This window comes from Hakea prostrata, chromosome 6 (assembly GCF_041222555.1).
Source record: "Hakea prostrata isolate BN-2017 chromosome 6, UWA_Hpros_2, whole genome shotgun sequence".
Classification (NCBI taxonomy): domain Eukaryota; kingdom Viridiplantae; phylum Streptophyta; class Magnoliopsida; order Proteales; family Proteaceae; genus Hakea; species Hakea prostrata.
In genome coordinates, this window is record NC_142605.1 from 13,830,435 (window position 1) to 13,892,061 (window position 61,627).

The 61,627-nt window shown below is 36.0% G+C and overlaps 3 non-coding genes across 3 annotated transcripts; 2 read left to right on the forward strand and 1 right to left on the reverse strand.

The window, feature by feature from the left end:
• The first annotated feature begins 34,634 nt into the window (after positions 1-34,634).
• On the forward strand, positions 34,635-34,936 carry LOC149012293 (signal recognition particle RNA). Its single transcript, XR_016174256.1, has one exon.
• Positions 34,937-43,504: 8,568 nt separating this feature from the next.
• LOC149012294 (signal recognition particle RNA) lies at positions 43,505-43,806 on the forward strand. The gene has a single exon (XR_016174258.1).
• Positions 43,807-57,714: 13,908 nt separating this feature from the next.
• LOC149012295 (signal recognition particle RNA) lies at positions 57,715-58,017 on the reverse strand. Its single transcript, XR_016174263.1, has one exon.
• Positions 58,018-61,627: the final 3,610 nt, after the last annotated feature.

The window sequence follows — 61,627 nt, forward strand, 5'->3', positions numbered from 1 at the left end:
AATTTAGGAATCATATCTATGATATTCAAATATAGAAACTAGATTCATGCTATCTATGTAATTAAGGAAATAACCATCCTTACCTTTTATAACTCGCAAAGGAATCCTAAGAAATCAAGTAAGATCTCGGCAAACTTGAGAAGAAGGTCCTAAACAAGTATATACAACATATTAGGAAAGATCCCTAACAGAAAAGATACCAAAACATCCAACATAGACCAATTCGGAGTTGCTGTACTCATTGGTCGAGTGGATTGGTCGACTGGTCCAGTCGACCAATCAGTCGACCAATGCAGAAAGTAGCCTATAAAATCAGAGTTTTAAGATATGAAATCCGAATTTGGTGGTTCAAAAGGGTACTAATCAAGGGGTAGACTACATCAGTAGTATTCTAACATATAGGGGACCTCAAAACACTAATCCAATCAAGATATCAAGATCCAAATTAGGAAACAAAAAGTTACCATAATTAAATCAACCATGGATCTTGATGAATTTGAAATAGAAAACAAAGACAAGAACAATAGGAGGATGGATCATTGCTTCAGGTAAAGGTATCATGAAAACATACTTAGATCTTCATGGAATAAGGCTTAGAAGCATAAATCTAAATAAGGAAATAAAACCTACCATATATGTAACTACCATGCATCATGAAGAACACATAGTAAGGTAGAAGAGAACAACTAGAAATTGATAGATTATGGATCATGGAAGGAAAACACAGTAATTAACTACTAACATGATCAACATAGAAGATCCAAAGAGATCAGAATTCAGATTAGGAGTTTAACAAAGACTAGATCATGGTTTGATCATGATTCCTTCAAAAGCTTGCAATGATCATGGTTAAGATCATTGTTCTAGCCTCAAATCCTTAGGATGATCATGAGAACATGTTCGGAGATGTTTGCAACAGAGAATGCAGCATCTCTTCTACTGTCTCAACTCAAAAAGGAAAGAAAAACAAAGATGGAGGAGAAGAAGAGAGAGTAGACATACCTTTTGATGCAAAAAGAAGAGTTTCGACGAAGATCCGTCAAGAAAACACCAAGGATGCAAGAGAGATGACTTGCGAGGTCTTTGGTTCGTTCCAGAGGTTTGGAGGCAGAAAATACGAAGTGGACTCGAGATTGGACTTAAATAGAGCAAGAACAACCTAATTGCCAAAGACGAGACTCATTGGTCGAGTGGATTGGTCGACTGTCCAGTCGACCAATGCGATAAAGAAGACCAAAACAGGGAATTGAAGGTCCAGATCAAATCCAATCCTAAAGGGGTTTTGCACACAAGTCAAGTGACTTACCTAATAGGTAGAAATGCCTTCAAACCAAGATAGAGAGCACTCCAAGTCCATCAACTAATTAGATCTTCATCAGGATTCAGTTTCCAAAAATAGAACCTCATCATCAACTTTCATGGATTCAAAGCCAGACACCAAGTCCTCTACTGGGATGGCCCAAAGCTGACTTCTTACTTTACTTCGGGTCATCGGACCTAAAAAAAAAAAAAAAATTTTAAAAGGAAAAAAAAAAAAGGTTTTTTTAAAAAAAAAAATTTAAAATTTAGGGTTTACTTCTATATGATAAAATCTTATACAATTATATATTGTTGAGTTCTCGTGTATCTTGAGAGACTCTATTCATTGTAATCTTCCAATGGTATAGGTAAATTAAATATTAAAGAAAGTAATGTTATAATGCATCTGAAAAGTGCCATCTCATCTCATGCTATTTTGAAATTACATTCTAACAAGAATGATTGAATTGAATTGAATTCGCCAATGGTAGGTTAGTTGAGTGGTTAACAATCCAAACTCTCATGAAGAGGTCTTGGGTTTGCACCCATCCGACGGCACATATATTAGTAATATATTCTCCCTCCCCTACAGAAGATCAACTCGCCAGTTTAAAAAAAAAGAATGATTGAATTGGACATCTAACAGCTGACAATTTCATATGAACAATAGTTAGCTTGGGCTAAAAAAATGATGTAATTAATGGAACCCAAAAGAAACCCTATTCGGACTGGACTCAAGTCCCTAGTGAAATTGCAATGCAGAGCTGTTCTAGTGGAGAAACCAACACCTCTTAGTGAAGAGGTCGTGAGTTTGACTCTTTCTAAAGCATATTAATATCCCTATCCCCTGGTTAATAGAGCCCCTTTGTACCAAAAAAATAAAAAGTCCCTTGTGAAATTGAACTGATTACTATTTGGTTAAAAAAACTCAACTAGGTTAGTGGGGTGTTAGTTGTTAGTTGAAGCAAGAGATGAAGTTATCCATTTATGCAAAGAGAGAGAGAGAGGGACTGTCTCCAATCTCAAATAAGGGTGTCAATTGCGTATCGAAACCGTTTAACCGTATCAAACCGCACCGTACTGTACCGTTCAAAATTCAATACGGTACGCACCGAAACCGAATTTCTTTGGTACGGTTCTGGTTTTAGGTACCCATACCGTGACTACCGTTGTTATGTACTGAAATCGTACCGAATTGGTACCGTACCAAATTAAGAGATATAAAATGTAATTTTACAATTAAAATACTTTACCTTTTTACCCTATCCCTAATTCCCTGTTTCAATTTTTCATTTCATCCTTCACTCCTCTTCTTAGATTTACTTGTTTTGCCTCTATTTTTAGATTTACTTGTTTTGCCTCTATTTATTAGATTTACATATTATGTCTGGCAGAGTTTACCAAAATTGTGTTTTTTTTTTTGTGTAATATTCAAAGTTGGTACCATACCAATTGAAACCCTATTCTCAAAGAACAAGATTAGACCAAATAGTAAATTGCTTCTGTTGAAAATTACTGCTAATTTAGATAAAAAAGTGGGGTGAGAGAGGCTCGAACTCTCGACCTCAGGATAACTCAGACAGCTATGAGACCTACGCGCTAGCCAACTGCGACACCACCCCTGCTTGTGAATACTAAGTCCATGAGAAGCTACAAATTGTTTTTGTTTCTGCTTTCACTATGAACAGAGTTTGTCATCAACATGGTGATAACGGCTCTATCTCTCCCCCTTCTTGTTAGCTTTATCCTTTTTTATTCTTTTTTGACATTTAGCTAACTCAAGATAAGAAGAGAGGACTTGCTACACAAAACAAAATATTGTAAAATGACAAAGGATCATCATACCTCAACCCCCTAATTGGATGGAAAGACATGTGAAACTCCATTTAAAGGAATAGAGAGGTTAGTAAAAGAGATATAAAATATGATTCACCTGGTCCATTGTTTTGGAAAGCCAAAACTTTTCAAAGTTTTTTCTATAGAGTTCCATTCCAATTTGTCAAGTGCATTGCTCATGTCTAATTTGATGGCCATCTCAAGTAATAGTGTAACCAAACTTTACCTTTTGAATTGATAACTGACAAGAAAAGCTTAAATTAAGGTACTAAGAGGAATCAAAATACTCCTATGGATCTGACCTTTAAGAAAAAGAAGAAGATAAGCGAGAGAGCGAGACACCAAGACAATTGGCTAAAAGCATAGACATGCCAAAACTATACCCAATTGGTAGTGGCCACCTTTTTTGTTAGAACCATTAATGAGCGAAAGGAAATGATGAATAAAACCTTAGTTGTATTATTCCATATCTTATATCTTATAATATAAAATAATGAACGGAGGAAGAAAGAAAATGAAACCTAAAATTCGTTTTTTAAAAGAGAACTTTGTAAAGTCACAAAAGATTAAGGGCAAGATATGGATTATGAAATTATCTAACTATGACTAAACAAAATTTGCTAAACAGAGTATACTATGGTGCAAACTTAAGAAACACTTTGGGGAGAGTCGCTGCCAATTTGGCATAGTCTTAGGGTATTTATGCTCCCAATTTTCTTGGGTGTCTCTAAAATTTTTCCTAAATTTTTTTATTTTAAAACAATGAGGAACCCTAATTTCTAGATTGTTCTACCTTAAATATGTTTAGTATTTCGGTGGATCAACCCATAAATTTTATTATAGTGTTTGATTATAAGTAAATCCAACATCTAGTTCCCTCATAGATATTGCACTCTTGTGACAGGAACATCTAATTTCCACTGTCTTTCTCTATTAAGTCGCTGGGTTTTACTAGAAGCAATGGCCTTAGGTAAGGCTACCCCCCCAGCCCTTACTTATTTCTCCTGATGATGGAACTCTTCTTTAGGTTGTTGGTTGAATATAGATCCTTGAATCTCTTTAAAGGCATTAAGGTAGCTAGAGGGCCCCTGAGGTTACTCATCTCTTCTTCATTGATGACTTTGTCCTTTTTTGTCAAGCCAATAAGGAGGATGTCCTAGCTGTGAAAGTAGTGATTCAACTATTTTCTAACCTTACTGGCCAAGTCATCAATTCGGAGAATAGTGAGGCATTTTTTAGTAGGAATGTGGCTCTTGCAGACAGGACTGGACTCCTTCAGCTCTTGGGGTTTATAGAGATGAACAAGAATGTTGTTTATTTAGAAACCTTCTAGAGCCAAATCTAAGGATCTCAAACCATTACTTGCTAAGATGCATAGGGAGCTCCCGACATGGAAATCCAAGTCCCTGTCATGTGCAGGAAGAGGTGTTCTAATCCAATCCCTCCCCTTGTATCATATGAATTGTCTTGCTTTCTCCAAAATTGTTTGCACAACTGGATAGGATTTATCAATGTTTTTGGTAGGGTCCTCCTCAAGATGGAAGGAAGTTGTCTCTCATTGCCTGGGATAGTCTTGCTTATCCAAATAGTTGGGAGGTCTCGGGTTTAGGAAGACAGAGAATTTTAACAAAGCTTTACTCCTGAAGCAGGGATGGCGCCTTCTAATAAGTCCCTATGCTATGTGGTGTCAGATTCTTAAAGCTAAATATTTTCCATCCACCTCCTTATTTAATCCTCAAATTACCCAAAAGCCTTAGATCAAAGACTTGGAGAAGCTTATGCTCCTTTGTACCTTAGTTTGCAAAAATGGTTTTCATATATTTGGGGGATCACAAAGATATGTCACTCTGGTTTGATCCCCGGGTATGTATTTCGAATCATAAGATTGGTGAGATTAACTTTGATCTTCTACCTAGGGATACCAATGTTGCTAAGATGGTGGACAACCAGCATGCCTTGACTTTGGATATTAATAATTGCTTCGAATTTTCCATTGCTAATCTAACTACCTCTATCTCTCTTACTACAGCTAGTGATTTTTGGAAATTTGATATGTAATCCTCTGGAATTTTCACATCTAAAGCTAGCTAGTCAAGCGCTGGTTTTGTCTAAGCATCCCTACTTGAGTAATGCATTTACTGCTTGGTGGAAGTTTTTCTCGCAGCTCTCTATTCCTAAATTCAAAGTTTTCTTTTGGCAACTTATACATGCAAGCAAGGGTGAAGCTAGGATTAAACATTTAGGGGGGCGAATAATGAATATGGATCACCTTTCTCCGTTGAACAAGCATTAATGTCTTTTTACCATACATATTATGTGGGCCGATGTAGGACCCACCTTTAAATTATTTTATTACATTCTAACGTGGGATGACATTAAAAATTTAGTTAAATTAATAGAAGAACTAAAATATAGATAACACAATTATAAGTAAATTATATATATATATATATATATATATATGTTGAAATAAAGCATAAAAGGTCAAAATGTGGGAGAAAAACTTTAAGAAATCATGAAAGAAAAATGTGGGAAATGTTAAAAAATAAAGAGAAAGTACAGAATATAAAGAAGAAAGACAAGATCAGTTCATCACTTCTATTGAGTTAGTCATTACATGTTTGTAATGGAACTAGCATCTTCTCTGATATGGTAATACCAGAATCTACAAAGAAATACAATATATGATTCTCACACACAATAAGATTATCTTGATATGGAAGGATAGATTGCCACCCAAGATAGAAGGTGCATAGAATGGAAATATTGACTGCCAACATTGTGTAATGAGATGGTTGTGATCTTCACCAATATTGCATCCTGAGGTAGTTGAGATCTTTAATTGGAAGTACAATCTCTTTGGGGGTAATGAATATCCATAAATAAATATTAGTTATAACACTCCCCCTTGGATGTCCATCAATAGATAATGAATCTCGTTAAAACCTTACTAAGAAAAAACCCTGTGGGAAAAATCTTAGTGAAGGAAAAAGAGTATACATATCTAAATAATACGTATTGGTAGCTACCTCATTAAAAACCTTACCAGGAAAACCCAGTGGGACAAAACCATAGTGAAGGGAAAAAGAGTGCAACACGTATTTTACTCCCCCTGATGAAAACATCATTGAGTATCTTTGAAGACGCGCACTCTAATATCATATACCAGCTTCTCAAAATTTGAAGTAGGCAATGCCTAAGTAAATAAACCTGTCAAGTTATCACTTGAACGAATTCAATGAACATATATTTCACCATTTCATTGAAGATCATGAGTGAAGAAGAATTTCGGTGAAATATGCTTCGTTCTATCTTCTTTGATGTATCATCCCTTCAATTGAGCTTTGCATGCAACATAATCTTCATATAATATTGTTGAAATTCCTTCTTCTAGTAGAAGATTACATGCTTCATGAATGTGTTGTATCATTGATCTTAACAAAATGTATTGTCAACTTACTTCATGAATCACTATTATCTCTGCATGATTTGAAGAAGAACATCAAGAACCGGAACAAAAAAAATAAGAGAACCTGCAAAATCTGGGTGGCCAAAAGAAGATCCAAAGGAAGTGTTGCAGCCGCTTCTGGTGGCGAAATTTTCTCAGTGAAGAAGAACCTTTCTACAGTGGATTCCACATATGTAAATCAAAAGGAGAAGACCTTATCTGCAAGAGAAATTACATCCAACAATGAGAGGGAAAGAAGATCGAGGGAAGAAGATGGAGTTGCGGGAACGATGGGAGAATCTTGGAAACAAATCTTGGGCAACCATATTTAGAACCGGGTCTAATAAACGGTTATTTTTTTGTTAAAACAGGTCAAAAGATGGGTCACTTTCACTAAGAACCCTGCCTTCTAATCTGAGCCATTTATTAAGAATAAGCCACGTGTCAATTTGTGGTGCCACACTGCTGTGCACAGCAAAGAGATGTGCACAATAGAGGATTTTTTTCCCTTTGTTTTTTCACCCACATGCAAAAACATGTTGGGAACTTTTGCCTTTAATGCTTGATACAGGATAATTTTGTGGCTCACATTTTCATGATTGGACTAATTTTATTCAAGAAAAATTTAAGGATTGTGATGACATAAATAGAATAAATCAAATTTGGAGTGATTTATGTTGGTGTATATGGTATACTAGAAATAAAGCTTTATTTTGTGGTATTGATGCTTCAGTTCTCTACTCCATGAATCATTTTGCTTCTCTTTGTGAAGATATCTATAACACCACTGATAGCCCCTTTGTTAGAACCAGAAAACCAGAGGCACAGTACAGACAAATCAATTACAGAGTCAAGGAGAAATAAATATATAATGTATTCTGTATGTCAGAATCACTTACCCGAATGTAGCAGAATGAGCGAAAGGAAAACAGCACGAACTTTCACAGGGTGAGTTGAGGTGTACGAACCGTACTTTTCCTTAAGGTATTTGAACGCCCCCTTTATGCTGCTGGGCTTGACCTTGACGTTCTTACCTCCAAGATACAACAACTCTTAAATCCGAAGGCAGCACTCCAACAGAGTCTACTTGCAAAGGAGATCCGAAGGTAATACACAGCACCGAATGAAGAAAACAAAAGAAGGAATTTTCTAACACTAGATTTTCGAAATTCTGTTTTTCACCAAAAACGGAATGGATTCTTGTTCAGAGCTTAACATCTATTTACTGACTCGTATGGACACCTTCAGAGGGCTGCATATGTACGTAAGGTTACCTGTAGAGAATTGTGACTGTATGATCAGTCACCTCCCTATTGCAAAACCCAAAACTGGGTTTTCTAGATCCATGACCCACGACCCACGTCCCCATGTACCATCATAGACAACTTAATATTATTTATATAATATTACAGTGCCCCATGGCTTGATCAGACTAGGGTCTACGGACCACTACCGCAACCACGCCCGACTTGGTCCAGATTGTTGCATGCGCGTGATCCACACATAGCTCTCTTCCAGCATACACCCCACTTAGGAGCTATATATGATTATATAATCATATAATCATTAGCTCCATCCGATGTGGGACTAAACGCATATGGTAATCTAAATCACCTAATATACATCCAGAAGAGTCCTATAGAAACAAGACCTAAAACAAAACTAGGGAGATAGAGTTTTAATGATTTTGAAACAAATAGTATATTATATTATATTATATTATATATTTTTTAAAACAAATCCAACACCCTTGCATGTCAGAATCCTTCAAACTCCTAGTATGGATGCTCCATTGTAGGAAGTGGAATATTTCCAAATTTATGTCGATGGAGCATGGGATTGCAATACTCACAATGGAGGTCAGGGATGCATATACTTTGGGATGCTAGAGGTTTTATTGCTGCCCATTGCAAGAATGGTTGTGCAAGCTCTACTACACTTATTAAGCTTTTGACAATTAGAGATGGACTATTATTAGATCAATCTTTGGGTGTCTCAAACATCCAAGTTTCAGATTGTCTACCGGTGGTGCTTGCTTTCTAAGGTTTTAACTCGTTGCTTGATTAGATAAATCATAGTTTGGTTTTTGAAATTCATAAGATTGTTAATGACTTCACTTTTGTGCACTTTAATTTTATTCCTAGATATAGCAATATTTTTGCTAACTTTTTAGCAAAGGGAGCCTGTCACTTATCCTTTTCTAGATCATGGTGGAATATTCTGCCTCTCTTTATGGTTGATGTTTCCTTATATATCAAGAACTAAAAAGCAATTCCATTAAGTAAGACAATTTAAGCCAAGAAACTTGGACGATAATAAGGAAACATCAACCATAAAGAGAGGCGGAATACATATAGTAAATTGACACACTTTATTTCAATACCTTAAGAGGTATATATATACAAGATATACAAAAAATGTCTGTCTAAAATGAAATGTACATAGAAAGTATTTACAGTCAATTAGGAAGGTGAAGAATCAATCAATTAACTAGCTAATATAAATTATATTTTGACCATCAATCAATTAGCTGGCAGATTGGAGGGAGCAAATAAGGCAAATTAATTTTTACCATCAATCAGCTAGCAGATTGGAGGGGGGGGGCAAATAAGGTAGATTAGTGACGTGAGTTTTCATGCTAAGACTCCCCCAAAGTTGGAGTATGGAGATTTCGAACACCCAACTTGGATATAAGCTGATCAAAGTGTTCACGCCCAAGCGATTTAGTAAAAACATCAGAGATTTGTTGACTTTTGGCAATTTTGACTGGCTGAATAAGACGTAGTTGGAGCTTCTCTCATACAACATGGTAATCGATCTCGATGTGCTTTGTACGCTCATGGAAGACAGGGTTTGCAGCAATGTGGAGAGCGGCTTGATTGTCACAACGTAAAGGAATTGGATGGAGAACAGGCAATCTAATGTCACATAATAGGTAAGATAACTAAGTGAGTTCACATGTGGCAACAACCATTTCCCGATATTCAACCTCATCTGAAGAATGGGATATTGTATGTTGTTTTTTTGTCTTCCACAAAACAAGGCTAGAACCAAGGAAGGTACAATAGCCAATTGTAGACCGACAAGTCATTAGACAAGTGGCCCATTTTAAATTACAATATGCTTAAGTGTGAAGTGTTGAATCAATAGAAAAAAAACAAGCCTCGACTGGGGGTAGCCATAAGATAAAGTAGAAGTCGATGAGCAACATCTAAATGAGGTTGGTTGGTCCATGAATTGACTAAAAATGTTTACCACATACACAATGTAAGGCCGAGTAACAGTTAGATAGATTAATTGACCAACCAAGTGTCTATAAGTGCTAGGGTTAGCAAGAATATCACCCATTAAATCTGTCAATCTAAGATTTTGCTCCATTGGTGTATCGGTGGGATGAGAGCCAGTAAACCCACGATCAAATAAGATATCTATGACATATTTCCTTTGACAAAGATAAAGTCCCTTGGTAGAATGTGTAACCTCAATACCCAAACACTTGAGCGTACCAAGGTCCTTAATGTAAAAATGTTGGTGAATCATGACTTGGACAGATTGAATCAAAGTATTGCTAGAAGCAATGATGACAATGTCATCCACATATAAGAGACAATATCCTCTAGATGTCTCAATGTGAAGAAAGAATGGTCCACTTGGGGTTAGAGAATCCAAATTCATGTAATGTAGTGGAGAACTTAGTGAACCATTGTCTAGAGGCCTATTTGAGTCCATATAAAGACTTATGTAGGCGACACACTAGGTTCTCCCCCTTTTGACGATAACCTAGTGGGGGAACCATGTGAACCTCTTCATCAAGATCTCCTTGGAGGAACACATTGTGAACATCCATTTGGTGTAAAGGCCAGCCACGTAGTAGCAAGAGCAAGAAGGACAAGTACAATTACAAGTTTCACCACAAGGGCAAATGTATAGAATCCTCTAAAATCCTAACTCGATAACCCATCGTTTCAGGTCTACAAACCCAAAGTGCAAGTAGAAGGCAACTTTGGACCATTCGAGTTGAGATCGGAAGTTCGAAAATCAAACTTATGGACTTGGATGAACTAGAAGAAGACCCGGTCACACTAATTGATTTCAAGAGGAGAAAGAAAGTCAATCCGGAAGGCATAAAAAGGAGATTATGGCATGCACGAAAACCAATGCTGGAGGACTCCAATGCCAAGGCAAAGTATACAATTGATCTTGAAATGTTTAAAGGATTTTACACTTTGAAGCCCATCAAAAATGGTTTAGCATGTGAAAGATATAGGGTTGGTTGGTTGGGGCGAGTGATTTGGTTTGACGAACAGCCCCCTGCCGAGAAAAGGGTAGTTTTCGGAATTTGAGTAAAAAAAAAACCCTATTTTGTTGCTTTCTCACCTCATAATTGAATTTTTTTTTTAATGCTAATGGGAGGCTAAAAGCGTGGGAGAGGAGAAGACCTTGTAATTTAGGGAGATTCTTGCATGTGGAGCAATGCCAAAGCACGATTTGGGAGGATAATTGCATGTGAAGGTAAAAAGACCTAGAAACCCTTCATTCCAACTACTTTTCATAGTATTTATGATGGATGTTTGTAATATTTGTTGGTGCAACCTAGAGGGGGGGGTGATTAGGTAGCAACTAGTGGATTGTCCCAATTTTTCGGTTTGTGCGGAAATACAAAGTAAATTGAAAATTCAAATAAAATTAAACAATACAATCAACCACAAGACAAGTATTTTATAGTGGTTCGACTTTGCAAGTCTACGTCCACTCCTCTCTTGGCCTTAAGAGAGTATTCACTAGTGATTCTCTTTCAATACAATGATTAGAGATCAAACCCTTTACAATCTTTGTTACGGGGCAAGACCACCCTTTACAATTTTTGTTTATCTTAGGGCAAGAGCACCCTCTTCAATCTTTGTTCACGGGCAAGAGCACCCAACCAATCTTTGTTCACGGGCAAGAGTACCCAAAACCAATTCTAATCTACCTAGACTAGAATTGAAAACAGTTACAAGAGAAGGATGTTACCTTAACAAGAGGTGTGATACTTTACCTCTTGTGTGTGTGTGATGCAATAAGAGTTGTATGCTCAAGATATGAAATGCATGCACCACCAAAGCCTTCAATCACCTCAAGCTTACTTTAACACCTTGGTATGTTCTTCAAGGTTGGGGAGAAGGTGAAAGGCAAAGCACAAGGCTTTCTTGCAATTTGAGAGCTTTAGGATCACTTGGGGAGTGGGTAATCAAGTGTGAGTGTTGTTACTCTCAAATGAGGTGAATTGGGTTTATATAGAGCACCTTTGAGTGCCAAACCCAATCCCCAACGGATAGAAAATGGACACATTTTTGTCCTGTTTTTCAGCCCAGACGGACGTCTGTCTGGTCAGACGGTCATCCGTCTCAAAAGTATCCGTTGCAAACAGCTGTAGAGGATATTCTCTTTAAACTAGCCGTTATAGTTGATGAACACATTTATGTGTGAAATCTTAGGGCATAAATCATGCATTTTTAACACTTTGAGTGGAGCTACCTTGGGTTTTATGTTGTTTTTGCAGATTTTATGAATTTCTAGGACTTTAGCGAATATCTGGAGTTTTGGGTATTAAACATGCGGTTTTACACATCAAGAGGTCCGTTCAAATTCTCAAGTGCGAAAGTGGGCCTGATTTGGAGCATGATGGGCTAGAGATGTAATTATGGGCCAACTCCAGAATATCTTGTAAAATTAGATTAGGATTTTTATTTTATTTTTGTTTATTGTAATTGAGAATTGTATGGGCCCACAAGTAGTCAAAGACTAGGATTTTCTATTTTTTTAAAATATTTTATTTTGTTAGATTTTATTTATTTCTCTAATTAGTTTTTTCTCTTTCTTCCCACTTTCTATTTTATTTACTTTCTTATTTCCTTAATAACCAACCCACCTATATTTTTGTTAACAAAATATATATATATTCCTTGTTTTATTTTATTTTCTTTCTCTTTCCTTCTTCCACTTTTCTTTCTTTCTTCCACCTTGTTTCCACGTGAACTTCAAAAGCAAGTTTTGTTTTTATTTTATTTTATTTTTATTCTCTCTCTCTCTCTCTCTCTCTCTCTCTCTCTCTCTCTCTCTCTCTCTCTCTCTCTCTCTCTCTCTCTCTCTCTCTCTCTCTCTCTCTCTCTCTCTCTCTCTCTCTCTCTCTCTTTCTCTCTTTTCTTTCTTCTTTTTTTTGCTCCTTCTTTATTTGTTTTCTTTCTCTTCCTATTTTTTTATTATTATTATTATTATCATTATTTTTCCTTGTTTGTAAATTATTCTCATTCTTCTATAAATATTACCTCCCTCTTAGGTCTAACACACTTGATTTTCTCTTTAGTTTTACACTTTACTTTCTCTTACTTTCTCTTTAGTTTGTTCTAGTTTTCTCTAGTTCTTTGATTAATTTTTGGGCTCTAGTTCTAGTTTTTAGATTGAATGTTTAGGAAGATTGAAGTTGTGTAATTTTTCTTTTATGCAAGTGTAATTCCTTTAGTTTTATCAATGCAATTTCAAGTTCAAGTTCAAGTTTCAAGAGGATTCGCTTCCTCTCTGGGTCTAGCAATTGCAGATCTAGTTTATTTTAGATCTGGTTGTTAGGGTTGGTTGAGATTCGAATTGTTTATTTAAGTTTTGTTTAGAAGATACAAGTAAGTAAGATTCTTCAATAGTCTTCTCTCCCCCCTCCATTCCCGCTTCTATCTACCCCTCAATATTCTTAATTTAGGATTTACTTTCAGCATTATTTACTGTTCTCCCTTCCCCTGGATCCTTGATCAGAGATGCCTACAGTCGTGCCTCTCTTTGGTTAAGGCTTCCTTTTCCTTTTATTGCTTTGTTATTTACTTTCTGCCTATTCATTCATTATCTCGGACCACATAACCGGAGCAAGCCTACAGTCGTGCCTTTGTTTCTGGTGACGGGTGGTGTTGCATCTGCATTTTTTTTCCTGTCTTTTATTTATGCATTAGTTATGTTTGCTTTATTTTTTTCGTTTCAATTCGATTGCATTAGATGTATGGATTAGGATCGTTGGTTTAGTTTAAGTAATTAGTTAACAAAAATTGAATCATTCCACTCTCGCATTACTATTAAGAAGTTGAATTCTAGGTGGCATATCTCCCTGAGTTCGACCCGTTAGCTACACGATACTGTGCACTTGCGGTTATTTTATTTTGCAAACAAGTTTTTGGCGCCGTTGCCGGGGAGATATTTGTTCATCTTATTTTTCTCATTCTTAGGTAAATCGAAGTGTTTAAAAAAATAAAAAATAAATAAAAAAAATTAAAAAAAAATAAAACCAAAATCAAAGATATTACTCTTAACTTGAGTAGAAACAAAAACGTATAGTAGTCCCTACTCTACTGCAGAATCCCCAGGATTCGATTGTAGGTGGCTCCGAAGACTATACGGATTCCCTTGCTGTCAAACCTATACAGCGCTCAGCTATACAGCAACCTTACGGCTTTAGAATCATTGTTTCAATCTTTGTGGTGGGGAAATCCATTACTTTCCCTTTTGTTTTCCGTTTTATTTTATTTTATTTTATTTTCTTCTTTAGTTTCTTTATTAAAAAAATAAAAATAAAAATAAAAATTAAAAAAAAAATTAAAAAAAAAACGAGTGCATGCTTGTTTGGACTCGTGATTCCACCAACCGACTTGTTCGAATATCTACTTTGACCATGGGCGACATATCTCCACCTAAGAGTCTTAGGGATAGATTTTACCCAACTCGGTCTGCACAACCCTCTTGTATACGTTTACCTGATGTAAGGGGTAACAACTTTGAACTTAAACCTAATTATTTGTCTATGTTACCCCAATTTCATGGGTTGCCTGATCAAGATGCATATTTGTTTCTTAGGGAGTTTGAGGAAGTTTGTGTCCTTATGAAGGTACAACAACTCACTGATGATGCCGTAAGACTACGGTTTATTACCTTTGCATTAAAGGACCAAGCAAAAAAGTGGCTTTATAGCCTACCTTTGGATAGCATTACCACATGGGAACAATTCACTGTCCTATTCTTGAAAAAACTCTTTCCTTTCTCCAAGACGAATAAGATAAGAAATGACATTCTTCAATTTCGTCAAAAACCCAATGAGTCTTTTGCTAAGGTAATGGAGAGGTTTCAAAGCCTCCTCCAAGAATGCCCTCACCATGGTTTAGAATTGTGGCATTTATGCCAAATAATTTATGAGAGTATTGATTATCAAACTAAGCAACTTTTGGAATCTATGTGCCCCACAGATTTACATCGTTCATCGATGATTCCAAAGCTTGGGAATTTCTTTTAGACCTAGCAGATAGAACTAGAGAATGGGAGTCAACTCAAGAATCTGAAAGGACTAGTAGGGGATATTTTGTTGATAGCCAAATTCATAAGGATGCACAAATAGATAGTCTTTTGAAAAAGCTAGAGACTTTGGTAGTAAAAGCTGCACCACCACAACCAAATCAATCACTTTTTGTTGACAAATCTGTTGCTATATGCGCATGGTGTCAGTCTCCTACACATGTAATTGAGGAATGCCCTAGCTATTCTGGAGGCCAACATGAAAATGTCAGTGCGATGTTCCCAAACCCGTACAGTAATGCGTACAATCCTGGGTGGAAGAGTCATCCTAACTTTTCATGGTCTCAAGGGCAAAACCAAAATGGATTAAGCAATTATTCCACACAAAATCAATTTGGTGCTCCTCAAAAACAAAGTGCACAATTTTTTCATAATCAAAATGTCCAATTCCCTCAAGCCCCAAATTTTCAAAATGCCAATCTAGCTAGGCCTGTCAATCCATCTGTTGTGCCTCATATGCCTCTCACTGCACAAAATCAATCAACACTTGGTTTCAGTAGAGGTAATAATCCGGAGTTTTCTCGTCTCTCTACCTTAGAGAAAAATATGGAAGTACTTTCCAGCACCTTCATGACTTCTATGCATAATATGGAAAGACAAATTTCCACTCTTGCAAGTGCTTTGTTTGAGCGAGAAAAGGGTAAAATGCCTAGCCAACCTGAGTTAAATCCTAGGATTCAAATTCAACAAAGACCATCAAATTTACCAAATCAAGTCAACCAAGTTGAATCCTCCCCTTCTTTAGCTTCAATAAATTCTGTGTCTGCATTGCGAAGTGGGAAAGGGTATTTAACAGGTGAGTCACATATTAATGAAAAGAGCAAGAGTAGTGACCACTATGATGAGGAGAATGTTCAAGTACCTCCTAAAGAGGGTTTGTCTGAGAAACCCATAGAAGTTGAAGATGAGCCAATTACTATAACAGTACCTAAATTTGTTGAACCATTAGCTGAAACAATGAGAAAAGAGCAAATTTCAACTGAGAGTTATGTTCCTAAGGCCCCTTTTCCCAGCCGTCTAGTTAATAAGAAGAAGACTGCAACTATGGAGAAAATTTTTGATGTCTTCAAAAAGGTAGAAGTGAATATCCCTCTTTTAGATGCCATATCCCAGATCCCCGCCTATGCAAAAGTGTTGAAAGATCTATGCACTCATAAAAGAATCACTAGCGTTCCCAAAAAGGCGTTCTTGGCAGGTAACATCAGTTCCATAATTACTCAACCTGTAGCAGCCAAGTATAAGGATCCAGGGAGCCCCACCATAGCTTGTGTCATAGGCAATACACACATTGAACATGCTTTACTTGATCTTGGTGCAAGTGTGAATCTTTTGCCTTACCATGTTTATAAGCAACTAGGATTGGGAGAATTGAAAGCAACTAAAACTACTCTTCAGTTGGCGGATAGGTCAATTAAGATTCCTAAAGGGATGGTGGAAGATGTTTTATTGAAGGTAGGAGAATTTATTTTTCCAGTTGATTTCATTGTGTTAGATACTAAACCTTTTTCAATCAAAGATGAAATCCCAATAATTTTAGGAAGACCGTTTTTGGCTACTAGTAATGCTTTAATCAATTGTCGAAATGGCCTCTTACGGTTGTCTTTTGGAAATCGAACTGTGGAGTTTAATATGTTCAGGATAGGAAAACAACCACAAATTGAGGAAGAAATCAATATGCTTGAAGAGTCTTTGGATTTTCCTAATGATTTGATTACCAACTTTGAGATTGATTTTGATCAGGAATTTCAAGAATGTATGGATATGTTGGAAGATGATAGTGAAACCTTCTTTTCTGAAGTCTCAAGTTTTCACATACCTTTGGAGCCTATTAAACCCCCATCTATCTCCATCTCCATTCCTAAACCCTCAATAATTGAACTTCCTAAGCTAGAATTGAAAGAGTTGCTTTCTAATTTGCAGTTTGCTCTCTTAGGACAAGATAATTCTCTTCCTGTCATTGTTGTCTCTGATTTAACTTCTGACAAAGCAGAAGAGTTTATCACATTGTTGCATGCTAATAGAGAAGCGTGGAGTTGGTCTCTTACTACTATCAAAGGTCTAAGTTCTTCCTTCCAACAATCTCATATTCATCTCATGAAGGATGCCAAATATTTTAGAAAACCTCAGCGTATGATGCGTATCATTTTCTTTGACATTGTGAAGGTTTTTCTTAAAGTCTTTAGGGATGACTTTTCTATTCATGGTTTTTCTTATTTGGAGTGTCTTCCCCATCATACATTGATATTGAAGATAAGACTAAAGCTTCACATGATCAAGCACATCTTGACTGAAAGGTATACCCCTCATTTGTCTTCCTGGTTTATCTTTTCATGCATGCATTGAGGACATTGCATTACTTAAGTGTGGGGGGAATACCTTTGGCTTCTTTGTGAATTTTAACTTTGGCTTTTGGTTAGTGTACATACTATTTCAATTGCTATGATGTGTGAAATGAGAGTGATTTTGGTACCCATTGTGAACACATAAAAACCCTATTGAGAGGAAAGGTAACTTGTATGTATGTTGAGATGAGAATTTCCTTAGAAAAATAAGAGGCCCTTAACTTGAGGCGTTGGACCATCTATGGGTTTTGTGGGTCCTTGTTTCTTTGGCTAGAGGTTGAGATCAATCTTTTGTATGGCATGGCAAAAGTTCAAAAAGAAGTGAAAAGAAAAGAAAAGAAAAGAAAGAGTAGAAAGTAAAAGTTGAATTTCTTAGAACTAGACAGGGCACTCCGACTCAGGAATCGAGGTGACTTGGTCGAAACTCTTAGGAATGATATTATTGAAAAGAACTCTCATATCACTGTCTATGTGGGCATATACAAAGCAAAGCTACAAAGTAATTTGGGTTTCTGGTGTTTGCTCCACCATGTCATTCAAGCCAACCGTAGTGGAGTAAAGTAGAGTTCACTACTCAAAAGAAAGAAGAAAGAAAAAAAAAAAAAAAAAGAGAAAATAAATGCAAGTGTCATCAATGCCTTGGTAGAAATGTTTGGTCAAAAATACTTCAAAACCTTAGTCCTTGGTCCTCTTACTCTATTAGTGGTTTTGCTTAAAGGAGAGGTGTACTTGAAAGATATAAGGTGAGTCTTTGATTGAGATATATGCTTAGTCTCAATAATCGATATGGGGTAATAAAGTTCAAGTGTGGGGGATCTTAAATCAATGGTGAGGAAAGCTGTCATAGCTATTGATTCCAGATAAGTACTTACCAATTGTTAGAGTTGAAATTTGCAATATTTTATTTTGAGCTGAATTAGAATTTTGGATGTATATTCTCTGCAAACATCCACAAGACAAAACTCGTCCTCTAGGGGTAACCTAGTGGTTTAAAGGCTTGTTACACATGCTAAGTGTAACCGTGATTCCTACGAAAGTGAGTTAGGGTTTATTTTGTTGCATTCGTTTTTTTTTTCCCTTCATTTGTATTTTTCTTTTTGCTTGAGGACAAGCTTAGTCTAAGTGTGGGGGAATCTGATGAGCACATTTATGTGTGAAATCTTAGGGCATAAATCATGCATTTTTAACACTTTGAGTGGAGCTACCTTGGGTTTTATGTTGTTTTTGCAGATTTTATGAATTTCTAGGACTTTAGCGAATATCTGGAGTTTTGGGTATTAAACATGCGGTTTTACACATCAAGAGGTCCGTTCAAATTCTCAAGTGCGAAAGTGGGCCTGATTTGGAGCATGATGGGCTAGAGATGTAATTATGGGCCAACTCCAGAATATCTTGTAAAATTAGATTAGGATTTTTATTTTATTTTTGTTTATTGTAATTGAGAATTGTATGGGCCCACAAGTAGTCAAAGACTAGGATTTTCTATTTTTTTAGAATATTTTATTTTGTTAGATTTTATTTATTTCTCTAATTAGTTTTTTCTCTTTCTTCCCACTTTCTATTTTATTTACTTTCTTATTTCCTTAATAACCAACCCACCTATATTTTTGTTAACAAAATATATATATATTTCTTGTTTTATTTTATTTTCTTTCTCTTTCCTTCTTCCACTTTTCTTTCTTTCTTCCACCTTGTTTCCACGTGAACTTCAAAAGCAAGTTTTGTTTTTATTTTATTTTATTTTTATTCTCTCTCTCTCTCTCTCTCTCTCTCTCTCTCTCTCTCTCTTTCTTTCTCTCTTTCTTTCTAACGAATTTTTTTTTGCTCCTTCTTTATTTGTTTTCTTTCTCTTTCTATTTTTTTATTATTATTATTATTATCATTATTTTTCCTTGTTTGTAAATTATTCTCATTCTTCTATAAATATTACCTCCCTCTTAGGTCTAACACACTTGATTTTCTCTTTAGTTTTACACTTTACTTTCTCTTACTTTCTCTTTAGTTTGTTCTAGTTTTCTCTAGTTCTTTGATTAATTTTTGGGCTCTAGTTCTAGTTTTTAGATTGAATGTTTAGGAAGATTGAAGTTGTGTAATTTTTCTTTTATGCAAGTGTAATTCCTTTAGTTTTATCAATGCAATTTCAAGTGCAATTTCAAGTTCAAGTTCAAGTTTCAAGAGGATTCGCTTTCTCTCTGGGTCTAGCAATTGCAGATCTAGTTTATTCTAGATCTGGTTGTTAGGGTTGGTTGAGATTCGAATTGTTTATTCAAGTTTTGTTTAGAAGATACAAGTAAGTAAGATTCTTCAATAGTCTTCTCTCCCCCCTCCATTCCCGCTTCTATCTACCCCTTAATATTCTTAATTTAGGATTTACTTTCAGCATTATTTACTGTTCTCCCTTCCCCTGGATCCTTGATCAGAGATGCCTACAATCGTGCCTCTCTTTGGTTAAGGCTTCCTTTTCCTTTTATTGCTTTGTTATTTACTTTCTGCCTATTCATTCATTATCTCGGACCACATAACCGGAGCAAGCCTACGATCGTGCCTCTCGTTTTCCGGTGACGGGTGGTGTTGCATCTGCATTTTTTTCCCTGTCTTTTATTTATGCATTAGTTATGTTTGCTTTATTTTTTTCGTTTCAATTCGATTGCATTAGATGTATGGATTAGGATCGTTGGTTTAGTTTAAGTAATTAGTTAACAAAAATTGAATCATTCCACTCTCGCATTACTATTAAGAAGTTGAATTCTAGGTGGCATATCTCCCTGAGATCGACTCGTTAGCTACACGATACTGTGCGCTTGCGGTTATTTTATTTTGCAAACAAAAAAACGGGCCGGGCGAGGCAGTCAAGCAAAGTCTCGCACAGACGGACATCCGTCCGGCATCCGGACTTTGACTGACATCTCTGTCTTCCAGATCGGGTCATCCCCGTCTGGCCTGGACTGGCTCAGACGGACATCTGTTTGCCAGACGGAAATTCCGTCTGGCCTTCTGTTGTTTTCTGAGAAACAGAGTTATCAGTACAGACGAACATCCGTCTGCTCAGACGGCTGTCCGTCTGAACTCTATTTTGCTGCCTTAAGTTGGGGCTGGGACATGGCTTGGGTTTTTGGACTTTTTGGTCAACCCTAAGCATTGTACACCTCACTAACATGTCCTAGGTCACTCTAGTAATATGAATTACATATAATTGATGCATTTACATGAATGTGTATGCGAGAGTGTCCTAAGCCCTAATTCAACCTAAGTCTTGATCTTCGACTTGATCTTCGACTTGATTTTGTGCAACGGTCTTCATGTCCATCTTGGCATGGTCATCTTGACTTAGACTTCATGTCCATCTTCATGTCTATCTTGGCATGATCTTGGCTTTGACTTGCATATGGCTTTGACTTGGAGTTGGTCCACTTGTTCTCATCTTGAACTAAAACATCATAACTCAATATAGCCATTAGTAATTCATGCTTATTATCATCAAAACCAATAGAGGCTGATGTGGCAAATGCTGACATGGCATTTCCCAACAATCTCAAATAAACACTCATTCATATGCATGTTATTTTCATGTTTTTCCATGGTGAATTCTAATTCATGTTTGTTATCATCAAAACATGGTGAATTCAAGTTTCATGTTTGTTATCATCAAAACCAATGGAGGCCGATGTGGCAAAATGCTGACATGGCAGTTTCCAACAATCTCCCCCTTTTTGATGATGACAAACACATGAATGAGGGAAAATATGAATGATCATTAATAGCAGTCGATGCTCATTCATATGCATGTTATGACATGTTTTCCCCATGAATTATTATCTAATTCATTCATGCGGTTTTCTCCCCCTTTTGTCATCAACAAACAATATAGGAGCTAATGAATTATCTAATTCAAAATTCTATAATTTATAGAATTTTTCTCCCCTTTTTGTTATCAACAAAATATAGGAGATGCTTCTCCGCAAATAACTCTCCCCCTTTGTTATCAACAAAAGAAATGCATGAAAAGCTCTCCCTCAATTAACTCTCCCTTTGTCATTGACACAAGCATGAAGAGCATGAAGTGCTCCCCCTCAAATAATTCTCGCTTCTTAACTTATGCTCCCCCTGAATTAATGCATAAGTTAACAACTTCTCTCCCTCACATATGCACTCTCCCCCTACATGAATGCATAAAAGGAAAGAGAATGACATACTCTTTCTTAAAACCCTTTTTCAGGGTCCTTAATAATTTTGAACAATACTCCAAATGAGTTGTCCCTATCAATGTCATCTATTAATCCGTTATCATTATTGCTAATGGAATTAGGATTATGGGAAGAATTTACCTCAAGGTCTTCTTGTTCTTCCATGGACTTTGCCATTAGAGCCAAGTTGATTCTTTCTTCCTTGGACTCCTCCTCTTCTTCCTCCTCACTTGTGTTGTAGGATATGTTAGCCATATACGGGCACTCGGACTTGATGTGGCCCGGTTTCCTACACTTGTTACAAGCGACATTAGAAACATAACCTTTTTTCTTAGAAGGATCTTTACCTTTGTGCTCCTTAGAGGATTCTCCTTTGTGAAGATGCTTCCCTCTTTTCTTTTTGAGAAGTCTCTTGAATTCTTTGGCAATTTGGTAGAGCTCACTTTCCAAGTCTTCTTCTTCACTCTCACTTTCTTCTTCTTCCTTGGTGGCACTCTTTAGAGCTATGGACCTCTTCCTTCAATCCTGCTGCACACTTGCTTGCTTGTCTTCTTCAAGCTTCGCTTCATGAGCTAGCAAAGATCCCATTAGCTCATCAATGGTAATTTTAGACAGATTCCCCGCTTCTTGAATTGCTGTCCTTTTGGGTCTCCATGAGGATGGAAGAGCTCTCAGAATTCTTCTAGTTATGTCCTCATTTGCCAATTCTTTTCCAAGGCTATACAACTTGTTCACAATGTTAGTAAATCTACTAAATAAAGAAGTAATATCCTCATAATCTAACATTTTAAACTCTTCATATTGAAGCATGTAGATGTCTAGGTTCATCCTTTTGATATGATCAGTCCCTTCATATGTGACTACCAACTTATCAAAAATTTCTTTGGCACTTTTGCAAATGCCACATCTATTGTAGACTTTTTCACTTAATGCACATTGCAAAAACATTTTTGCTTTGTGGTTTAATTGAATTTTGACCTTGTCGATCGAAGTCCACTCGGTTCTAAGTTTAGGTACCTTATGGCCATGTTCATCTGTTTTGAGAACCTCATTTGGTCCACATGTTATGACGTTCCACACATCGATATCATGTGCACACACAAAGTCTTCAAACCTATTTTTCCAATAGGCAAAGTCTTCTCCATCAAAGTATGGAGGTCTAGCGGTGTTAAGACCTTCGGTTCTTGAAGGAACTCCATAAAAAGGAAAGGCCATGATCTTTGACTCTTTTAAAAATTGATTTCAATCTTAATTTGAGCTCCCGCTCTGATACCAATTGTTGGTGCAACCTAGAGGGGGGGTGATTAGGTTGCAACTAGTGGATTGTCCCAATTTTTCGGTTTGTGCGGAAATACAAAGTAAATTGAAAATTCAAATGAAATTAAACAATACAATCAACCACAAGAAAAGTATTTTATAGTGGTTCGACTTTGCAAGTCTACGTCCACTCCTCTCTTGGCCTTAAAAGAGTATTCCACTATTGATTCTCTTTCAATACAATGGGTAGAGATCAAACCCTTTACAATCTTTGTTACGGGGCAAGAGCACCCTTTACAATCTTTGTTTATCTTAGGGCAAGAGCACCCAACCAATCTTTGTTCACGGGCAAGAGTACCCAAAACCAATTCTAATCTACCTAGTGGCGGACCCAGGATGCAATAGTGGGGGGGGCCGAAGAATGAAAGCCAGTAACCTTCCTATTTGGGGTCCTACCGCTAAATTATTTTATTAAATTAAAAAATAGACCCACATATATTTTGTGGGGCCCACACATATTTGAAAAAAATGATAAATTATTGATAATGATATATTTTTTTTTGACAAAATATAGGTAAAATTAAAGCAACAATATAAAAAAAAATATACCATGACTTCAACCCTAAAAAGTTAAAAGCAAACCAAAATTTTCTTTGGTAGGAGATGTAAATCAAAAATTTTTTTAGGTAAAAAATGCAAATCAATGGTAATTAGTTACCTACTAACTATAGACATTTTATTCACAATACAAAATCAAATAACAAAAATTGCAGAAGAAATAAAGAAACATAGAATATAAAATCAAATTAATAAGAATAACAAAAGAAAAGAGAAAAAAAGAAACAAAGAGACAGAGACTTAATTGTGGAGTAGATTTTTTTCCAAATTTTCTTAAGCCACGCTTATAGAAAGGGAATAGAATAAATAGGAAAAAAAGAGGATAGAGGAGAGGAGATAAGAGAATAAATAGGGATTGAAGAGTTAGTTTTTAATTGGAAATAACATTTTGATTTTTGAATACCTAATAAGATTTTTTTCTTTTCAAAAATTTCCTTTAACCCACGTTTATAGAAACAGAAGAGAATAAATAGGAAGAAAAGATGAGAGAGAAGAGAGGGGAGAATAATTAGGGATTGATGAATTAGTTTTTTTTTATTAGGAATGACATTTATGAGAATAAATAGGGATTGATGAATTAGTTTTTTATTAAGAATGACATTTATACCCATCATTTTACCTTTAAAAATTGTTCACAATATTGGGGGGGGGCCAAATAGTGACATTTCACATGTGGGAAGAGAAAAAATTGGAAAAATTAAAGGAATTAGGGGAATATGCATAAAATTTTAAAAAATCCGGGGGGGGGCCATGGCCCCCTCCGGCCCCTTCATAGGTCCGCCCCTGAATCTACCTAGACTAGAATTGAAAACAGTTACAAGAGAAGGATGTTACCTTAACAAGAGGTGTGATACTTTACCTCTTGTGTGTGTGTGATGCAATAAGAGTTGTATGCTCAAGATATGAAATGCATGCACCACCAAAGCCTTCAATCACCTCAAGCTTGACTTCCACAAGCTTACTTTAACAACTTGGTATGTTCTTCAAGGTTGGGGAGAAGGTGAAAGGCGAAGCACAAGGCTTTCTTGCAATTTGAGAGCTTTATGATCACTTGGGGAGTGGGTGATCAAGTGTGAGTGTTGTTACTCTCAAATGAGGTGAATTGGGTTTATATAGAGCACCTTTGAGTGCCAAACCCAATCCCCAACGGATAGAAAACGAACACATTTTTGTCCTGTTTTTCAGCCCAGACGGACGTCCGTCTAGCCAGACGGACGTCCGTCTAATCAGACGGTCGTCCGTCTCAAAAGTATCCGTTGCAAACAGCTGTAAAGGATATTCTCTTTAAACTAGCCGTTATAGTCAAATCTGGGCCAGACGGACGTCCGTCTGCCCAGACGGTCATCCGTCTGGCCTGGACTGGCTCAGACGGACATCCGTCTGCCAGACGGAAATTCCATCTGGCCTTCTGTTGTTTTCTGAGAAACAGAGTTATCAGTACAGACGGACATCCGTCTGCTCAGATGGCTGTCCGTCTGAACTTTATTTTGCTGCCTTAAGTTGGGGCTGGGACATGGCTTGGGTTTTTGGACTTTTTGGTCAACCCTAAGCATTGTACACCTCACTAACATGTCCTAGGTCACTCTAGTAATATGAATTACATATAATTGATGCATTTACATGAATGTGTATGCGAGAGTGTCCTAAGCCCTAATTCAACCTAAGTCTTGATCTTTGACTTGATTTTGTGCAACGGTCTTCATGTCCATCTTGGCATGGTCATCTTGACTTAGACTTCATGTCCATCTTCATGTCTATCTTGGCATGATCTTGGCTTTGACTTGCATATGGCTTTGACTTGGAGTTGGTCCACTTGTTCTCATCTTGAACTAAAACATCATAACTCAATATAGCCATTAGTAATTCATGCTTATTATCATCAAAACCAATAGAGGCTGATGTGGCAGATGCTGACATGGCATTTCCCAACAATATTGATGGTAGTTGTAGAAGTTGGGATGAATTGAAAGCTCATTCTTGTTCCCCATTATGTTTTCCAAATCTATTAAGTGATGAATCATGTTATCTTTTCCATTTGAACCCAATTCATCCTCTCTGATAATCAAATTGGGGCTTTTTTTTTATTGAGAACTAATTGGAATGTTTGGAAGATGTTTTTGGAATAATACTACTATTTGATTAAAGTCCCAACACCCCCCCCCCCAAAAAAAAAAGAAAAAAGAGTTGATTTTGAAAAGAGCTCAAAATAGAGTAATTTGATCTCATCCAAGGGGCAGACAACCAAGGGCGGTCGACATGCCCTGGGAGGCTTGACTTGTCGCCCCCTATCCGAGATGGATTTGTATGACACTTGTTTTGATTCCCAACTTAAACCTAACTTACAGTCTTGAATTTGTGGATTTCTTGGACATTTGGAGATCATTCTTGTCATTGAAAGGTGAGGAACACATTATCCTATATTGTGTATTTGACTTGATTCTATTTTTTGTTATTTCAAATGTCAAATATCTTCTTATGAATTGCGAGAGACTTTGCACAAATAAAAGGTAATTTGACGTTTATGTTTATATTACTATTCGATTCACTTATGATGATTGTGAATGTAATGTGTTGAAAGTTTGGTGGTAGAATATTATATATATACACCAACCCGAAGTTTTGGATTTACCCAAAACTCCTTATGCCTATGCATCCACTTAGATTCACTAGGTGCATGGTCAATAAGTGTCTAAATGTATTGGTTAGTAACCTTGATGAGTGATACTACCCTCTCAGCAAGGGTATTAAAGTTGAGTGACTTGTGATGGGCAGTGGCTGGGTCTTGTGAGCGTCGTACATGCCATTGTTATCATGTAGTGGTAGAGTTGCATATGTCAGGGTTGGCCTCATAGGGCATGCAAAAGATGGCTTGAGTGCCATGAGGAGATATGAGAGGCATCTGCCCCAATATATGCGGATGACCATAGGGTTAAAGAACGGTACTCCAAAAGACAGTTTGAATGCCATGAGTAATAGAATTCCTAGGTGGAGAAAAATACTAGATCAAAAAGGCATTAAGCATGAGGAAAGGTATCTAGACCACATGTAGCACGAGACATAATTGACCTTGCATTTGGGCTAGACTTATCCTTAACATGTGTCAGTTCTCAGACAAAATGGTGTTGGTGAGAGAATGTTGACCTAATCCCTAGCAACAGTATGATGTGACTTAATCATATTGCCGCAAAGAACCCAAAAACTGGCTTGAGTGTCGTGAGGAAGAGTGACGAGACTGCCTAGAGGAGGCTAATGTTGTGACTTAATGTTTGTTTACCATGGAGACTACATTTGTTAGAATCTAGGATCATGCTTGCATATTAATTTATTATCTCATTATATTATATGACATATTTATGTGTGTGACGGATGCGCGATTTATGATTATGTTAATCTCATTGAATTCTAAGTAACTCGTTCATTTATATATATTTTCTCTTAGATTCTACTACAGGTTATAAAGACTCCTTTTTCCTGGAGCCCATTGATAGAGTCCTATGAAGGACCAACGGGGGAGGACACAGAGGTACATGGAGAGTTGTGTCCTTGCTTGGACTGTGCTTACAACTCCAACCCTTCTGAGGCTTTGGAGATGTCGTTGGAGGAAGTAGTTGCCTTAGTCATGATTAGTTACATTTTGTAGTTGTTTGTTAAGCAGGGGTTACTTAGACTCTTAACTTTCTTTGATAACAATACTCAGACTTTCGCTGTTAAACAATTTCTTTATTTTACACTCTAATTTCGAATTCATTAACTTTGATTATGATTCTATAATAACTTAATTATTTGATACTTTAATTCTATTGATCTTGGATTATGTTATATGGTATTGTATTGTTATGGATTGGCTGTGAAATTGATCCTTTAGTGTTATCAATTCCACAAATATTGGGGTATGTCCGAAACTGGCTAGATGGGGTGTGGCAAAATGTGTTATGATAATTTGCACCTTCAATTTGATTGTATCTTTTGGCCACCAAACGAGTTTTGTAACACTCAATGTGATAAACCCATTTAGAGACAATGGGATTTTTGCCATGTGGTAATGGAATAAGTGAGCTAGTGATGTTATTGGATAGGGCTACAATTTCAAGTTGCATAACATCAGCCATTCTTCATTAATGAAGTATCCCAGAATAAGATGGTGGAATTTGAAAGGAGAGTACTCTAAATCCTTCATTAATGAAGTAGTCAAACAAGGAAAATGGGATTTTAAAGGGGATACCAATGCAATGTGGAATGAGATGGCTATGTGTATTAAGAAGGTGGCTAAAGATGTTTTAGGTGAATCAAAAGGAAAGACCCATTCTTATAGAGAGACGTGGTGGTGGGATAGTGAGGTTCAAGCTGCCATTAGAAATAAAAAAGCTAGTTTTAAGGCATGGCAAAGAACTAAAGATGTTGAGGATCTTCATAGGTATAGGTTGGATAGAAATGAAGCTAAGAAAATTGCAGGAAAAGCAAGGGAAAGGAAGTATGAAGAGTTGTATAATAAATTGGGCACAAAGGAAGGGGAAAAATCTATTTATAAGATAGCTAAGATGAGGGATAGGAAGACTAGAGATCTTGACCATGTTAGATGTATTAAAAATGGAGATGGTAAAATATTAGTTTGTGAGGAGGATATTAAGAAAAGATGGGAAACCTATTTCTCTAGTTTACTAAATGAGCATTTTTCAAGCACTTATGTTTCGGATGATTACACTTTTCACCAAGGCACCAAGGTCCGAACTTATATACGTAGAATTTCGATGTCCGAAGTAAAAGAAGCTTTAAGGAGGATGAAACTCGGCAAGACACAAGGTCCTGATGAAATCCCAATTGAAGTATGGAAGAGCTTAGGAACCCATGGACTAGTTTGGTTGACTAAGTTGTTTAATAAGATTATGAGCACAGGGAAAATGCCAGATGATTGGAGGAGAAGTGTTGTGGTTCCAATTTACAAAAATAAAGGAGATATTCAAAGTTGTAATAACTATAGGGGCATTAAATTGATGAGCCATACGATGAAATTATGGGAGAGATTAATTGAAACCCGTTTGAGACACTTAACTACAGTTACGGAGAACCAATTTGGGTTTATACCAGGAAGATCTACAACGGAGGCTATTTACTTAATTAGGAGACTTATGGAAAGGTATAGAGAATGTAGGAAAGATCTTCATATGGTATTTATTGACCTAGAAAAAGCTTATGATAGAGTCCCTAGAGCGTTAATTTGGCAAGTACTAGAGAAAAGAATTGTTGCAAGTAAATATATAGATTTAGTTAAGGATATGTATGATGGTTCGGTGACTAGTGTTAGAACAGTGGGGGGACAAAATAATGAATTCCCGATAATAGTTGGGCTACATCAAGGGTCAACTTTAAGCCCATATCTATTTGCACTGGTAATGGATGAATTAACCAAAGACATTCAAGATGAGGTCCCCTGGAGTATGCTTTTTGCGGATGATATTGTGTTGATTGATGAGACCCAAGTGGGGATTAATACCAAATTAGAATCATGGAGATTAGCTTTGGAATCAAAAGGCTTTAAACTTAGTAGATCGAAGACAGAATATTTAGTTTGTAACTTTAGTCAGGATCGGCCAGATGATGAGGTGGTGATACTTGACGATAAAGAGATTCCTCAGAGTGATTGTTTTAGGTACCTAGGTTCAATCATAAGTAAAAGACGTGATTTGGAAGATGAGGTTTCCCAGAGAATTAAAATAGGGTGGATGAAGTGGAGAGGTGCGTCCGGGGTCTTATGTGATCGGCGTATTCCATTAAAGCATAAAGGAAAATTTTATAGGATCGTTGTTCGACCAGCTATGATGTACGGTGCAGAGTGTTGGGCTGTTAAAAAGAATCATATAGATAAACTCAGTGTAGCAGAAATGAGGATGCTAAGATGGATGAGTGGCAAAACTAGGATGGATAAGATAAGAAACGATCATATTAGAGTTGGGCTGGGAGTTGCTCCCATAAGTGATAAGCTTAGAGAAAGTCGTTTGAGGTGGCACGGCCACGTTCAACGGAGACCTATAAATGCTCCTGTACGGAGAAGTGATATAATCCATATTGAAGGAACTAGAAGAGCTAGGGGTAGACCTAAGATTACCTTAGGAGAAGTGGTGAGAAAGGATATGTATAGCTTAGGCCTTGTATCTAGCATGGCCTCGAACAGAACTGATTGGAGGGCAAGAATCCATGTAGCCAACCCCATTTAGTTGGGACAAGGCTTATTGTTGTTGTTGTTGTTGTTGTATAACATCAGCCATTCTTGGCTTTTCATTGCTTCAACAAATGTCGTAGGTTCAACAATAGCTGAAAGTGAAGTTAGGAAAGCAACATGGAGTGGGGAGAAATGGGAATAATGTAAAAAATTAAACAAGGGTGTGGTGTACCTGAACCATTATAGGATGAAGATGATTGGGTGGGGGTAATGCACAATCATAATCCTATAAATACCTTGGGGGCCGTTGTGATCGCTTCAGACTATCACTAAGAACAATGGGTGGTGGGGAAATAGGAAGTGTGGGTTGACTAGGTTCCATTGGTAGAGTGTGGACAATACTATCGGTTTCAAATGCAGTTTCTGGAATGGGTTAGGGTTACACAGGGGAACCAACAAGAGATGTAGAAGATAGGAAAGAATAAAGAAAAATAACATCACAACTGACTAGTATCTTTTTGGACAACAGATCAAAGATGTCATAACCTTTTCTTCCATAGGGATATCCAATAAAAATTCAAGGAGAGGCCCTTTTATCAAATTTATGTAATGGAGTCATGCTTTTGCAAAACACAAACAACCAAACACACCCATATGGGAAAAGGTTGGGATCTTATTAAAAAATACCTCATAATGTGTTTTACCATGAAGTACAGGGATGGGAAGATGATTTATGATGTAACAAGCAGTAAGAATGCAATGCCCCCAAAATTCTAATGGCAAATGAGCTTGGAAACATAAAGCTCTTTGTTGCTTGTATCTCAAGATATCACGCAAGTATACGTATCGCAATCAAGTAATAAATGATAAGTAAAGTATCGATCCCACGGAGAATTATATCCTTAACTTTCAATGTAAAAATAAAATTGATTTAAATGAAATTAACAAGGTTGATTGGTGTTTGTTTAACTAATTAACCAAATGACAGGTAAAGAAAACTAAGGAACTAAAATATAGATTTGAGCAATGGAAGAAACTTAATGAGTGACAAGTGTGTTAGGAATCAAGTTTCCCTTCCCTTAAATTTTAAAACACAAATACTAAAGCAATACTACAACCCCAAGATAAATCAAGAACTTGGAATGAATGGCAATATGGTATTTTCCAATACACATAAGCTAGCATCCTAAATCAACATCAGCATATTCCTATGAAGAATTGAATTAAGACTGCAATTTAAACCCAATCCAATCAATGGTAATGTGAGGTAATTGGGTGTTTCTACCCAACCTACTAATTAACACAACCTAATTAAAGATGATGCTAACTCACACAATTCAACAAACACCTAGACTTCATTAATTTTCCAATTAATGAAATCATAACATTCATTCAAGAAAGATCATTCAAGAAATTAAATTAGTCAATATAACATGCTGAATTCATTAACAATAAAGTGGATTGCAATAAAACTAAAGAACACATGATTAGTTAATATCAAAATTCAGGTTTAGGTACTACTATCATCCCAACACAGCTAAGATTTAGCCCATAACAGAATTCAAATGCATAAAACCAAGTATAGTTGACATGAGACTAGAAAATAAGAAGATAGAGTTATAAAAACAAGAATAAACTAAGGCTTCAATGCTTCCACTTGAGCTCCAACTTTTCTTCTTGACAAATCAGCAACTCCAGCAGCTCCTTGCTTCCACAAGAGCTCCAGCATTCGTTCTCTACCTCCTTCCTCTCAGCCAAGTCTCTCTTCCACACCTTGGTCCAATCTCTCCTCTTTTCCTTTGCCTCTCTTCTCTTTCTTCCATAAATGTCTTCAATCATTAGGTTAGATTCTGGCCATAGGATTAGAACTCTCCTCCTGAGATCAAGGGCTGAAAACCATCATGTATTTATAAGAATTTAGTCCACTTAAGTTAGCCCTTTTTGGTCAATTCCATTTGAATTGGATCTGAGAATATTCTGCTCCGTTGTTGTAGCAATGCAGCAACAACTCTACAACAAAGTTAGAGGACATGTTCTTCTATTATGAATCTTCACCTACATGTTCAAGAGAAAGAGAAACAGTCAAATTCATCCATAAAAAGAAGGGAAATTCATGCAATGTGACAAAAATGAACTAAACAAAATGCAACATGTTGAGACTAAATAAGACAACACCTAATGAATACTATCACTAAAACAAAGACAAAATACTCCTAAATCAAGCCATCTCAAGTATAAAAGTTATAAATCTTAACTCTATTTCATAGAGTTATCACTCTTGCACTATTTAATAAATGTCGGTGTTTGTGTTCTACAACCCCATTTTGTTTAGGGGTGGAATTGCAATTGGATTGGTGGAGAACACCATGGGAGGCCAAAAATTGATTGGTGGGTGCATTAAAAACTTCAATTATCAGAATGAATGCATTTTATATGAGTGTTAAAATGAGTTTGAACCATAGCAAAACATTGAAGAATGAAATGATTCACTTCATTTTTTGAGGCCGTTAAATATATCCAAGTACTTCATGAGTAATCGTCAAAAACTATTAAAAATAATGGGCATCAAACATAGATGTTAAGCAATATGGTCCCCAAACATCAAGATGTAACAATTCAAAACAAGAGGAAGTATAAATGGAGCTATTAGGAAACAGTAGTCACATGTGTTTTGCCAAAGGACAGATAGTACAAGTACATTTATTTGATAATAAAATGTTAGAATCCAAATACTTGAAAGAAGACGTTGAGCTGAAACTAGGGTGCACTAATCTCCAATGTCAAAGGTCAAAATGTCTACCATGGGCAGCAGAGACAACAAAAGATGGAGGAGAAGGTAAGTACAGGTAATAGAGACCACCAAAATGTTTACCCATTGCAATAATCTTCATCGATTGTTGGTCCTAAAATAAACAAGAAGCATAAGTAAATGTGATAGAACAATTGGTGGTAGCTGTTAGCTTACTAATGGAGATAATGTTATGCTTAAAAGAAGACACATGGAGGACATTATGGATAAGCAAATGAGGTAGTAAACAAATAGTACCAACATGAGGAACATGGACTACCCATCAGGAAGTGAAATAAAAAAAATGAGGGGCTGGGATTTGAATTGGTAGGGAAAAAGAAAAAAAAAGATCAAATACAATGTGATCTATTGCACCTAATTCCAATATCCAAGTAGTGGCAGAAGTAGTATTGAAACGCATCAGGTTACTTATGAAATTTATTAAATTAAGGATGAGTACCATAAGGAATCAATGAATGTAGCTGTTGATCACTTTCACTTGAAGATGCTATAGGTGGCATAGTAGGGGCTGCGGAAGCCTCAATAAGTATAACACGGGGAAAGGACTCCCAAGAACATTAGCTTAGGATGATACCATATTAAACATGCACATTGGGTAATAAATTGGCACACTTTATTGCAATACCTTAAGATGCATATATACAAGATATAAAAAAAATTCTACCTAAAATAAAATGTATAAAAAAGGTATTTACAATCAATTAAAAAGGTATAGGATCAATCAATTAGCTAGCAGATTGGAGGTTGTAGATTATTTTTGACTATCAATCAATTAGCTAACAGATTGGAGGGGGCAAATAAGATAGATTAGTTATGTGAGTTGTCATCTAGGAGATGGTCTTAAGGACCACTTTTTTATTTTCACAAATGAAGATGGTATTACAAGATCTTTGTGCAAAAGAAAAACATTTAATAACTTATTCTAATTTTAGGGAAACAAAGATTTTGCATATTTCAACTTGTCTCTAATCTTCATATGAAAGAAGAGGAGAGGAAGGAAAGAAGGAAAAGTATTGTCTCTAGATGTATAATTGGATAGTGATAATTCTATCCAAATGTCACCTCCATCACTCATTCAAGACCATGGCTCACTTCTGAATATTTACAAGATAGATTCCCCTAAATGTATTGTGATAGAAAGTCAAGATAAGTAATAATCTGAGAAAATCAAGATAAAGTTATATTCTGCACCAAATAGTAGTGGAACTAGACTTGTTATACTCTAATGACATTATCTCTATAGAAGAAAGAAGAGAATGTATTTTTGGCCTTTTTATGCTTACATTACTATGTTAGGTTTGAGGTGAGAGTATTACTATCTTGTCAATCCGTTTAAGTTGGTAAATTGCTTGGTATCCAAAAATATGTGTTATTTTGTTACTAATGTTTATGTTAACTCTAGTGTACCTAAGGGTGTCAATTTCATACCGAAACCATTTAACCATACGAACCGGCGTCGTCTAAAACCGCACCGTACCATTCAAAATTCCGAACGATACAACCGAAATAGTTTCTTTGGTACGGTTCCGGTTTTAGATATTCATACCGTCAGTATGTACCGAAACCGTACCGAATTGGTACCGTACCAAATTAAAGGATATAAATGTAACTTTATAACGAAAACACTTCACATTTACCCTATCTATAATTCCCTATTTCAGTTTTTCTTCTGTCCTTCACTCTTCTTCTTAGATTTACATGTTTTATCTCTGTTAATATCAAATTCTATCAATTGTTTGGTCGTAATTTCATTAGGATTTTAATGAACTAATAGCAAAAGTGGCATTGGTTTGTTTGTACAAAAGTGTACCACACTAGATACCGTGTTTAAACCGTTTTCCCTTACCAATTTAATACCAAAACTGTACAAAACCATTTTTGTGAATACTGAAACCATACCGTACCGTTTAAAATCGGTAGGTACGGTTCTGGTTTTCAATATTCAAAGTTGGTACCGTACTGAAACCGTACTGATTAACACCCTGAAGTGTACCTAGAAGAAATATTATAATTTCATTACTAAGGGCCTTATTGGTGTCAACTCCCATTCTCATTTTTCTGACATTTTTCATTCTTTTAATTTGTTTGGTGTCTATTTTAAATTCTATTTTTTTGTTTAAAGAATAGAAGGGGAAAAAAAATAGAATAAAATATTCTTGTCCCAGTGAGTCATTAAAAAAAGTAAAATATTCATATTCCAATTTCCAAAGTCGTCATCTAGAAGGTAATTTTTAATTCGCATGCTTGCTTTTTAGTCCCACATTGAAAAACTACCGAAATGTTTGCCTCTTTATAAATCTAAGCTCTACAATCATCTATTGCCGATCTCAGTAGCGTGAGCTTGTAACCAAGTGGGGCATTTAGGTGATTGAATGTTGGTTCAATTCTTGTTGGGTTGGGTTGATGGGTGCAACAACCGGTTTGCCCTATCCAAGTTGGGAGTTGAGCTTTGTAACTTGGGCGAAGGCCTAGGCTTCATGGTTCCTAAAGTAGAGGGTAATGCACCAGGCTGGCTTCACAGAGCAGTGAGAACCTCTCGCTCTTGATGGTGGAAGGATAACAAATCGACGTACCTTCAGCCCAGGTGCCCCAAGAGATGGTCCCAATCAAACAATCACCTTTTTTATACTTAACAATGATATACACCTTCATTAGGTAGCCCCTCCATCTCTTCTTAATACCTGCTTTTTAGCTATAAATGTTGTGATGATTAATTCCACACTATAACCATGGTTAATTTCATACATCTTCTAAAAGCTTCAAAATCGATGCTTGCACCATCAAACATCACAATTGTCATTGGTAAGATATGAAACCCCTCCTTTGCAACTGTTATTCCCAATATTAGGCTTGAAGGTTCCTTGTTGTCATGTTTTTCCTCGATAATGTTGTTGCCACTCAGGGGCGGAACCAGGATTCAATATTAAGGGGGGGTGAAGAATGGAAGTCCAGATTGGGGAAACATCAATGGTTTTTCGTCACACATATTGTGTGGGTCCTTATAAGACCCATTGGGGGTCCCACCTATGAATTATTTTATTGTATTCGGGCCTGTTTTGTTACATGAGTCTAGAGATTTCAAATATCTAAAGATTTGAAATTTATAGATTTCAAATCTATAGAGTTATAATTTATAAAATTAGGTGTTTGGTTGTGGAATGAAATCAGTGGATTCATCCTAAAAAATTATTTGATCGACGTGATTTTTGTAAATGTGTAAATGTAAAGCTTTTTTGAAATCTCTGGATTTCATCCCTTACCCATAAATCTATAGATTCACGTTTTTAGTGTAAAAAGGTGAATCTCTAGACTTCATGAATCTAGAGATTTTTACAACCAAACGGGTATAATTCTCAGATTCATGAATCCAGAGATTTGAAATCTCTGGATTCATGTAACCAAACAGGCCCTTAAGGAATAGACCACATATATTTTGTGGGGCCCACACATATTTGATAAAAATAGGTAAATTATTGATAATGATATTTTTTTTCAACAAGATATAGGTAAATAATTCACCAAATTTACTTATATCCGTATAAAAAAAATCAAATAGTTTATCTATTTTGTACTGATGCAAATTTACCTATACCTATTTAGGCTTCAACCCTAAAAAGTCAGATGCTAACCAAATTTTTTATTTTTTTTAAGGTAAGAGATGCAAAACAATGGTACTTAGTTCCCTTATTAACAATAGACATTTTATTATTTTATTTATAATATAAAATCAAATAGCAAAAATTATAAACAAAATAAAGAAACAAAGAATGTAAAATCAAATAAATAATAACAAAAAAAAAATGAAAAAAGAGAAACAATAAATAAATTGAGAAAGAAAAAGCGTATCTAATTGTGGGGAAGATTTTTTTTCCCAAATTTTCTTTAACCCACGCTTATAAAAAAGAAAGAATAAATAGGAAGAAAGAAATAAAAGAGAATAAATAGGAAAAAAAGAGGAGAGAGGAGATATGAGAGAATAAATAAGGGATTGATGAGTAAGTTTCTAATTATAAATGACATTTTGAATATCTAATAAGATTTTTTTCAAAAATTTCCTTTCATCCATGTTTATAGAAAGAGATGAGAATAAATAGGAAGAAAAGATGTGAGAGAGAAAAGTTGGGAGAATAAATATGAATTGATGAGGTAGTTTTTAACTAGAGATGACTTTTATACCCATTATTTTACATTTAAAAATTGTTCTCAATATTGGGGGGGGGGCAAATAGTGACATTTCACATGTTAGAAGAGAAAAAAGTAGAAAATGAAGGAAATTAATATAAAAAATCCAAAAATTAAAGGAATTAATAAAAAAATCCAAAAATCCACTATCTTGATGCCTCCTTGGAATTTCAAACCCCTCCAGCGGAATCAATAGTGTTGTTGTTGCCAATGCTATTGTTGTACTCTAGCCTTACTGAGTGGGGAAAACACCTCTTTCATTAAAGTTATCCCTTGTTCCTCCTCCATGCCTAATATGGAAACCCTCTTGCCTAAGTTAACACATACGACTAGCTCTTGTAATCCTTCCCTTCCTTCCATCCTAGGTCCCAGTCCTATATGCTCAACCCTCCCTAGCTTGCGTACCTCTTTTGCAATATACAATTTACTAACCTCCGGTACCTCCTACCTCCTTGCTTCATCCAGATCCTACCTCTATCCCTCCAAACCACTTACTTCACCACTCGATCTCCTCAATTGGTCACCACCACCAACACCCCATCCCCTCTAACTCAAGAATTATCCAACCTTCTCTCCCTAATGGGGCCCCCACCTTCAACCCGTTTAAGCCCATCCCTTAAACCCCACAACCACTTTCTTAGGCCTTATCACTAACTACCCACCTTCTCTTAATCCCCCTCCTTTCCTATATTAGCCCACTCCCAACCTCTAACCCAATGCCAAACGTTGTCTCAACCTAAACCAAACCCCAACTATCATAGGTATGATTCCCTCTTAAGTGGGCCTAAATCCTCACTCCCTTTTCCCACTTCACCTAAGCCCTTTCTAATCCCTCCAACCCAAGCCCATATTTCTCCCTAGACATCTAGCCCACCCTACCCATTCCTACCTTCCCCCTCCCTCAGCCATTCTCTTCTTCCCCTTCATCAACTGTTTTTTACCCTTTGAACTAGGGATCACCAATTTTTCTTAGGAGCCTAAATAACCCCATCATGTCTCATCCACCTATCTCCTTTGATTGGGGGCAACCTATCTTTTAAGTAAAATGGACCTCTCCCCATTGTGCAACAAGGACAACCTTGGAGACTTCTGTTGTCCACACCCCACCTGCCTGTATCAATTCCGCCCGACAACCCGTGGGTGCGATCCGTCACAATATCCTCGGTTTTATCATCCATAATAAATACAAGTAATAATAATCATAAGAAAGAACAAGTTCAAATAATTAATTAAAAAGGATTACAGGAGTCCAAAATACTCCAAAGAAATGAATAAAAAAGAAGAATGAAAGAAATCCAGTTCCAAAATTTATCGATTTCAGTGGAAGCAATAAATAAACTAAAGTAGTTTTATTCTCGTAACTCGCTCCTGGGCTATAGCCTTTGCTTCAGTTTTAGCAATATAGGGAGTTCTCCAACTTTGCTCCAAAGCCTTCTACAAATCCCGAGCGATCTGTCATCACTGGGTGCTATAAGCGCACTCCATCCATCCGCAGGAGGTTTCATGACATACATCTCCGTCTCCCATTGATGGTACAACATTCTCTTCATAGGAGTTGCTCCAGTCATACGGAAGCTCACCTGATTAGGTAAACCCATGTATATGATATAATGTAACGTACAAATAAAAGGAATGAGTTCGACGAATTCAATTAAGGAAAACACTTCTCACATACATATCGACTAAATATCCAAGTAAGCATATACGTAATGAATGTTATGCAAATATATGAATGCATCTAGAATCTAACTATGCAAGTCTCTTTGTGGTTGATATGCTTTAAGATATAACATCAGCCCTCCAGCCCTTCTCTGGGTATGTCTAGTCACTCTGATCCCTCACACACTGGTTACCTCTGTTAGGATCCCGGGTAAAGGGATTCAGTCCTCGTCAATCAACCATGGCTGAGGTTTAGGTCAACACTCTCTTACCACGACCATTGGCATGAGTACTGGAGCATGTCGGGGTTTCTAATTCAATGAAAGGTCATACGGTAACATACTATATGCAGTCCAGATACTTCCCCTATGGCACCAATCAACTTGGTTCAATATCTTTCCCTACCTAGGAATGAAAACCTTCACGGACTGGCTACCGTTGTTGGACTCCATTCCCTAACCCTATGGTCATCCATATATTGTTGGGGCGGATGCTCTCATAACCCCTCATGACTCTTGGCCGCTCCTTGGATATCCATAAGCCCAAACCCTAACATATGCAACCCTACCAATGCATGATCAATAGTGGACTACTGAATCTCCACATAGACTGGTTATCGCTGTAGGACGAAACAGAGTCACATCATTATTATCACGGGTCATTCGGTTTCAATTCTCCTATCGAGATGGTAGTAGCATGTATGGGGTACCAAGCCATGCAATCTAGACTCCCTAGATATGTCATCCACCTCCGATGCCCAAATCAGCCAAGGCAACAATAAGGGTTCTTGAGAGAGTTCTCAAGATCGTAATGCATAAATGATCAGATGAATTCTCGTTGTCCCTTTCTCCATGTAGGAGGTGGGTTTATATAGAAGTTACCTGGAGGCAACACTTTCCTTGAGTTTCGGATCGACAGTTGAAGAGTGAGTGGAATATCTTTTGAAATAACGGCTCCTTCTTTGTCGGACCAGATAGAGCCGTTATCTGATGACTCATCTCCCCAATTCTCAGAACGGCCTTGCTGAGTGGTTATCTGTAACTAACTCTCTTGACTTGGCCGTCTTCAACATCTCTCTTGGATTTAGTCCAAGCGGGATTCTTGACCTTATTCCGAACATGTTCCTCAAAGGAGTGAATATGCCTCCTCCCGAGAGAGTCAATAAACCTTCTCCCGAGGGGGTTTTCTGTGCCCTTCAAGGGAGAACACTATTCCTCCCGAGCATACAGAAGATACACGTCCCGAAGGGGTATATGTTTTCTCCAGAAGTGGATTCTTAGAATTCCCTCAAGATGACTTCTCTACCCCGAGTGGGGGTATGAGCTCGTCCCGAGGGGGGTCCTCAAGATATACGTTCTCCACAACAGTCTTTATGGTTTTTTAAGCTGCTTGTATCTTATTTATAGTCTTGAATTTGTGGATTTCTTGGACATTTGGAGATCATTCTTGTCATTGAAAGGTGAGGAACACATTATCCTATATTGTGTATTTGACTTGATTCTATTTTTTGTTATTACAAATGTCAAATATCTTCTTATGAATTGCGTGAGATTTTGCACAAATAAAAGGTAATTTGACGTTTATGTTTATATTACTATTCAATTCATTTAGGTGATGATTGTGAATGTAATGTGTTTATATATATATATATATATACATATATACCCATTACTCCTGATGCCTATGCATCCACTTAGACTCACTAGGTGCATGGTCAATAAGTGTCTAAATGTATTGTCTAAATTTATTATCGAAACTGTACCAAACCGTTTTTGTGAATACCGAAAGCGTACACTACCGTTTAAATTCGGTAAGGTACGGTTCTGGTTTTCGGTATTCAAAGTTGGTACCATACTGAACTGTATCGAATTACCGAAACCGTACCAATTGACACCCTTAAGTGTACTTAGAAGAAATATTATAATTTCATTACTAAGGGCCTTTTAGGTGTCAACTCCCATTTTCATTTTTCTGACATTTTTCATTCTTTTAATTTGTTTGGTGTCTATTTTAAATTCTATTTTTTGTTTAAAGAATAGAAGGGGGAAAAAAAACCCTAAATCCTTGATAAACTTTTTTCTATTATGGATTATGGGTTACACAAGTCACTTAAAATTCAAATGCAAATTGAGGGTATATTATTAAAAATACATTCTTTTTATGAAAATCCTATTGTTTCTCCTTTTTATCACTCCCCAATCCTAAAAGTTCATTCTCAATTTTTACTTTCTTTTATTATCAAATTTTATTTTATTCCATAATTTATTTTGAACAAAAGTTACCAAACAATTTTTCATTTTTTTACCAAAAATAAATTCTTATATAATTTCTTTTGGATAGACAAAATGGAGAATGAGAATTTATACCAAAAAAAAAAAAAAAAAACTCTAATTCATGATGAAAATTTTACTTGGCCATGGTACCATGGTATTTTTCCCTTCACATTGTAAGAGTTTAATTTCTATGTTAAAAATGTATTGCATTGTTATATATCCATTTGTTTAGATGTGTTACTGTTATAATACATATTATTTTATATTTAGTTCTTGATGTATGTCTCCATTATTTAAATACAAGCATGACAATGACCGTTTTTCCCAACAAAATGCGAGCTCTTAAAATGAAAAATGCATATTTACACAAAAAAAAGGGACTAGATATGAATGAAGAGAAAGAATGAACACAATGGTCGACTATAAGGGAGTATGCAAAGTAATCTATCTTTATACATTTTTCCTAAAATTGCATATGTAATCTTTAAGTGTGTAAACCATTACGTTTACACCTTCTAAAATTAGTTCCATTACATCTACACCACTTTTACTTCTTATCTTTCACATTATATATCAAATGCACATTTGCTGTTAGAATAATGAGTTTCAAATGATGAGTCAGTATATTAATTTTTCAAATTTCCAAACAATTCTCTTTTCGTTTCAAGCCAATTTTGATTTTCAAGGGAAAAGAACAACAGAAGAAAGAAGGGTGAAGAGCAACCATGACTTATTTTTAAATATATCTTCATTTTTCAACTCATATGTAAAAAGATTTAGCAAGAATAAATATGTCTTTTTTCGTTTTAAAGTAATGGGATTAGGGACATGTAGACGTTTCTAATATAATAAATTTTAAAGGGTATAAAAGTATTCATTTGCAATTCCAGGGGTGTATAAATAATTTGTTTTTTTTCTTTCTTTTCATTTCTTTTTCATAAAAGATTGGACTACATTATCAAAACTTATTTGTTAGCTTTAAAGATAGATTTCAGATTTTGGGGTAATATAATAGTACAAGTAATACCAAGATTGTTCTTGCTTCACACTTCCCAAATCCTCTACAGAGGAGAAAGGAATAATCCCTATACAAGAAACAACTCCTATTAACCATCTTCTTCTGTTCTCCACCAAACAGTCCCAGTTGTATCATGGAGGATCCAAACATGTTTGCTGCTGACTGCATTGTCATCTCTTGTTGTTTCTCCTGTTTCATCCTTCAGATCATCTTTCTTCTGCTCAGACTTCCTTGCAAACTGGTGGTAATCTCAAAAAGATTTGCTTTAAAGACTATTGGAAAGAGAAAGAAAGGAGAGAAGACTCAGGGGAGAGATGGAGTTTCATACATATCTGAACTGTTGAGTGTCCAAGCAGATCTTTTGACAGTTAGGACAAGAGGGTTTCCTTTCAATTCCGATCAAAGTTGTGAGCTCACTCTTTCTGAAATTGATGAGAAGGTTCTGGGAGATTTGTGCCAACAAGGAGAATTTGCTTTCGGAAGCTTTTGGAGAAGGGATGAGAATCCAGAAGCTCCTTAGCCAATGTAATTCAGGGAGAATCTGAAAACGTTTTACATTACCAATCAAACTTTTCATATTCTAGCAACTCAATCAGTTTCAAACCTATCCTGACCCCTTCTTGGGCTGATGTTATATTATGAGTTGCCTCTCCTGTGTTTCCTAACCTATTCATTTGATCTCAAAATCTTGAATCAGTCTGTAGGAAGAGTAGAAGGAAGAGGGGATGGAATTACATAGAATTGGGAAGGAGGGTTTCCCAATTTCGAAGGTCACAATGTGTAAGGAGCTTTCACGGGAGGGAACAAACCCAAATCGTTCATGGGATGTCGGCCGCATATACCAAAGATAGGTCCCACAACCCATGGAGGACCAGATTTGTCCCGAGTCTAGATTCTCTATCTTGATGGGTAGAGGATTGTGCTTCCCTTATAGTCTTTCATCACACATTCAAGAGAAAGTCCATCTATCAGCATTGATAAAGTGGACCATACCTTGCAACATTATCATGATATGGGTAAAGATTGAGTACAGACGAGTTGGGATCCTCTACCCCTTGAGGTAGAGAATTGTCCTTCCTTCATTCTTTTCCACCATACATTTAGAAGGAGAGTTCACCTTTGATATCGAGGCAAAGTCAAGATTTAATATTGGAGGGATAGATAATGAAACCACATGAAAAGAGGGTCAAGTGTTTGTACGTATTTTAGACATGAAAAGTGAGTCAGGTCTCTCAAGGGAAATTTTAAAAAATCAAGGGCAGAAGAGAGGGGGGCAAGTGTTAGTATTTTACACATGAAAAGAGGTCTAGAGAGGTCTTTCTAAGAAAGTTTCAAAAAATTAGGAATAATGACAAATATTGGTATTTCACATATAGTAAGAGGAACAAAAGGGTATCTCTATAGGTAACTTTGAAAAATTAGGGGAGAGGCAGGCCATGGCCACTCCGGTTTGAGCATTGATAAAGTGAACTAAAAAAATTCATAAGTGAATCCTTCCTAAATATATGGTGGAGAGGTATGGGGAAAAAAATTATAACCTATATTATATCTAAAACACAAAGTATATTTTTATTGGATTAAAAAAAATAATAATAAATAAAACACCTTCCCAAGAGTTCGTGACGAAGTCAAAAAGCAAAAAAGAATTTTAATAACCATGAATTGGAAAGATAGTAACTAATAAACCCAATAGAGAAAAGAATAAAATACTCAAAAGAAAAGGAAGAAGATAAAACTGGATAAGAAAAATAAAATCAGAAACCATTTTGATAAGTTCATGGGGGAAGTCTAAAGTAAAAGCAGAAAAAAAAAAATTCTACAGAATCGTGAACATAAAAAATGGCTATTGTTTTGAAATAACTTTCAAGTCCAATCGATAAAGAATAAAATATTCTTGTCCCAGTGAGTCATTATAAAAAGTAAAATATTCATATTCCAATTTCCAAAGTCGTCATCTAGAAGGTAATTTTTAATTCACATGCTTGCTTTTTAGTCCCACATTGAAAAACTACCGAAATGTTTGCCTCTTTATAAATCTAAGCTCTACAATCATCTATTGCCGAGCTCAGTAGCGTGAGCTTGTAACCAAGTGGGGCATTTAGGTGATTGAATGTTGGTTCAATTCTTGTTGGGTTGGGTTGATAGGTGCAACAACCAGTTTGCCCTCTCCAAGTTGGGAGTTGAGCTTTGTAACTTGGGCGAAGGCCTAGGCTTCATGGTTCCTAAAGTAGAGGGTAATGCACCAGGCTGGCTTCACAGAGCAGTGAGAACCTCTCGCTCTTGATGGTGGAAGGATAACAAATCGACGTACCTCCAGCCCAAGTGCCCCAAGAGATGGTCCCAATCAAACAATCACCTTTTTTATACTCAACAATGATATACACCTTCATTAGGTAGCCTCTGCATCTCTTCTTAATTCATGACATGTAGAAAAATGCCGCCCCTCCATTTGACCAAATACCTGCTTTTTAGCTACAGATGTTGTGATGATTAATTCCACACTATAACCATGATTAATTTCGTACATCTTCTAAAAGCTTCAAATCGACGCTTGCACCATCAAACATCACAATTGTCATTGGTAAGATATCAAACCCCTATTTTGCAACTGTTATTCCCAATATTAGGCTTGAAGGCTCCTTGTTGTCACGTTTTTTCTCAATAATGTTGTTGCCTCTCAGGGGGGAACCCGGGATTCAATATTGGGGGGGGGCGAAGAATGGAAGTTCAGATTGGGGAAACATCAATGGTTTTTTGCCACACATATTGTGTGGGTCTTTATAAGACCCATTGGGAGTCCCACCTATGAATTATTTTATTGTATTAAGGAATAGACCCACAAATATTTTGTGGGCCCACACATATTTTGTGTGGGCCCACACATATTTGATAAAAATAAATTGAGAAAGAAAAAGCGTATCTAATTGTGGGGAAGATTTTTCCCCAAATTTTCTTTAACCCACACTTATAAAAAGGGAAGAATAAATAGGAAGAAATAAATAAAAGAGAATAAAGAGGAAAAAAAGAGGAGAGAGGAGATATGAGAGAATAAATAAGGATTGATGAGTAAGTTTCTAATTATAAATGACATTCTGAATATCTAATAAGATTTTTTTTTCAAAAATTTCCTTTAATGCAAGTTTATAGAAAGAGATGAGAATAAATAGGAAGAAAAGATGTGAGAGAGAAAAGTTGGGAGAATAAATAGGAATTAAGGAGTTAGTTTTTAACTAGAGATGATTTTTATACCCATTATTTTACCTTTAAAAATTGTTCTCAATATTGGGGGGGGGGGCAAATAGTGACATTTCACATGTGAGAAGAGAAAAAAGTGGAAAAATGAAGGAAATTAATATAAAAAATCCAAAAATCCACTGTCTTGATGCCTCCGTGGAATTTCAAACCCCTCCAGTAGAATCAATATTGTTGTCATTGCCAATGCTATTGTTGTACTCTAGCCTTACTGAGTAGGGAAAACACCTCTTTCATTAAACCTGTCCCTTGTTCCTCCTCCATGCCTAATTTGGAAACCCTCTTGCCTAAGATAACACATATGACTAGCTCTTGTAATCCTTCCCTTCCTTCCATCCTAGGTCCCAGTCCTATATGCTCAACCCTCCCTAGCTTGCGTACCTCTTTTGCTATAAACAATTTACTAACCTCCTTGCTTCATCCAGATCCTACCTCTATCCCTCCAAACCACTTACTTCATCAATTGATCTCCTCAATTGGTGCCCACCACCAACACCCCCCCTCTAACTCAAGAATTATCCAACCTTCTCTCCCTAATGGGGCCCCCACCTTCACCCTGTTTAAGCCCATCCCTTAAACCCCACAACCAATTTCTTAGGCCTTATCACTAACTACCCACCCTCTCTTAATCCCCCTCCTTCCCTATATTAGCCCACTCCCAGCCTCTAACCCAATGCCAAACGTTGTCTCAACCTAAACCAAACCCCAACTATCATAGGTATGATTCCCTCTTAAGTGGGCCTAAATCCTCACTCCCTTTTCCCACTTCACCTAAGCCCTTTCTAATCCCTCCAACCCAAGCCCATATTTCTCCCTAGACATCTGGCCCACCCTACCCGTTCCTACCTTCCCCCTCCCTCAGCCATTCTCTTCTTCCCCTTCATCAACTGTTTTTTACCCTTTGAACTAGGGATCACCTATTTTTCTTAGGAGCCTAAATAACCCCATCATGTCTCATCCACCAATCTCCTCTGATTGTGGGCAACCTATCTTTTAAGTAAAATGGACCTCTCCCCATCGTGCGACAAGGACAACCTTGGAGTCTTCTGTTGTCACACCCCACCTGCCTGTATCAGTTACGCGTGACAACCCGTGGGTGCTATCCATCACATGATCCTCGATTTTATCATCAATAATAAATGCAAGTAATAATAATCATAAGCAAGAACAAGTTCGAATAATTAATTAAAAAGGATTACAGGAGTCCAAAATACTCCAAAGAAATGAATAAAAAAGAAGAATGAAAGAAATCAAGTTTCAAGATTTATCGAGTTCAGTGGAAGCAATAAATAAACTAAAGTAGTTTTATTCTTGTAACTCGCTCCTGGGTTATAGCCTTTGCTTCATTTTTAGCAATATAGGGAGTTCTTCAGCTTTGCTCCAAAGCCTTCTCAAAATCCAGAGCGATCTGTCATCACTGGGTGCTATAAGCGCACTCCATCCATTTGCCAGAGGTTTCATGACATGCATCTTCGTCTCCCATTGACGATACCACATTCTCTTCATAGGAGTTGCTCCAGTCATACAGAACCTCACCTTATTAGGTAAACCCATCTATATAATATAATGTAACATACAAATAAAAGGAATGAGTTCTGACAAACTCAGTAAGGAAAACACTTCTCACATACATATCGAAAAAATATCCAAGTAAGCATATATGTAATGAATGTTATGCAAATATATGAATGCATCTAGAATCTAACTATGCAAGTCTGTATGTGGTTGATATGCTTTAAGATATAACACCAGCCCTTTTCTGGGTAGGTCTAGTCACTCTGATCCCTCACACACTGGTTACCTCTATTAGGATCTCGGGTAAAGGGATTCAGTCCTCGTAAATCAACCATGGCTAAGGTTTAGGTCAACACTCTCTTACCACGGCCATTGGCATGAATACTGGAGCATGTCGGGGTTTCTAATTCAATGCAAGGTCATACGGTAACATACTATATGTAGTCCAGATACTTCCCCTATGGCACCAATCAACTTGGTTCAGTATCTTTCCCTACCTAGGAATGAAAACCCTCACGGATTGGCTACCGTTGTTGGACTCCATTCCCTAACCCTATGGTCATCCACATATTGTTGGGGCGGATGTTCTCATAACCCCTCATGACTCTTGGCCGCTCCTTGGATATCCATAAGCCCAAACCCTAACATATGCAACCCTACCAATGCATGATCAATAGTGGACTATTGAATCTCCACATAGACTGGTTACCGCTGTAGGATGAAACAGAGTCACGTCACTATTATCACGGGTCATTCGGCTTCAATTCTCCTACCGAAGCATGTATGGGGTACTTAGCCATGCAATCTAGACTCTTTAGATATGTCATCCAACAATCATGAACTATTCAGCATTAGTAAGCATGTGTCCCATACCACAACCCTGTGATATCCCAAGCAATGTATACCCAAATGGAGAATATTTATTAGAAAGAACTATAGGAAGTGGTATGAATGTTGGGAAACAATTTCTCCTCCACAGAATTTGGGTTGTGGATGCTACAGCAACACTGCAGCACAAAGCATATGTCAAAGAACCTATAACACAATTGCATATGGGTATCTTCCAATCCACATATGCACTAACATCCTATTTCAAAGCCTTCATATTCCTATGGGGAATTGAACTGAGGATGCAAATTACGCCCGAGTTCCAATAATGGTTACGTGAGGCAGGTGACTATTCCTACCCTACCTACTAATTAGCTAAACCCAAATAAGAATTAAGCTAACTCACATTATTCAACAATTATCTAGCTCTAATTAACTTTTAAATTAACTAAAACCACATCATTCACTCACAGATGGTCAATCAATAAATGAAATTACTCAAAAACGCATATGGTGAATACATTGATCATAAACTGTGCTACAACAGAGCTCCAACAAAGTGGATAATTACAGCTCAAATCACAGGTTCGGGTACTCTCATCATCCCAACAAACTAAGAAATTAGTTCATATTAAGCTTCAAACACAGAGAAATAAGTGTATCCATTAACAAAGTTCAGCTAGAATATGAAGAAGTAAGAATGATAAAACCAAATAGAAAACTGGGAGATGCTTCCACAATGCTCCAGTCTCCTATCTCTAGCAGAGCTTCTTCATGCACGAGCTCCACCTCCGTCTCCCTTTGCCTCTGGTTCTCCTCTCCCGTTCTTCTCTTTCTTCCTCCTCTTTATTTTCCCCAATTTTCTCCCAAAGTGAAAAGGTAAAAGTGGCTTGTAGGATTATAACCTTTTCTTTTGATATCAAGGGCTGAGATCCTTCATGTAGTGACAAGAAGAAAGTCCAATTAGTTAGTCCTTTTCAGTCATTTCACTAAGTGGTACCACGTGTGTTCAATCTGGGAATATTCTGCTATTGCAATGCTGCAGCATCTTTACAACAAACCTGAGAAGACATATTCTTTGTTCCTCTTTTATGTTTCATGTCATATCTTCCTTCATGATTCTTTTCCTACAAGACCAAGAGAAAGACTGATCAATTCCATCCATTAATTCAATAGAAATTCATGCATGAATGACATAAAAGACCTTTACACAATACAAAAACACTAAGACTCACTAAAACGAAATTTAATGACGATTAACACTAAAACAAAGATAAAATACTCTTAAATCAAGCTATCTCAAGTATATAATTACTAGAATTAACTCTATTTCATAGAGTTATCACACATTTCCGTTGACAAAGATAAAGTCCCTTGGTAGAATGAGTAGCCTCAATAACCAAAAAACACTTGAGCATACCAAAGTCCTTAATGTAAAAATGTTGGTGAATCATGGCTTGGATAGATTGAATCAAAGTATTGCTAGAAGCAGTGATGACAATATCATCCATATATAAGAGACAATATCCTCTCGATGTCTCAATGTGAACAAAGAATGGTCCGCTTGGGGTTAGAGAATCCAAATTCATGTAATGTAGTGGAGAACTAAGCGAACCATTGTCTAGAGGCCTATTTGAGTCCATATAAAGACTTATGTAGGTGACACACTAGGTTCTCCCCTTTTCGACAATAACCTGGTGGGGAAACCATGTGAACCTCTTCATCAAGATCTTCTTGGAGGAACACATTGTGAACATCCATTTGGTGTAAAAGCCAGCCACGTGCAGTAGCAAGAGCAAGAAGGACAAGTACAATTACAAGTTTCACCACAAGGGCAAATGTATAAAATCCTCTAAAATCCTAACTCGATAACCCATCATTTTAGGTCTACAAACCCAAAGTGCAAGTAGAAGGCAACTTTGGACCATTCGAGTTGAGACCGAAAGTTTGAAAATCAAACTTATGGACTTGGATGAACTAGAAGAAGACCCGGTCACCCTAATTAATTTCAAGAGGAGAAAGAAAGTCAATCCAGAAGGCATAAAAAGGAGATTTTGGCATGCACGTAAACCTATGTTGGAGGACTCCAATGCTAAGGCAAAGTATACAATTGATCTAGAAATGTTTAGAGGATTTTACACTTCGAAGCCCATAAAAAATGGTTTAGCATGTGAAAGATATCGGGCTGGTTGATTGGGGCTGGTGATCTTGTTTGACCAACTGCCCCCTACCGAGAAAAGGGCAGTTTCGGGAATTTAAGTTTAAAAACTCTATTTTGTTGCTGTTCCCCATTATGTTTTCCAAACCTATCAAGTGATGAATCATGTTATCTTTTCCATTTGAACTCAATTCATCCTCTTTGAGATGCCCGTGGGTGGCTCTCTGATAATCAAATTGGGGCTTTTTTATTGAGGACTAATTGGGATGTTTGGAAGATGTTTTTGGGACAATTCTACTATCCGATTAAAGTCCCAAACCACCCCCCCCCCCCCCCCCAAAAAAAAAAAAAGAGAGAGTTGATTTTGGAAAGAGCTCAAAATAGAGCAATTTGATCATCCAAGGGGCAGACAACCATGGGCGGTCGACCTGCCCTGGGAGGGTTGACTTCTCGCCCCCTATTCAACAGCACAGGTTGGATTCGTATGACACTTGTTTTGATTCCCAACTTAAACCTAATTTAGTCTTTATGTTTTTTAAGCTGCTTGTATCTTATTTATAATCTTGAATTTGTGGATTTCTTGGACAATTGAAGATCATTCTTGTCATTGAAAGGTGAGGAACACATTATCCTATATTGTGTATTTGACTTGATTCTATTTTTTGTTATTACAAATGTCAAATATCTTCTTATGAATAGTGTGAGAATTTGCACAAATAAAAGGTAATTTGACGTTTATGTTTATATTACTATTCAATTCATTTAGATGATGATTGTGAATGTAATGTGTTAAAAGTTTGGTGGTAGAATATATATATATATACCCATTACTCCTGATGCCTATGCATCCACTTAGACTCACTAGGTGCATGGTCAATAAGTGTCTGTCTAAATGTATTGTCTAAATTTAATACCGAAACTGTACCAAACCGTTTTTGTGAATACCTAAAGCGTACAGTATCGTTTAAATTTAGTAAGGTACGGTTCTGGTTTTCGGTATTCAAAGGTTGTACTATACTGAAACCGTATTGAATTACCAAAACCGTACCAATTGACACCCTTAAGTGTACTTAGAAGAAAATTACTAAGGGCCTTTTTGGTGTCAACTCCCATTCTCATTTTTCTGACATTTTTCATTCTATTAATTTTATTGGTGTCTATTTTAAATTCTATTTTTTGTTTAAAGAATAGAAGGGGGGAAAAAACCCAAAATCCTTGATAAACTTTTTTCTATTATGGATTATGGATTCAAAAATCATTCTATTAATTTTTACACAAGTCACTTAAATTTCAAATGCAAATTGAGGGTATATTATTAAACATACATTCTTTTTATGAAAATCCTATTGTTTCTCCTTTTTATCACTCCCAAATCCTAAAACTTCATCCTCAATTTTTACTATCTTGTTATAAATAATATTGATTGTGGATATCCATCTCCTTCCAATAGACAATACTTCCAATTGAAGATCTCAACCACCTCAGCATACAATCTTGGTGATTCACATTCCTATCTTAATTAAAGATTACAGTGATCTCAACACGCAATGTTGGCAGTCAATAATATTTTCATTCTATGTACCTTCTATCGTGGGCGGCAATCTATCTTTCCATATTAAGAATATCTTATTGTGTGTAAGAATCATATATTGTATTTCCATATCAGAGTAGATGCTCCTTCTACTATAAACATGTAATGCACTCAACTGAATGAATTACTTCTGATTGATCTTGTTCTAGTTTTCTTCTTTGTCTCTGATATATTCTCTTTATTTTATAACACGTTATCAGCACAATTCCGCTCGAAGTATTGCGTTTTGAGAAGAAAAACAGTAGACTATGTATCATTATGTTTTCTATTCCAAAGTGAAAAGAATGATCAACCTCCTCGCACGTTTTTGTAAACAATGGAGTTTACCTTGTCCGTCTTGAAATGTAAGTGCATCATGATAAAAATGTATGTGTTTTATTGAATCTATGAATCAAACAAATAATAAGATATTAGATTTCCTTAACAATTGTGATTTGTCATTAACAATTGATTTTATTTATTGTATATAGTGGTTGCTAGCTTTGCACCACAAATATTATTAAATGCACCTAAAGTTGCAATAATTGAAACTGTAAATAAATACAGTTTTACAGATGCAAATGAAGTTGCAAGATTTGAAGTTGTAAATGAGTACAGTTCTACAGAGTACAGTTCTACAGATGCACTTGAAGTTGCAAGATTTGAAATTGTATATGAATACAGTTTTGCAGATGCACATGAAGTTGCAAGATTTGAAACTGTAAATAAATACAGTTCTGTAGTTTTTGAAATTAATTTTCTATTGAAATTATAAGGAGAAAATATTATTCATGAAAATATGCCAGCAAATTTTAAAGTTTCAGATTTGTTGTTACAATAACAATATTGTAAAAGGAGTTTTAAGAAATACTCTGAATGATATCATGCCTATTTGTGGTTAAGTAAAATAATGGACTATTAATGAAAAATCATGAAGCTCATCCTATTGGTTCTGTTCCATTCCCTGAAGTGAATGCAGCAATTCATGATATGTCTGAAAGAAGGCAAAATTAAAATTATGGTCATAACTGTGGAAGAGGATGAGGCAAAAGACGAAATAATTACCGTCATTATTATGGAAATAAATAAGACAACAATAAGGATTCTCAATATAACAATTCAAGAAGTGAAGATAATATTTGTTACCGATGTGGTATGAAAGCTATTAGACATGTATCTGTCATACTCCACAATATTTAATTAAGCTTGTAAAACCTTAATTAAAGAAATAAAAATAATGTGAAGATAAATTGGATTTTTCAAAATCATGATACTTGAGCAATTTTTGCCTATAAAATGAATGATTTTGATGGCCTCACAGATACTACACATCTAGATGCTATAAACTTCTTTGAAGATAACAGTTGAATATTTGATTATGTTATTAGAATTCAAATAAAAATAAAAATTAATATTATATTAGTTTGTAGTTCTTTTCTCTTCAAATCTCATCTCATATGTTAGTTTATCATAAATTTAATCTTTTTCCTCTATAATTTTTTTTATTGACTTTCTATATATCTTTTAATATATTTTGGTTCATTTTGATAAAGAATGTGAATATTCTCTTATATGCTGTGACGCATATTATATTGAGAGAAAAATATACATATTTGATGATGCGGAAGCCAATGTTCATCTAAAATCGGTAGTACAACATTGATTGGAAGCTCCGGAAGAGCTAATCTATTATTAGCTGGGAGATAAAATTGGCTATGAATAACTCATTATTTTGTAGTAAGTCTCAAAGAAACTTATTAAGTTTCAAAGCTATTTGCCAAAATGATTATCAGATTGAGACTACAAATAATGGTATAAGTAAATATCTATACAAAGGTATTAGATATTTCTCCCAATTCGTACTACACGAATATCACATGGTTGAAACACATGCTTGGGTAAATCAAATGAACATTGATTCCAATAATTTTATTATTTGGCATGACCGGTTGAACCATCCCTAATCAAGTATGATGCAAAAAAATTATTGAAAATTCAATTGTCATCCATTGAAAAACCAGAAGATTCTTCAATTAAGTGAATTTTCTTGTATTGCTTGATCTCAAGAAAAATTTATTATTAAATATTCACCAGCTAAAGTTGAGATTGAACATTCTACGTTTTTGAAACGTATTGAGGGTGAAATATATGGACCATTCACCCATCATGTGGACCATTCAGATAATATATGATTTTAATAGATGCATCTATAAAGTGTCACATGTATGTTCATTATGAAATCGCAATTTGGTGTTTGTGAGATTGTTTGCTCAAATAATGAGATTAAGAGCATAATTTATGGATTATAAGATAAAGACAGTTTGTCTTGATAATGCTGATGAATTTAAAACTTAGGCTTTATGATTATTGTATAACAACTGAGATCACAGTTGAATAGCCTGTTGCTCATGTTTATATCCAAAATGGTTGGTAAAATTATTTATTAATTATCTTCAATTAATGGCTAAACCATTGTTTTTGAGAACAAAACATCATTTGTACGCATCAAGCCAAAAGGTTGTCATAAATTCTCCCTATTACAATTGGGATTATATGTTGGATATGAATCTCCTTATATAATTCAATATATTGCTAATGATAGAAGATTTATTTAATGCAATACTTGCTGAGTATTATTTTGATGAATTAGTTTTTCCAACATGAGGGGGGAGAGAATAAACAGTTGGAAAAAGAGATTGATAGTATGCATTATCATTATCTTATTAGATCCTCGCACTGAGCACTGTGAACTTGAAGTTCAAAGGATAATGCAATAAATATTATAAATCAACTACCAGATTTGCTGACTTGCTAAGAGTTACTAAATCTCATATTCCAGCTGTAAATGCTCCAATTAGAATTGATGTTCCAGTAGGACAATCTATTAGTGCAAATGAAATTAAACCACGTTTAAAACGTGGAAGATCAATCGGTTCCAAGGATAAAATCCTAGAAAAATAAATGAGCAAATGATCAAGATGGTCATAAAATAGAGACAATTGATTATGAAAATCCTGAAAACATAACTTTCTATAAAACCCCAGAAGAGGTTCAGGTACCTGAAATAATGAAGAGATCTCGATTAGTTATGCCATTGCAGGAAAAAGATGGAACCGAAAAGATAAAGTTGTTGACAACATTTTTGCATATTATGTTATTGTTGAAATAATACAACAAGACGAAGATCTTGAACATAAATTTGTTGATGAATATAAATCAAGAAATGATTGGCCAAAATGTAGAGACGCAATTCAAAGCAGAATTGAATTCGCTTGAAAATAAAAGTTTTTGGACCTGTAGTCCAACATCTTAAGGTATAACGCCAGTGGGGTACAATTGAGTTTTCTGAGAAAAATGAAATGAGAAAAAGAATGAAATCGTGATATATAAAGCATGAATTATGGCACAAGAATTTTCGCAGATGCCTGGCATTGATTACATGGAAACATGTTCTCTTGTGGTGGATGCAATCACCTTCAAATATTTTATTAATCTGGCAGTATATGAAAATTTTGACATGCGTCTAATGGATATTATTACAGCCTATTTATATGGCTCACTCGAGTGTGAAATATATATATATATATATATAAATCCCTGAAGGATTCAAAATGACTGAAGCATATAAAAATTCCTAGGAAGTTTGTTCAATAAGGCTTCAAAGATTATCAAGGCATATATGGTAATCTCTTTAGTGGATATTTACTAAATGAAAAGTATAAAAATGATCCAATTTATTATTGTGCCTTTATTAAAGGATATGGATCTAATTTTAATAAGTATATATGATGATGATTTAAATATCATCGAAACTCCTGAAGAGTTTCCAAAAGCAGTAGATTATTTGAAGAAAATTGAAATGAAAATCTTGAAAAGACAATGTTTTGTCTTGACTTGTAAATTGAGCATTTGACGAATGAAATATTCGTTCATCAATCAACTTATAAGAGAATATTTTGAAGAGATTTTATCTAAATAAAATACACCCATTGAGTACCCAAATGGTTGTGAGATCGCTCAATATAAAGAAAGATTCATTTCGACCCCAAGAAAACAGTGGTGAATTTCTTGGTCCTGAAGTATCATATCTTAGTGCAATTGGGGCATTACTGTATCTTGCTGATAATACACAATCAGATGTGGCATTTTCTATAAGTGTATTAGCAAAATTTATCTCCTCTCCAATACGAAGACACTGAAATGTTATAAAACATATATTTCAGTATATTTGAGAAATTATTGACATGATATTATTTCATGAATGTGGATATCAACTTACTTGTTATGCAAATGCAAGATTTTTATCTAATCTATATACAACTAGATCTCAAACAGGCTATTTATTCACAAGTGAATGTTAGCTATTTTATATTTGGTTTAGATCAATGATACAACACATTCAGGAAGCATGCAGTCTTCTACTAGAATAAGGGGTTTGAACAATATTATATGAAGATTGTGCTGCATGCATAGCTCAATTGAAGCGATGATACATCAAAGGAACGATACATATTTCACTGAAATTCTTCTTCATTCATGGTCTTCAATGAAATTGTGAAATCGATGTTCAACAAACTCGTTCAAGTGATATTTTGACAGATTTATCTACTGAGAAGTTGCATACTTCAAGTCTTGAGAAGCTGATATATGATATTGGAATGTACGTACTTAAAGATACTCAATGATGTTATCATCAGGGGGAGTAAAATACGTGCTGCACTCTTTTTTCCTTAACCAAGGTTTTGTCCCACTGGGTTTTCCTGGTAAGGTTTTTAATGAGGCAGCTACCAATACGTATTATTTAGATATGTATACTCTTTGTCCTTCACTAAGATTTTTTCCCACAGGGTTTTTTTCTTAGTAAGGTTTTAACGAGGTACATTATCTATTGATGAACATCCAAGGGGGAGTGTTATAAATAATATTGATTGTGGATATCCATCACCCTCCAATAGACAATACTTCCAATTGAAGATCTCAACCACTTCAGCATACAATCTTGGTGATTCACATTCCCATCTTAATTGAAGATTACAGTGATCTCAACACGCAATGTTGGCAGTCAATAATATTTCCATTCTATGTACCTTTTATCTTGGGCGGCAATCTATCTTTCCATATTAAGAATATCTTATTGTGTGCAAGAATCATATATTGTATTTCCATATCAGAGTAGATGCTCCTTCTACTATAAATAGTAATACACTCAACTGAATGAATTACTTCTGATTGATCTTGTTCTAGTTTTCTTCTTTGTCTCTGATATATTCTCTTTATTTTATAACATATCTTTTATTATCAAATTCTATTTGGACATACCAAAATTTTGTCTTATTCCATAATTTATTTTGGATAAAAGTTACCAGACAATTTTCCATTTTTTTACCAAAAATAAATTCTTATATAATTTCTTTTGGATAGACAAAATGGAGAATTTATACAAAAAAAAAAAAAAAAAAAAAAAAAAAACTCTAATTCATGATGAAAATTTTACTTGGCCATGGTTCCATGGTATTTTTCCCTTCATATTGTAAAAGTTTCTATGTTAAAAATTTTATTGCATTATTTTATATTCATTTGTTTGGATGTGTTACTGTTATAATACATATTATTTTATATTTAGTTCTTGATGTATATCTCCATTATTCAAATACAAGCATGATAGTGACCGTTTTTCCCAACAAAATGCAAGCTCTTAAAATGAAAAATACATATTTACACAAAAAAGGGGACTAGATATGAATGAAGGGAAAGAATGAACACGATGGTCAACTATAAGGGAGTATGCAAAGAATTTCAGATTTTATTATATAGAAGTAAACCTAAATTATAAAGACCTGCAGAGAACATTTAGTCCTTCATCTAGATTGAACAACAACTATATGGGTTAGGATCTATCATCTATCCGCCAATGATGGGTTAATTAAGCGGTTAAAGACCTGCCCTCCCATGGGGAGGTTCGCACCCACTCGGCGGCGTATATTAGTAATTTAGTTCCCAACCCATACTAACAAGCTAGTGAGTGATTGAGGTGACATTTGGATAGAATTATCACCATCCAATTATACATCTAGAGACAATACTTTTCCTTCTTTCCTTCCTTCTCCTCTTCTTTCACATGAAGACTAGAGACAAATTGAAATATGCAAAATCTTTGTTAAAAAATGGTCCTTAAGACCATCTCTTTGCATTACAACTCATGTCACTAATCTACCCTATTTGCCCCCCTCAAATATGCTAGCCAATTGATTGATAGTTAAAAGTAATCTACTTTATTTGTTTCTTCCAATTTGCTAGCTAATTAATTGATGGTAAAAATATCATTAATGTTAGCTAACTAATTGATTGATTCTACACCTTCTTAATTGATTGTAAATACATTTTCTTGTACTTTTCATTTTAGGTAGACATTTTTTGTATTTCTTGTGTATATATACCTCTTAAGGTATTGCAAGTTTAGGGTTTGAAATATAGATGACTAGTTAGATTTTAAAGTCGTTTAAAGACTGCCATTCATTCATTTTATAGTAAACACCTCAACATTGGCAGGACATATTTCCCCATCTATCTTTAAATTATGACTTCAAGATAATCTGAACTGTGTGAGATGAAATTACTTTTCGGCAGTCGTCAATGATGAAAAACTAGGTGCATTCAAGTAGAATTGCTTCAGTGTTGCCGCAAAACCGTACAACTTACAGTCTAGATCAAAACTTGTGGTCGAGATGAAATCTCGAACACTTGTTTCACTTCGTTTTGGGTAAATGAATTTCTTTTTGGTAAAATTTAATTGCGAAACAAGTTTTGATCTTTGACCGTAGGCTGCAATGCGCAACATTCAAGCAAAGTCCGCATTTAAGACCTAAATACTATGTGGTAAATTTGTTCTCACAATAACAACTAAAATACTTTACAAGAATATATGTAAGACACTAATGAGTGTAAAAAGGTGATTGTTCGATTGAGATCATTTCTTGGGCCTCTATGGGTTGAAAGCACATCAGCCAGTTATCCTTCAACTGTCAAGAGCAGGTGGTTTTCACTGCTCTATGAAACCAGCCTGGTGCATCACCCTCTACTTTAGGAACCATGAAGCCTAGGCCTTTGCCTAATCCACATAGCTCAACTCCCAACTTGAATAGGGAAAATCAAATTTGGCACCTCCTAACCCGACCCAACAAGAGTTAAACCAACATTCAATCAGCTTGATGCCTTGCTTGGTTACAAACTCATGCTACAAAGCTCGGTGATTGATGATTGTAATGCTTAGATCTATAAGGAGGCAACCATTTTGAAAGTTTTTCGATGTGGAACTGAAGAGCCAAACACAGGTGTCAAAACTACACTGAGTGATGACTTCGGAAAATGAATATTTTATTCCTCATAACAATAAACCTTAAGTTATTAAACAAATGATAACTACTTTTTCAAGCATATAGCCAACAAAATTTTTTCTTATTGAAGAGATAGTTTATGTGTTCCAAACATTCGTACTGTTGCTTAGTACAAAACTTACTACAAGATTAAATCGTGTGTACAAGTCGTACAAAGTCATGATATCATTTGTACAAAGTTGATGGGGCTAGGGAATGGATCTTGTCAAACTGTCCTATAGACAGATGATAGAGCCTTTGTTGCCAGAATCCGCAATAGTTTTGCTTCTCTTTAGTCGAAGCCAAATAACCTGGAATGCTTAAGCATTGGGTTAGTACATGGGGTTTTGAAACTTTCTTCATGTTTTCAGTCTTTGCATTTTTGTTATATTAATATGAGTGATAACCATGCATCAGATTGCTTAGCTAAAAGGTCTAGAGTGTTTGAAATTTCTTAAGTTTGGTGGTTGTCCTCACCATCTTTCCTTGTAGATCCAACTTTTTCGGCCTTTAGGCATCTTACATTAGAGAGCTTAACATAAATGATTATTTGACCAAAAAGATACACTCATCTCCTCTATATCCTAAGAATGAATAGAAGCTTGGACAGGGGAGGTGGGGGTCCAAAGAGCTGCTTCATCGTATCAATGACCTCTTTGTTGTCTGACTCTATTCATAATTCTCTATAACCATTGTGATTTGCATACACCATCATTGCATGACAAATAACAAGGGTGTCACCTTGAGTTGTACTTGCAAATGAACAAAGAACTGAGATAGCTAGCAACATCATATTACGACCTTTGTTTGTTTATTTCTTACATCGATCATGCAAATACAATATGGGTTATACCATTCCTTGTATTTATATGGTGGTGTGAGGTGGGAATTCAAACTATAGAAATACTCCTTTATCAAATAAAATAGACTTTACATAAGTTGATCCCTTCTAGAAATTAAATACCATGCTTATTTGTGAACGCGAGTAAATATTAAATATTATTACTATTTCTTTCTTTTGGTAGAATAGGTAAGCACTTATTCCACTCCATTGATAATGATGGAACATATAAGGACAAAGAGAAGTAGACCTATTCCATGCCCAATAAGTATCGAATGGATTGGCCCCTTTTCTATGAGTATAATAAGTATTTTGTTCTTGGAAGTAATTGCATTTTGATTAAGTTATTAATATTAGATTACGAGAAAATGTGAAATTAAGATAAATTTTAGAGCAGTTTTTATTTCTCCCTTATACTTAGAGTCTATTTACTAAAATTTCCCTACTCTTACTTTCACATCTGATTCTCCCAAAAACCAAACTTGCACCTCTCCTTCTCCCTTGCAATTTTTAAATTCCCAACCTCCCCTATATTTTTCTAACCTATTCGATTTTTCTCTATCAACTTAAATCGATTCATATTATCTGGTTCAAATTTATTACTTGAACCACTGAAGTATCCTACAACTTCTAAAATGCTGAAATCAACTTCTATCCATGGTTCCTTGTGTCGGCGATATATCGCTGACACAAGGCGAAATTTCGCTATGTCGCTGGGGGGCGACACGACACCCCCCCCCCCAACGACACCGATATTGCAAGAAGTCGACGATATGTCGTTGACTTCTCGGCGATATATCGCTAACGGTCGAAATTTCGACCGTTTGCAATATATCGTGAGAAGTCGGCGATATATCATCGACTTCTGGCGATAAAATGGCATTCGATTTTTTTGCATTTTCTCTCTCTTCTCCAAGAGCTTCTCTCTCTCATTTTTCCCACTTTTCACCATATTTTCGTTCGATCTTCGACATCTACGAGTACATCTTGCTTCCTTGTTGCCGGATATCACGTTGTTTCTGTCGATCAGTAGCTGTTTCGCATAGATCTGGGAGTTTTTTCGTCAAACAGGTAACCATTCTTCTCCAAGTAATTTTTCACAAAATGCATGCTATATGATGTTGGATGATTTTGAAATTAATATATGTTGAATACCATGTGCCGATCTACGATTTCACGGAGTCGGAATTTTTTTCCGCAAAGTATTTTATTTTTTTATTTTTGTGGGTAAAAAATGATATTTTGATTATCTTGTATGATTACTTTTTAAGTGATACAGTGGTTGTATGATGATAGAAAAAACATATGTGGAACTCCGTGAGCCGATCTACGGACTCACGGAGTCGAAATATTTTTTGACCCAAAAATTAATTATTTTATTTTTCAAAAAATATTAAAATATTAATATAAATATCAATAATTATGAAAAATGGAAAAATTAGGGGAAAATGGGGGGAAATGTTTTGAAAATTATGGAATAATTATGTAAGTATTTTATTAGTGTATAAACAGTTATATGATTGTTTATTAGTGTCTAAACAATTATAATGATGTTGTTAATTGTTATTTGTTAATGTTATTTGAATGCAACAATCATCATGTCTGCTGGTGGGAGTCAGAGGTGAACTGGATCTTCCCAGGGTGGACGGGGACAGGGACAGCCTGAGAGATCAGCAGTAGGAGGGAGGACTGACCCAACATGGCAATATTGTACGGCTATTGATGGAGACAAAAATAAAATAGAGTGTAATTTTTGTCACAAAAGAATATACTCAGGTGGCATCAGTAGGTTCAAGGGTCACATCACTGGGAGTTCAAAGGATGTGACTACATGCAAAGAGGCCCATCCAGAGTTAATCAAGTTACTCAGGGATTTACAAAAACAGAAGGGGAAGAAGAAAGATGATCGGAGGAAAGTCAACGAGCACTAGATGATGCGGTGCGGGGTCCGTCATCATATGTGGATGATTCAGGATGATGATAGGGATGTTGATCCCGTTGATGTGGACGAGAGATCGGGAGGAGAGGGATATGCGGCGGGCCATGGCGAGAGAACGGGACGATTGCACCATCGGGGAGCGGGATATGGCCGAGCTAGAGCTACGAGAGCTGGTCCCTCTAGGCCTACGGGGGCTAGACCTTTTGATTCTGGGGGGAGGGGTGGTGTATTTGGCATGTTTGGCAGATCACAGAGTTAGTGGGCCCCTCATACATCAGGTTCAGATCGTTCAATGCCACTGCCACGGCAACCATCTGATTATCCACGCCGTCAAGACCTGATCATGGAGCAGGATCCTGATACATTCAGGAGAAAAGGGGCCAAGCAGCTCAAGATATCTGGTGCATGGAAAGGTATGGCAAAGAAGGTAAAGAAAGCAATGTCAAAGTGGATTTATTACAATCACATCCCAGCAAACACAGCATAGGGTCCATACTATACGAATATGATTGATACTGTTGCAGCGGCAGGCCCTGGATATGATGGTCCCAACCCTACAGAGTTGATGACTACCCTACTTCAAGAGGAGAAGCATGAGCTGCAGGAGTATATTGGTAGTATGAAACCCTTTTGGGATACTTATGGATGCACCATCATGTCTGATGGATGGACCGGCCCGACGAGAAAGTCCATCATCAACTTCAT